Source organism: Malania oleifera, chromosome 9 (assembly GCF_029873635.1).
Source record: "Malania oleifera isolate guangnan ecotype guangnan chromosome 9, ASM2987363v1, whole genome shotgun sequence".
NCBI classification, from domain to species: Eukaryota; Viridiplantae; Streptophyta; class Magnoliopsida; order Santalales; family Ximeniaceae; genus Malania; species Malania oleifera.
This window is the reverse complement of record NC_080425.1, coordinates 20,704,340-20,776,428: the sequence shown is the minus strand read 5'-3', so window position 1 is coordinate 20,776,428 and position 72,089 is coordinate 20,704,340. Positions and strand designations below refer to the sequence as shown.

The 72,089-nt window shown below is 36.2% G+C and overlaps 4 protein-coding genes across 5 annotated transcripts in view; 1 reads left to right on the top strand and 3 right to left on the bottom strand.

Moving 5' to 3' along the window:
- LOC131164046 (serine/threonine-protein kinase PEPKR2-like) overlaps positions 1-1,505 on the bottom strand; it is a 12,024-nt gene extending 10,519 nt beyond the window's left edge. Inside the window, exons 1-3 of one of the 2 annotated variants that reach the window (XM_058120969.1) lie at positions 1,202-1,505; positions 990-1,069; positions 1-815 (exon numbers count right to left, since the gene is read on the bottom strand). The exon at positions 1-815 is cut by the window's left edge and continues 131 nt beyond it. In XM_058120969.1, coding sequence (XP_057976952.1) covers positions 1-611 — 611 coding nt within the window. In that variant the 5' untranslated portion in view covers positions 612-815; positions 990-1,069; positions 1,202-1,505. Of the gene's footprint in view, positions 816-989 lie in introns of both variants that reach the window. The other variant, XM_058120968.1, reaches the window with a different exon arrangement.
- A 31,222-nt stretch (positions 1,506-32,727) lies between these two features.
- On the bottom strand, positions 32,728-61,869 carry LOC131164773 (pentatricopeptide repeat-containing protein At5g09450, mitochondrial). Its single transcript, XM_058122212.1, has 3 exons — positions 61,712-61,869; positions 61,329-61,626; positions 32,728-34,336 (listed from the first exon to the last, which is right to left on the bottom strand). Exons 1-3 carry the CDS (start codon positions 61,744-61,746, stop codon positions 33,452-33,454), a joined length of 1,218 nt encoding a protein of 405 aa, XP_057978195.1. The 5' UTR covers positions 61,747-61,869; the 3' UTR covers positions 32,728-33,451.
- Positions 40,714-43,142, bottom strand: LOC131164772 (uncharacterized). Its single transcript, XM_058122211.1, has 4 exons — positions 42,529-43,142; positions 42,290-42,426; positions 42,096-42,171; positions 40,714-41,977 (listed from the first exon to the last, which is right to left on the bottom strand). The coding sequence occupies exons 1-4, from the start codon at positions 43,133-43,135 to the stop codon at positions 41,415-41,417; spliced, it is 1,383 nt and encodes a 460-aa protein (XP_057978194.1). The 5' UTR covers positions 43,136-43,142; the 3' UTR covers positions 40,714-41,414.
- On the top strand, positions 54,865-57,288 carry LOC131164771 (uncharacterized). Its single transcript, XM_058122210.1, has 4 exons — positions 54,865-55,478; positions 55,581-55,717; positions 55,836-55,911; positions 56,030-57,288. Exons 1-4 carry the CDS (start codon positions 54,872-54,874, stop codon positions 57,130-57,132), a joined length of 1,923 nt encoding a protein of 640 aa, XP_057978193.1. The 5' UTR covers positions 54,865-54,871; the 3' UTR covers positions 57,133-57,288.
- Positions 61,870-72,089: the final 10,220 nt, after the last annotated feature.

The window sequence follows — 72,089 nt, the reverse complement described above, 5'->3', positions numbered from 1 at the left end:
AGTTCCTTGAGTATATTAGCAGCCCGGTACTCTGAATATCTCCCTTCTTTAGCCATCTGGTCAAGCAACCGTCCCCCAGGGCAGAGCTCCATCACTAGATGGAATGATGCTGAGTTCTCATAAACTGCCTTCAGTGTCACAACACCTGGATGGCCAGAAAGGTGTTGCATTATCTCCACCTCCCGATGCACAATCTCCTCCCCTTTACGCAATGTCTTGCAGGCAAACTCTTCCCCAGTCACTTTACTTCGGCACAACACCACCGACCCAAATTTACCCTGTCCTATCATTGCCCCCAAATCATAATCTTGCTCAATCTTCTTCTTCCTACCCATTCGAGTGGCTGCATCAAGACACCCAATTTTCCTCTTCAGGCCTCTTCCTTGCGTATCTGAGCAGCCTACGCCACAAGGAGGAGCAGTGACAACTCCAATAACTACACTTCTACTAGAACCAACAATTTCTTTAACTACATCTTCCTTACACTTCTTTCTCTGCCTTGAGTACTCTTCAAACGACAAGTGTGACAAAAGGATTGTCAATGGAATTGCAGGCTTGCGACATGATGGTAAAATTTCCGGGCCCTTTCTCTTCTTCCCCAAAAACTCCATTAATTAAACATTTCAAAATACTGAAAATTTCTAAAATTTCCAAGAACCATAAGCGATCCAACTAAGCGTCGGATTCATCGAAAAAAAAATTATTAGAATTTCCCTGAAGTCGCTGGAACTAAATAGTAACCAATCGAAAAAATATCTTCAACGGAAACTACAGTGGGTACCACTCGACTGGAAGATCTGTCTTTCGATTGAATTCTGCAATTTCAACAATGGGTATCAATCAAAACGCAGTAAATCCCACTTGATAGTCAAAACCCCAATATTCGGCAAGAAATGAAATGAAAAAATAGAACGAGAAAGAAAAAAAAATAATAATAAAACCATAAAAAATAAAATAAAATATAGAAGAAACAAAAACAAATTTCGAACCGGTGAGCATCAGAAGCTTCTTGTTCCTCTTCTTACGACCCATCTCGACCAGTGATTCACCAGTTCTACGCATCAGTTTGCTGTGATTCATGAATAAAATCTGAGCGAATAACAACCCGCAATTGATGCGATCGTGCTAAGATAAATGAAAATCAGAACAAACGCATCAAGAGGGAGAAGTGATTGGAGGATGAGGATCGGCAAAGCAGTACCTTCATTGGAAATGGATGCGAGCAGGAGTGAAGGACTTGACTGAAGAGATGAGGAAAGTTATTTTGGGGAGCAAACACGTGAAAACTACAACCGTCACAGCGTTCCTCTCGCGCGTCTATATTAACTACAATGCGGCGTTTTGCAATTTACAGAGGTGTCCCTCGGCTTTGAAGTTTTTCCGCATCTTATGCCCTTTACTCTTCAAATTCACGTTCCATGCTTCATTCCTTTTTTTATATTTGGTCAAAGCCATGCTTCCCCACCAACCTCTCTCTGCTCTCTAGTTGTCTTGACAATGAGAAAATCACATGATGTTGTATTTGGAAAGATATAAATGGAACATAAATCTAGGAGGTTGATTTAGAATTGTATAATTCTGCAGTAATTATCACATTCATATATAAAGGCGCTTTCTTTATATTGATGAGACGTTACTTTACTCTTAATACGTGTAGGGCTCTCTTTTTCTCTCTCTCCTTGTATGTTTACTCCCATTTCCAAATGTACTTTCAAATTTTTCATTAACTTTTCTCACAAATTTTCGAAATCATAGATAATCTTTATACCCGAGTGTTGTGACAATCTTTTACTAATCTACACTTTCCATTAAAGTTTTTCCATGAATTTTAGTCGTTATTCCTAAATGTTGTGACACTCCTTTACTAATCTACATGTCATCTTATTTGGTGTGATTCCTTAGGGGCTGCTTGAAACCGGACGCACATATATACACTGAACATAATGTCTTGTCTATTGGCTGTTAGGTCAAGCAAATTTCCTATCATACCTCGGTAGTATTTCATATCTACCAGTTTTCCTTTTTCATCTTTATCAAGATTTATAGACATACTCATAGGAGTCCCTAAAGGTTTTCCACCTTCCATATCAAATTTCTTAATCTTGTTTTATGTATTTTGACTTATTTATGAAAGTTCCATTTTTGACTTGCTTAATTTGAAGTCCTAAGAAGTAAGTCAGCTCTCTCATCATACTCATTTCAAATTCATCTTGCATACACGTAGTAAAGTCTTTGCAAAGTTCTTCATTCGTAGCACCAAAAATGATATCATCCACATATATTTGAATAATTAGCATATCTTCATTTTTAAATTGAATAAACAGTGTGTTATCCACTTTTCCTCTAGAAAAGCCATTTTCCAATAAAAATCTCCTTAAACGTTTATGCCAAGCTCTAGGAGCTTGCTTTAGTCCATATAATTCTTTTGTTAATCTAAATACGTAATCCGATTAATGAACATCTTCAAATCCTAGAGGTTGTGCTACATAAAATTCTTCATTTATAAATCCATTTAAGCATGCACTCTTCACGTCCATTTGATAAAGTTTAACATTTTTGTGAGATGCAAAGGTTAATAGCAATCTTATGACTTCCATTCTAACTATGGGAGCAAAGGTCTCATCAAAGTCTATTCCTTCTTCTTGATTATATCCTTGAGCAACAAGTTTAGCCGAGTTACGCACTACAATTCCTTTTTCATTCTTTTTATTCTTGAATACTCATTTGGTTCCAATTACTCTATGATCAATGAGTCTAGGAACTAATTTCCAAACTTTATTTCTTTTAAACTGATTTAGTTCTTCTTGCATGGCTATTATCCAAGAGTCATCATTCAATGCTTCATCTATATTTTTGGGTTCTTCTTGAGATAGAAAAGCATAGTTATTACACAAAATTTTCAATGAGGATCTGGTAAATACTCCTTTTGAGGTTCACCAAAGATTTGGTCCTTTGGGTGATTTTTCACAAACTTCCATTCTTTAAGTAGTTATGTTTGGTTTAGAGGTCAATCATTTGAAGTTGAACTCGGTTCTTTCTTCTCATTATTTACTTCTTGTATTTTTAAGTCATCTAGACTTTCCTTAATTTCAGCTTCTTCAATCTCCGGTGGTTTCAAGAATGGATTCGCTTCATCTAAGGTTACATGTATTGATTCTATGATTGTGAGAATCCTTTTGTTGTAGACTCTAATAGCTTTACTATTCAATGCATATCCTAAGAATATTCCTTCGTCTGATTTTACATCAAATTTTCCTAAGTCCTCTTTAATATTTAATACAAAACACTTACATCCAAATACATGAAAGTAAGATATGTTAGGTCTTTTTCCTTTCCATAATTCATAGGGGGGTCTTCTTTAGGCTTGATCTAAGAGAAACTCTATTCATCACATAATAGATGGTATTTACCACTTCAGCCTAAAAATACTTAGGTAAATTATGTTCATTTAACATAATCCTAGTCATTTCTTGGAGCGATCTATTCTTCCTTTCAACAAATCCATTTTGTTGAGAAGTTCAAAAAGCCAAAAAATTGTGAGCTATTCCATATTCATTACAGAATTTTCCAACTTCTTTATTTTTGAATTATTTTTCTTGATCACTTCTTATGTTTAGAATTTCATATCCTTTTTCGTTTTGGAGCTTTTTGCACAAGTTTGTTAACATCTTGCAGGCTTCATCTTTGGAGGTTAAGAAAAGTACCCAGGTAAACCTGGAGTAGTCATCAACCATGACGAAAGCATATTACTTTCCTCTTATACTTTGTATTCTAGTAGAACCAAATAAATCTAGGTGGATAAGTTCCAAAGGCCTACTAGTGAAAATATGTTTCTTCTTTTTAAAACTTGTTTTAGTTTGCTTCCCAAGTTGGTAAGCATCACAAATTTTGTCTTTTACGAACTTTGTGTTAGGTAGGCCTTTGACTAAGTTCTTTTTAATTAATTTAGATAATAAATCCATACTAGTGTATCCTAGTCTTCTATGACACAGCTAGCTGGCTTCATTCATGGTTGTTAGGCATGTGACTTCTTGAGATATTAGATTTTCAAAATTTATGCAATACACATTGTCAACTCTATTAGCAATGGGCAAAATATCATGCGTAATTTTCCCAATTTTCAACTACACATTTGTCTTGTTTAAAGATTACATCAAATCCTTTATTACTTAATTGACTAATGCTAAGTAGATTATGTTTTACTAATAAGACATCATCAATAGTTAAGAAGCGTTCTTTACCTACTTTTCTGATACCAATAATTCTACTTTTAGCATTTTCTCCGAAGGTGACATATCCACCATCTTTTTGCATTAATGTGGTAAGTTTTGATTTTTTTCTGACCATGTGTCTTGAACATCCACTATTCAAGTACAATTTGTCTTTCGATGGAGTGGTCCTAAAACACACCTACAAGAAGGGTTCAAGGTGTTACTTTTGGTACCCAAGCCTTCTTAGGTCTTTTAGATTCAATTTTAGCTTCAGTTTTGACTCTCCATACTTTCTTGATTTTAATATTTTTTCTTTTAAATGGACAATCAAATTTTATGTGTCTCTTTTTCTTACACAAGAAGCAAGTAGTATATTCATATACATTTGTAGAAGATGTACTAGCAAAGTATTTTGATGCCTTTACAAAGCACCCCATGTAGAGATTCTTTTTCTTTTTGTTTTCGACTCCATTGAATCTAATTCCTTCTTTATCCAAGGACATTCTTTGTGATCCAATCAGTTTATCAAAGTTCTATTTTCCCTTAGTGAAATTGTATATGATTTTTTCTTTATCCTCAATTTGTATTTTGAGATCACATATTTCTGAGTCCTTTTCACTTTCACCATTTACTTGCAGCTTTCATCATTTCTTGAGATATCTTGTTTATTTTACTCATAAGACCATCAAGGTGTGAGTCCTTTTCTTTTTCAATTAATTTTGAAGTCTCTAGTTGATTCTTAAGCATTTCATTTTGTTCTTTCAAAGTTAAGTTTCTTTTAGTTACTTTTATGAACCTATTATGCAAAGCAAATAGTTCAGCTTGAATTTCTCTATATGAAAACAAGCTTTCACATGAATCACTACATGATTCATCTTTACATTCTTCAGATGAGTTAGTGTAGAATTTACCTCATCATCTCTTGCCATGAAGCAGAGGTTTGCCATATCTTGATCACTTGATTCATTTTCTGATTCACTAGAGCTTGAGTCATCCCATGTAGCTTTCATCACCTTATTTTTCTTCTTCTTGGCATCTTTCTTAAATTGTGGACAATCATGTTAATATGTCTAACTTTCTTGCAATTATAACATGTAGGGGGTTCATTCTTTGTTTCCTTTTTGCTTGTCTCCCCTTTATTAGATTTTGAACCTTTAAATTTTTGAGTGAACTTCTTATTCTTTTTGAAAAATTTCCAAGTCTTCTAGTAATGAAGGTTATATCATCATCGTCTAATTCGTAGTCTTCTTCTTCACTAAAACTTTTTTTTGCCTCCTTAAGGGCTATTGATTTCTTGTGTTTGTTATTTTTAGAATTTCTTTCATTTATCGTCATCTCATATGTGAGGAGTGATCCTATCAATTCATTAAGGGAGGTGTTTTTCAAGTTTCTTCCTTCCATAATTGCAGTGGCTTTAGGTTCCCAAATTAGTGGAAGTCCTCTATGGATTTAATCATCTCATATGTAAAGTAGTTTTTCCCTAAGGCATTGAGGGAGTTTATTATGCGGGTGAACCTAGTATACATACTAGTGATGGTTTTATCAAAGTTCATCCTAAATGTCTCATACTCGCTAGTGAGCATGTCAATTCTACTATCTCTTACATCAATCGTTCCTTCATAGGTTACTTCAAGTTTATCCCATATTTCTTTAGGTGATTTGCATCTCATAATCCTATTGAACTCATTCACATCTAAAGCACAATATAATGCATTCATAGCACTAGAATTTACTTGCAACATCTTTAGATCATTATCAGTCGTCTCTTTTTCTTCCTTCGGTATTTCTTTATTATCCACGGTTTTAGTGGGGATGAGGTCACCATGTGTGACTACTTTCTAAGTTTTCCAATCCATAGTTTGCAAGTATATTCTCATTCGTTGTTTCTAAAAAGTGTAGTTAACATTGAAGAAGATAGGTGGTCTAGAAAAGGATTATCCTTCAGCAAAGGGAGATACACCTAGGTGTGTCATAGGGATCTTTATATAGTTTCTAGTTTAAGATTTAATACAACCTAGGGCTCTGATATTAATTGAGAATTTAGGTATACTCCCAAGAGGGGGGTGAATTGGGGTTTAAAAATTTCTTTACTTGCTTTGTATTACAAGTTCTTTAGTTGAATTTTAACTTCAGCAAAATTTACTTTAAGTAATTAATCAACCTTCAACAATCACTTAAATAATGTAATATTGATTAATCAACCAAGTTTAGTCAACATTCAATCCAAATTCAATTCTTTGATGTTAAAATCCCAACTGATAAATTATGAGTATCAATTTATAATTGCTAGAAACAAATCTCAGAATTTTTTGAATTAAAACTCGGGTTTAATGAAATATTTAATTTTGTAAAACTCGCAACTTAAAATACCTTTTAGCTTTTGATATTCAAAACCAAAATTTTATTTGAATATATCAAATCAACCAACAACCAATATTATAGTATGCTAATTTCAAATATGGATTAAAATCAGAAGTCCATAAATTCCCAAAATTCAGTAAGATTTAAAGATCATACACGCATAATATATTCTTGCAAAAAATTAAAGAGAGTAGGGAGAAAGAGTTGAGAACCATATTTTTTACAAGGTTTGGCCAACAACCTACGTCCTTGCCCCAAGCAACCGCTGTGAGGATTTTCCTTTCCAACCTTTTTTAATAGGTAAAGTTACAATCTCTCTCCATCTCGGGTGGAGACCCCTCTCTAACAAGAATACCCTTTCTTGTTAGGCAACGATCCAATGCCCCTGAATCGCAAAAAATAATAACAAAGAAACAAACTTTGTGTCATACAAGAAAACTCTCTGTTAGAGCAAATTTGTACAATTTAAAGAACAATATAAAGATTGAAGCTCAAGTAAATATCACTGTGGTTCTATCTTAGATTGAAAATCTCAGTTTAAGATCAAAGAATCGTGAGCTTTTATCAGCAAGAACACAACATGTACTTCAACGAAAGTATTAGTAAGATAGCTTTAAAGAGTAGAAAGAATTTGCTTGAATGTTGATTATTGTTGTGATTAATTCTTGGGATTAACATGTATTTATAGATGTTAGCTTTGGTGTATTCCCAAGAGAGGGGGCGAATTGGAATTCAAAACATTTTCCTAGGTTTGACCTAAATAGTATCAGTACATTCACAACCTAGGGTCTGTCTATGCAGTTCCAAATGCGCATATAAATATAACGTGCGAATGTTAAAATCATGTGCAACATTCACCAACTATAACATACATGTACAAGAATGTAAATTGCAGAGAGATAAACAGTGCACACAAGATATGTTATCGGAGTTCGGCCAACTGTTCCTACATCCCCGCCTCTAACTCGCAAGCCTGAGGATTCCACTAATGGCTCATTTAAAGGGTGGAGCGACACCTAATACAACCAGGTCAATTCAAGGTGCTAAGCTCAACCAACACGCCTTAACAAGATGGCGCACCTTACTTTCCTAACCAGGTTTAAGCCAATCCGGGACTATTTAACAGGGCTAGTCTCCCTCTTCACGCCCGTGCCTAGAAATACAACAATATTTTTCTCAATCAAGTTGGTACAGTGATTGTGCTTTCATGTAAAGTAGATATGTACCCAAATATGCGTAGTATACTTAATCAATCACATACACATCAACAATGTAGGTAGATGTAAGCTCAGTGATGTGTACATACGCGCAAATAACACTCAACAAGATATAATCACAATAATGTTTAAGAATGTTCTAAACAAGCAATACTTTGGAATTTAAGCAAAGCACAAATCAATAGCACATCAGTATTCCAAAGATATCAATCAGATATTCAAACTAATTCAAGGAGATTTTCTTCAATGAAATAGGCACACTACTAGTTTGAAAATATTTTGCTTGTTTGAAAATATTTTTGCACAACCAAAAACAAAACTATTGGAAACTTGCAATAACAATGCAAATATCTCAAGCTCACTAGGTTATCCCAACACAAGATTTATAGTATGAAAATCTGTGGGATAAACCTAAGTTAAACTCCCCAAAAACATTATCTCAATCACACAAGCACACTGGGAGTATTAGCAATACTAGCAATCACAAGCACACTCACTAAGCTCTTACAATACCAAGATTTATCAAAAGGAATGAGTATTTGAGGGTATTAGAGCAAAGTGGGATTTTCAAAAAGAGAGGATTTTTGCTAATTGTTTTTGGCTAATCTCTCTTTAATCCTCACAAATGAAACCATATATATAGGCCAAGACCAAAATATAACTGTTTAGGACCTATAGGGTATTTTTAGAAAAGTTCAAAAATGCTTAGGGAGTATTAACCCAAATTAACTCAATTTACCACAATTAAATTATTTTTAACCCGCCGAGATTCGAGTGGCTAAACCTAGGTTCGGTCGCCCGAACAAACACAATTATAAAAATCATTTAAATCAATTTGACAGCCTGAGTCTCAGTTCGGTGGCCCGAACAAAAGTTAGAAACATTTCTTCGTAACTTAGGGTACCCGGTCATAGGTTCGGTAGCCCAAACTCATGTGTTTGGTCACCTGGGGTTTGATTTGAATGCGAAGGTTCAGTAGCCCGAGTTGGTGAAAAGTAACCTTCTAAGGGTTCGGGCGCCCGAGGGCAATATGGTCATTTTGGGTTCGGTCACCCGAAGCATGGTCAAACTGATGACTTTCCAGCAGTTCGGGCGCCCGAGGAGTTTTGAACTCCTGAGGTTCGATCGCCCGACCTCTTACATACTTACCCTATTTTTTCCAATTTTATTTCAATTCTTTCCCCTAATAATGTAAGTGATTATGGGGACTTTGTGCATAAAGTGTAGGAACCTAGGGTCTTTTCAAGTATGCCCAAAAACCTGGCGTCGGTCGACAAAAGGGTGCCCTAAAGTCATTCAGTCTCTATGGTCAATCTATGGCATTTCTAAGCTTACAAATCCTACATGTATGACATGCAGAGATTATGACAAACCGATATAAATTATTACAGACCCAAATAATATTATAAATTACAACAATAAGTCTTCAGGGTCTTTAGTCTTCAAGTCTTCTCATGTACCAGCATATGATTTGATAATATAAACCTGCACACAAACTTGATAGACATTAAATACCAGAGTATTTGTCATTATCAAAACAATGTATGACCTACCAAGTCAACAATCTCCCCCTTTTTAATGATGACAAATACTTTATGCAAAAGTGGGTACAGCCAAGAAAGACTCCCCCTAACTTTATACATAAAGATAATTTAAGCTCAAATTAAATGATTTATCAGTGGGTAATTAAATTTAGATTTTAGTAAAGTACCTAGTTTTTCCTTTTCTCCCCCTTTTGGCAATAGCAAAAAGGGCTATAAATATAAATCATATAAGCAAGGCATTTGAGTATGAATCATTTAAATAATCGATTAGATTGGGAAAATTTTTGAAGTTTCGGCAACATGCCGTTTGAAAATAGAGCATTTTTCCAAAAATACCTATATAGAAATGATCTGATTGAGTTTTAAATTTACAATATCTTCACAACAATCAACTCAAACAATTCAGTATTCTAAAAACATAAATATAACTATCAATCATGCAAGAGATATGATAGTCATGCATTTCAAATTCAGATTTAGCAATTAAGCGCACAAACTATATAATTGCTCATTAAAATATTCAAGCGACATGAAAAACATAGTTAAACCAAAAATATACACAAACCATTGCAAATGATATATATTATAAGACCCATGGAAGATTTGAGTTAAGGGGGACACGACATATGATACCAAAATAGTAGGTTTGAGCATAAGAATGATCTAACAAATTTGCATGCACTTTCATGTAAGATCCATGAACCAATTATCCAACATTCTTTGTAAATTTTTAAAAAAAAATCTTCATGACTTAAAATTTTAAAGCAAAGATAGCACAAGTCATGAAAGCATTTAAGCGCATAAGCAAGACATAAAATATATTCTATATAAGTTCAATTTTTGTTGTTATAAATAGATATATATATATATATAATAAATATATATCCCCCTTTGATATTTGCAAAAAGGTACTGGGGGTGCTTGCAGAAACAGAAACTTTAATTTAAAAACTCAAGCAAGCAAGCAACAAATTTTCTAGTTTGTCAATAAAGCACATACTAAAAATAACCAGAAAACCAAAACCATAATGATCTTAAAAGTTCAACAATCACATGCAAGATCATATGACAAATACAAACAGTTGTGGCAATATAAACATGCTTCGGATTATGATTTTCAATAAAATCTTTTCATTCAAGTACATGCCACAATGAATTCATTCAAGATCTAAGCTAAACATATGGGTAAGCAAAACAGGGTAGTAATTTAATTCTAGATGTTCCCCCTATCAATTTGAATATGTGCTTAGATTCTTTAACTACTTATACTAACCAAAGATTAATTTCATTATGCTTAGTAGTATAAGTCAGCAATCCAAATCTTTAAAATCAACTATATTGAGTATTTGTCAATTGCATGTTATCATTTGATTAGTATAGTTGTCCCTATAGACCATGGATGCATCATAAAAATGTATATTAAGGCATGCAATAGAGTTCATGGCCCACGAACATTTCATATCAAAACATAAGCCTTTAAGCACTGGATATAATGTTCAGGGATTTTTAGGCCAACAATGTTTACATCAAATTATATTACATTGTATTATATTATATTATATTACATTGTATTATATTATATTATATATATATATATATATATATATATTTGTATAAGATATCATCTTAATGTTCTTCCTCATTAGCCCTCTTTACAAGCTTATTGCAAGCATATTTGATGTGGATTTTAAGTGCATTAATTGAGTGTGTAGACTCAATTACAATCTGTTTTTCTTCTTTTATTATGTATTTTTTGTCGTAGTTCCTTTGCTGTACAAATTCTATATCTTACTATAAAGTGATCTCAATTTTGTTAATTTGTTCCATTCTCTACTTGCTATGCTTGTTTGCCTTATATTAATCAATTGATGTATTAGAAAAAAATTACCAAAGATGGTATGTACGTGTTTGATGAAATTTTCAATTATAAATGTCTCTTCCCATCTTACAATTTATGTGTTATGCATCATCTCATACACCTCGTACAATTTATGTGTTATGCATGTGTACATGTGTGTGTGTGTGCGCGCGCGCACGCGCACGCGCGCGTCTACATGCATTTTATGAGGGCATCCTTGAGCTTGAAACCTTTGTGTGTGTGTGTGCGCGCACGCACATGCGCATGCATGCTAACTACAAGCATTTTATGAGGGCATCCTTGAGCTTGAAACCTTTTTGTGTGTGTTTGTGTATGTGTGTACTAACTACAAGCATTTTATGAGGGCATCCTTGGCTTGAAACCATTTTTTGAATTTTAAGCCCTACAATTTTCAAATTTATGTTGGTGTTGTTTTCCTCTCTCTTTTTTTTTTTTTTTTTTGGTTGAAATCCTAATTCCCCTAGTACTTTCCCTCTTTCTAATTTCAAAAACAACATCATTTTGTATTTGGAAATACCTTTTTGATTGATTGGACATCCTATGATTGGGCTATATAGTGAGAGGTAGTCAATCTTCCATCTCATATCTCTTTACACTCCTAGCAAAATTTGAACACGAAATTTCCAAATTCTAATAGTTGGGTTCTCCTAACATGTTGTATTTGAAATATGAAATTTAAATTTAAGGCTTAAATTTAAAATTTTATAAATTTAGATAAAAAATAAAATTAGATTAAATTTGTTTAAATTTACACAATAACAATTTCAAGCCTTCATGTCTATATTTTCAAATATAGTCCTTAATCGAGTTGGTTAAATTGTAATAATCAAAGTTATAAATAATGACAAAATACCTTAGGATGACAATAAGATAGAGTAAAGCCTTGAGCTTAGGCTTTACTCAACCTAACCAACAAAATGCTAATCTATGGCAAGAAATAGTATGTCACCATGTCAGTGAGAATTACAATAAAGAAAAATGACAAAAAGAGGGCATTAGGGTGGCAATAACATTTTGGAAATCCTGTTAATATCCCTAATATTTTCAAATAGTGTTGTCATACAATTTTGGCTTGATCCCCAACATGTAAAATGTATATACTGAATCCACAATATTTTGAATAAGCATCATTCTAATTTTCAAAAAATAAAAATAAAAACATTTTCAAGCCTAACAACTAAAGAGACAAAGCTTTCAAGAAAGGGTGGGAAAGAAAAGGTAGAAGAAGATGTTGATTCACCAGCCATGAGCGAGAAAGCACAAACATAAATACCAACAAACAAATGAAAGGCAAGACAAGGTTATTGCATGGCAAAGAAAAATAAACCCCACCCCTCATGCTACACAAAATTTGACTTTTAGTGACACATTAAAATGTTACAATATATGTAACGACCCGCTTCATTTGCTATATGATTAATTACATTAGCCATCCTGATTTTACTAATTAGCCATATAATAAAATCAACCTGAACCCATGAGTAGCAAGGATACACTTGTCATACACAGAGGAAACCTGAGCAGTAGTAAAAATTAATTACATAACAATCTCCAAACCATAAAGTACATAATACCAAAGTTATCTACAAACCACCATAATACTATATATGTCCATCCTCTAAACATCAAAAGATACATCAAGGATCTTTCCACAAAAACCTACTGATCCTAACTCAAAAACTTACCCTCCTAGTGGGGTAGTACAATTGTCTCAACAGCGACCTCGGTCCACCGGTCTTTCTTGGTTCCCTAAAATAGTTTAACCTGGGGTGAGACACTTCTCAATAAAGGAAATAAACTAAATACAGTTGTGTGTCAATATGAATATTTAGTGTTATAACTAGTAACACGGTACCGTAGCTATACAGTACATGTCACACACCTGAAAACACTGGAAATAGCATAACTGAGTAAACATATAGTTTCATAATTCCACTAGATCATATTGTTCATAAATCATCTGATATAACTAGTAATTCTAAAATTTACCCAGGATGAATAGCTAGCTGATGTCATGTATTGCCCCTCATGATAGGTTATGCAGCTCGAAGGCGGGATCCAACAATGGCTGGCAAACCATTGCTTAGTCAAAAATGTCTGTAAATACGATGGGTCCGCCACACCCTGATCTGGATTGCCAGGTGGATGTCTACAACTCTACACGGAAAGCCACATCGTCTATCCATCTCTTACCCCCTCTACTAGTAGGGGCAGTTAGCACAAGTCTGAACTGAACTAAACTGTATAGCTACGATACCGTGCTCCTATAACTGATCTAAACTATCATCCTGGTTTTGATAACATATAATACATGATAATATACTGTTTAACGTAAATAGATTGATAGCATGTTCTAATTTCTGTAATAACGTAAATAAAAGCAGCTTTGTGCCAATTACATTCATAACCGTGGCCTTGCGCTAAAAACATTCATAATTACGGCCTTGCATTGAAAACATACATAATCCACGGCCTTGTGCTGGCTATCAATCACGGTCTTGAACCAAACATATCATACATATTAATCTGAATTAATATATTATTTATCATGTATTCTTGAAATCATAAGGTACTATATTACGTTGTTATTCCTAAAATAACTACAAATATGCTTTTTCTATAAACTTGACTTAACATAATACAATTTGAGTAAAATAATATTTATGTCACACAATGCTGATTAAAACCATAATTTCCATTCTAAAATCATGTTTCCTATATAACAGTAGTATTTTCCCAAATATGCATTTTTACCAACATACTCATATATATAAAATACAGGCTTCCTGAAAATTAATTTTCTAATAAGTAATAATGATTTTCATGGAAAATAACTGCTTTAGTTTATTCCCTTACCTACCAACTAAAAAACCCCTATAAAATTTAGTCTTACACCTGTAGGCTTCATCGTTCAACACCCTGAAAATAACATTTTCCAGAACAAAAGTTCAGTATATCTCTGTGTACTACATTTCTTATAACTATGGGAAAGCCGAATATTGAATAAAGAGTCTTACCTTGAATTTAGGATAAAATCCAAGACAACCCCACCAACAATCCACTCCAACAGACTTAAAGAGAACTTTCCCAAGGGTGTTGTGGTGGCCTCGGATCGTCGAACCGGCTAGAATTCGGCCCGAAAACTTAGAGAGAATGATGAAGGAACGAATAGGGGGGAGAGAGAGAGAGAGAGAGAGAGAGAGAGAGAGAGAGAGAGAGAGAGAGAGAGAGAGAGAGAGAGAGAGAGGGTTTGTACGTGAATTCTTGGCTAAAAAATCAGGTTTAGGCTATTTATACACTGGCTTTTGTCTACGAGACACTTCACTTCGTCGACGAGGTCAAGAAAGAAATTCATCAACGAATGCTTACTCCTCGTTGACAAAATTTAGAACAGAAATATAGCCTTTTGATATTTTCTCATCAATAAAACCCTAATATGTGCTCGTCGACGAACTCTCTGTGTTCATCGACAAGACCCCGTTTAAAATCCTTCCTTTCTCTCCTCCTCCTATTATTAAATTACAATAATTATTCGAGTCTTTACATTCTCCCCTCGTTATAAAAATTTCATCCTCGAAATTTTACTATCCATATGATTCATTATTCCTTAAAAGTAAATGGTGTACTTATTTTATTACTTATCCTCACTTATGGTAGAGGAATATCGTGGTTACATTTCAAGTCCTGGGAGATTACATGTATAAAATTTTCTCAAAACTAAAAGACTACTTACTAACTAAATTATTACATGTACCTACAAAAGAAACATTGCATATCTATTTACACTTTACATGATTATAACTGAACCTCTTGGAACAATTGCGGGTATTTCTGCCTTATATGTTCCTCGAGTTCCCAATAAGCTTCTTCTCTTGTGTGATTTCTCTATAGGATTTTCACTAAAGAATTCTTATTACACAATTCCTGCTCTTTCTTGTCCAGAATCTGTACTGGTACCTCCTCATAAATCAGTGAATCATTGAACTCTAATTCACCATAATTGATCACATGAGAAGGGTTTAGGACGTATTTCCTCAATATAGAAACGTGGAATACGTCATGTATCCTAGACAACATAGTTGGTAAAGCTAACCTGTGGGCAATCAACCCCACTTTCTCTAAAATCTCGAATGGGTCAATGAACCTAGGGCTAAATTTACCTTTCCTTCCAAATTTCATGACTCCTTATAACGGAGCTATTTTCAAAAACACGTGATTACTAATATCAAACTCCAATTTCCTGCGACGGTTATCAACATAACTCTTCTATCGACTCCGAGTTGCACTGATTCTATCCCTGATGAGTCGAACCTTATCATACGCTTGCTGCACTAATTCTGGTCCTATAACTCGCCGCTCACCCATCTTATCCCAATATAAAAGAGAACGAGATCTCCTACCGTAGAGTGCCTTAAACGAGCCATGTCAATGCTGGTCTGATAACTGTTATTATATGCAAACTCTGCCAACGGAATGAACTGAGTCCAACTACCCCTAAAGTCCAACACGCATGCTCGAAGCATATCTTCTAATATCTAGATCGTCCTCTCAGTCTACCCATCTGACTGAGGATGGAACACCGTGCTGAAAGATAACTGAGACTCTAGAGCCTTCTGCAAGCTCTTCCAAAAACATGACGTGAAACGCGGGACTCGGTCTGACACTATAGACACTGGAACTCCGTGAGAACAGACTATCTCCTGAATATAAATCTCTATCAGCCAGTTAAGGGAGTAGCTAATCTTGATAGGAAGGAAATGAGTGGTCTTAGTCAAACAATCTACTATCATCCAAATTTTCTTCTGGCCATGCAATGCTGACGGCTACCTTGAAACAAAATCCATGGATATATGATCCCATTTTCACTCTGGGATAAATAGTGGCTACAACTGACCTGCCAGCCTCTGGTGCTCAGCTTTTACCTGTTGACACATCAAACACTGTGCTACATACTTGGCAATCTTTTTCTTCGTACCACTCCACCAATACGATTCTCGCAAATCCCTATACATTTTCATACTGCCAGGATGAACTGTGTATAAAGATCTGTGAGTCTCTTCTAGGATGGTCTTTTTTATATTAGCATCAGCAGGAATACACAATCTGGAACGGAACCGCAAAGCTATGTCCTTTGTAATACAGAATTCCTCTCCTTGACCATTCTGTACTCTGACCATTAACTCTGCTAATTCTAGATCATCTTTCTGAGCAGCTTTAATCCTTTCTTGCAGAGTAGGCTGCACCACTAAACTAAAAATACTTACCTGAGGATCAATTTCGACCAACTCTATACCATGTCTTTCCAGATCCATCAAAATCGAACACTGAATTTCCATAGCTGCCAACGCTGGTCCCACAGACTTCCTGCTTAACGCATCAGTTACAACGTTTGCTTTCCCTAGGTGATAACTGATAGTACAATCAAAGTCTTTAATTAGCTCTACCACCTTCTCTGTATCATGTTCAATTCCTTTTGAGTGAAGAAGTACTTTAGACTCTTATGATCGGAGAAGATTTCACTTCGCTCGCCATACAGGTAATGCCTCCAAATCTTCAATGCATGTACTACTACAGCCAATTCAAGATCATGGGTAGGGTAGTTATTTTCATATTATTTCAACTGCCTGGAAGCATGCGCTACCATGTCATGATGCATCAATATACAGCCATGTCCATTCAAGGACGCATCACTGTAGATAACATAACCCTCACCTCCTAATGGGATGATTAGCACTGGTGTCGTGACAAGTCTCTGCTTCAATTCCTGAAAACTATACTCACAACTGTTGTCCCATTCAAATCTAGTGTTCTTTCTGGTCAGTCGCATCAGAAGTCCTGATAAAGCTGAGAATCCCTCAAAAAAATGAGGGTAATACCCAGCTAAGCCCAAGAAACTCCTGATCTCCTGGACGTTCCTCGGTCTAGACCAGTTCACTACCGCATCAATCTTACTAGGATTCACAGAAATTCCATTCCTTGAAATAACATGCCCCAAAAACACAACCTTCTTGAACCAGAATTCACATTTACTGAATTTGACGTATAACTTCTTTTCCTTGAGCGTCTGTAAAACCTTCCTCAAATGCGTCTCATGCTCCTCATAGCTCCTCCAATAGACCAGTACATCATCAATAAAAACAACTACAAACTGGTCTAAATATTGGTGGAAAATCCTATTCATCAAATCCATGAATATTGCATGTGCATTTGTCAGACCAAAAGGCATAACAAGAAATTCATAATGTCTATATCTAGTCCTGAAGATCGTCTTCAATACATCTTCTGCCCTTACCTTTACTTGATGATATCCTGACCTAAGATCAATTTTAGAATACATCTGTGTACCCTAGAGCTGGTCAAATAAATCATCTATATGGGGTAGAGGATACTTGTTCTTGATTATCACCTTATTAATTTCCCTATAATCTATACACATCATCATGGACCCATCTTTCTTCTTCACAAATAACACTGGAGCTCCCCATGGAGATACACTAGGTCGTATAAAGCCCTTATCAAGCAAATCTTGTAATTGATTCTTTAATTCCACCAACTTTGTTGGCTTTATTCGATAAGGTACTTTATAGATCGGCGTTGTAACTGGAATTAAATCAATAGGAAAATCTACCTCACAATCAGGTGGTAAGCCTGTTAGCTCATCTAGAAAAACATCTATAAACTCTTTTACTACTGGCGTACTAATAAGCTTCAATTCATTCTCTGACATTTCCTTCACAAAGGCCATGAACCCTAGCAACCACTCAAGAGCAGTTTCCTTGCCTAAATAGCTGAAACAAACTGAGGCAAGGATTGCACTCGCGACCCTATAGATTCGAATATGACATCAAACACATGCATGTCCAACACTATCAAATCAGCAGATAAAATTCTTCCCTAAATATCAACTGAACAGCTACGGAGTGCCCTACTACACCTCACTCCTGACCCGGTTGGTGTGGTTACTAGCAACTCAGTGTCTAATAACTGTGTTTCTGCCCTGCATAATTTAATACAGCTCATAGACACAAACGAGTGTGTGGCCCCTGAGTCAAATAATGCAATAACTTTAAATAAAAATATGCTAACCATACCTGTCACCACGTCACCAATTGTCTCAGCATCACCCGGCGTGTAACGCCCCGAACCCTTAAACCCGGGTCTAGTGCGTTATACCTAATAAAATCCTAATAATCCATAAATCAAAATATATGTAGAGGAAAACATAAACATAATCTCCATAAATATAATACGAGAGTCTACTATTTCCTATCTACAATCTATATTATCCATTCATCACCTACATTTCCATATATACACATATGTCTAAAACATTTCAATATTCACAATCATTCCTTTCCTAGCAGACTTAAAACATAAAAACATAACTTAAACTTTATGCAACCCAACAGTACTATAAAAAATATACCCTTTCTCTTTATAATCCTCAAAAATGCTATAAACCTTCGAGCTCTCTAAAACCAAACTCGAGGATGTCCTAAAAAAGAAATAGTCATATTCAAGTGAGACAAATCTCAGTAAGGGAAGAAACAATATATTAAAAATAGTGTGTGGCTAACATGAGATTTATAGATATCATTTTAATAACATTTGCAAAACTTTATCATAACACTGAAACCATTCTCTGAACCTAATCAATCACATACAAAGATTTAACCCACGAGATTACCCAAGGATAGCGGTGATTACCTACCCATACAAGTAGCACCCCTCTACTCTAATACTTAGGCAACCCTAGGGTCGCTGCTGAAGCATACCAAGGCACTCACCTTACTCAGTAAGTCCTCAAGTATTAAATTGATCTGGTTCTCATACAGTTCAAACAAAGGTTTACCATCGAAGGATCCCAAGAATAAGGAAATCTACCCGCCCATACAAATAGGTTCCCTCTTCCCTAATACGTTATGCAGCTATTGCCACATCTGAAGTTACTAGCGCACTCACCTTTCTCAGCAAGCCCTCAGGCGAAGAGTACGCCCCGCCTAATCATAACATGTTCTACATACATAGATACTTCTAATATCATAATACATTATTATTTCTATCATTATTCAATTATTCACATATGTTCATGTTCTTAGCTTAAACATTGCATTGTCTTTTACTTTAAGTGACTCTTTCCCATTTACATCGTTCACATTTCACATTTCATTCCATTGTTATTTCATTCCATTTTCATTTCATTCATTCATACTACAGCTTTATCTGTCATCAATTAGTCCACTTAGAAATGCGCTAGAATCTGCTAACACAATTCCTTTTAACTGTCATCAATTAGTCCACATAGAAATGCGCTAGAATCTGTTAACACAACTCTTTTCAATTGTCTTACATTTATATGGTTGCATTAACATACACAAGCAGCATGGTTTATATCATATTTCATTCTTATGCATTACTTACTTAGCCTACATCTCATACATTTAACATATATTTTCACAGAACTTACATTTACTCATGCCACACAATTTAGTAGTAAAATTCATATATATTTCTTGTAAAATAAGTCAACCCATATTTAGTATTAAATAATGAAAATATAATTTTCATTTCTTATATAATTTCCCAGAAAATACCTTTCACTTTCATCAATTCATTTTCACATATACATAGCTATATAAATGGTCATAGGCTCAAAAAACATGGTTTACATGGTTGGCATTTTAATAATCCACACCAAAACATAAACATGAATATAACATAATTTATTACCTTTAATGTCATAAAATCTGATTTAATATATAATTTCCCCTTACCTGACTTCTGAACTACATCGATATGATTCCCGAACCGATGCCCTTGGCGTTCACTTGGACCCTAAATCAAAAATCCTAGTTTAATTAAATAAACCCCAACAAACTCAAATCTTAAGAAAAATACTTATTTAATACTTCCTAGGTTTCAAATAACAATATTCATTCAGAAAATTTCTAAAATAACTCACTTACCCTGATTTTGGGATGTTTCCCAAACCTCTCAAACCAACGATCAACTCCTACAACCTTGTAAAGAACGATCCTACGAACTTCGTGGTTGTTCCGGATCGTCAAACTTGGTCAAATCCAACCCAAAATCGAAGAGAGAAGGGTGGAGATCTGTTTTTTGAGAGAGAGAGAGAGAGAGAGAGAGAGAGAGAGAGAGAGAGAGAGAGAGAGAGAGAGTGAAATCCTGAAATTTCTCGCTGAAAATGAAAGAAATCCTATTTATAGGTAAGGCTTCATCGACGAGACACGTGGTTTGGTCGACGAACTACTAAAGAGACTTCATCGATGAGAAGATACGATACATTCATCAACAAAATTTAGAGTTTCAAATTTACTCTCTCGGGATTCCTTTGTTGACAAGGAACGAAATTTGTCGACGATCTTTAGAAGGACACTCGTCGACAAAGATAGAACATTTGTTGACGAGGCCTACTATTCCTTCCTCCGAAATCTTTCCTTTTTTCCTTATTATCCTTTAATCCATTTCATTTATGATATTTCCTCATTATTTTATAGTTTTAATTTTCGGGTCATTACACGACATCAAAGTAAAAACTCTGACTAGAGCCATATTCCTCTGCTGGCCTTCACGTGACGTCTGATAACCTCCCCGAATAGGTCTAGGAGCGGGAGCAGCACCAATTTGAGCCTGACAACCTCTCATCACATGCCCTAGATCCCCACATCGATAACAAATACCTCGACCGGCACGACACTCACTCGGGTGTCTCTTCCCACAAGTCGGGCAAGCTGGAAGTAGATGCATACCTTGAAAACCACGATTCCCTGTCTCCTGCCTCCAGCCTCTGTAGTAGCCACCTCTCTTCCACGAACCACGACCAAACACCTACTAGGAACCAGAAGGTATAGATCTCTTCCTCTGTTTTTGTTCCTCAGCCTCCAATTGCTCTCTAACTTCTGTTATAGTTGCTCTGTCTACCAGCTCAGCAAAATCTTACAATTTCAGTATCGACACCTGCTTATATATTTCTCTCCTAAAATCTCTTTCAAACAGTCTTACTGTAACGACCCGGCCCTTCAAAAAGACCCAGGTGTCACTCGCTTATACCAAATACCTGTACCTATTCAAGATACGTAAACAACCTGCCCTAAATAGGACATACGGGTATAAATCATACATAATTTCGATGTAAATGTTGCGGAAAAATATAAACATCCATTGGGATTTCTATCAGTCTTATATCAGAGTTTACTAATACATCCACAATTACATAAAACTAGACATAGAATAAATCTTGTTATTACAACCCTCCAAAAAGGACTTTCTTCTATGTTTAATATAAGATTCAAATGCTTACGTAAGCTAACCAAAAATAATCTCCCCAGTCCCTTTAGCTACTAGGACCGATGTACTGATGGACTTGAAAACAAAGGTTGTATGATAGGGTAAGACACCTCTCAGTAAGGAAGAAAGAGTTACAACAGTGTGTGACTGCATATATGCACATTTTCATACGAACTCATACATTTGAAATATTTGTTTATAATACTGTATCATATAACATTTATCTACACATCAAGTATTTAAATTATGCATATGATCATTAGAACACCTCCAGTTTGGTATGACAATTTACTTGTTTACCCCGTGGCACAGGTTATGCACTGATTGCCTCTGACAGTGTCCTATTCGTGCAGACAAATCTGAACATCTTTTATGATCCGACCGCCCCCTAGTTTATTTTTACTAGCAGCTTACTAACTCCTCGCAGGTCGACCATCTAATATACCCATACTAATTTTAAACATGTATGGTTGCACTGCCAGCATCAGTACCTAACCCTAGGAGTTTATTTCAACCCCCAAACTGGAGTATCTTTCAACCCCTTTTTCTAAAGTTTCTTTCAACTTCTTTTGGTCACAAGTTGTGGTTCCAGTATTATATATACAATTTATAGCAAAATAGTAACTTGTGCAATTTCAGTATTTTTCACAAATTCGGATAATTACATTGGGTTCAAACCGGCACATTTCCACTCAGTTTACCCCTTTTTGTTTACTAATTCAGCTCGGTGTATCACCGGCCTCCGTTCTTCACATTCTCAGTATAACAAATTGGAACTTCGTTCCCATATCGATATCAATAGTATAGAAAATTCATACATTTCCATTTCAATATAAATCACACAAGTTTAATCTCATAACCCACTAAATGATAGAAATCCAATAAACATCATTTAAATGAATAAGTAAAGGATTCGAGCATCTCCTACTATAGTATAAATACAAATAAATGATTTTTGTAAAATTTGGAGATCATACACCAAAATCCTCGTTTTTACCAAAAATCGTAAAATTGTAAACCGGCATTTCTACTTGGTAGAATTTAGCAAATAAATAGTTAAATCATGCATAATAACATAAACTAGCTTTTTAGCTGTTTAGTTTTTCCAAAAATGTTGTTGTAATAAAATTTCCCTTACCTTACACTCGAAACGAAATTTCGTACGAACACGGTCCAAATCAACAACCCGGGACCCTCAAATTGGATATTTATAGGGTCTTTGACCAAGTCCAATTCGTCAACGAGGCTCATCGATGAATCCACCACACGGCTTATCGACGAGGCCATCCCTTCATCGCCGAGGTCAAGTCCGAATATTTTTACTGATCCGCTCGGTATTTGCTCGTCAACGAGGCTCTGAATTTCGTCGACGAGGGTCTGAAGGACTTCGTCGACGAATGTGACCCTTCGTCAACGAATCCAGCTTATACAAGTTTGGGTCTCTACAATCTCCCCTCCTTATAAGAATTTTGTCCTTGAAATTTACCAACAATTGTTAATACAATCTTTTCTTACAGTCCCGCTTTACAAAAGAGTCAATCATCACCTACAAAGTGACATTGGTCCAAATTCATTACATATCCTCACCTATGACGGAGGAATACCGAGGTTACACAAAAGATATTTTGGAATCTTACATACATAAACAAAACTCTCCCAAAAATCATATCATTCAATCTATACCACTTACACTACTATATACCTACGTACTATCAAGTAACTGCGGGTACTTCTGGCGCATTTCAGATTCTAGTTCCCATGAAGCTTCTTCTATTGTATGGTTATGCTATAATACCTTTACGAGTAGTATTTCCTTAGTCCATAACTGCTGTACTTTCCGATCCAATATCTGCACTGGTACTTCCTCATACGATAAGGCATCGCTGATCTCTATTGGTTCATAACTCAGTACATGTGATGGATCTGGTACGTACTTCCTCAGTACAGACACGTGAAATACATCATTTACTCCAGATAACGCTGGAGGTAAAGTCACTCGATAAGCAACCGAACCTATCCTTTCAAGGATTTCAAAAGGCCTGACATATCGAGGACTTAGCTTCCCCTTCTTCCTGAATCTCATCACCCTTTTCATCGGAGCGATTCTCAAGAATACCATATCTCCTACCCCAAATTCCAACTCTCGTCGACGAGTATCAGCATAACTCTTTTGTCAACTTTGAGCTGCTTTAATTCTTTCCCTGATCAATTTGACCTTTGCAGAGGTCTGCTGAACCATTTCTGGACCCAGTATCTACCGCTCACCTACCTAATCCCAATACAACGGAGATCAACACCGACAACCATACAAAGCCTCATAAGGTGCCATCTTTATGCTTGCTTGATAACTATTGTTATATGCAAATTCAACAAGAGGTAGATATCGTATCCAACTATCACCAAAATCTAGTATACAAGTCCGCAACATATCTTCTAACGTCTGAATAGTCCTCTCCGACTGTCCATCCATCTGCGAGTGAAAAGATGTACTGAACATCAATCGTGATCCCAAGGCATCCTGTAAACTCTTCCAAAAGCGAGAGGTAAAACGCGGATCCCGATCTGAAACAATAGATATAGGGACACCATGGAGTTGTACCACCTCCTGCACATAAAGTTATGCTAGCCTATTCAGAGAGTAGCTGACTCTGATTGGAATGAAATGTGCAGTCTTTGTCAACCGATCTACTATAACCCATATGGAATTCTGCACATGCACTACTGTAGGTAAACCCGTCACAAAATCCATCGAGACTTGTTCCCACTTCCACTCAGGGACGTCAAGTGGCTGAAGTGGTCCTTCCGGCCTCTGATGTTCCGCTTTAATCTGCTGACATGTCAAGCACTGCTCTACAAATTGGGTGATCTCTCTTTTCATGTTGGTCCACCAGAAAGATTCCCTCAAATCCCGGTACATTTTCATACTACCACGATGTACAGTATAAAGTGAACGATGTGCCTCCTCTAGAATGACTCGTTTTATTACAGCACCATTCAGTACACAAACCCTGCCACAAAATCTCAATATCCCATCGCCAGAGATACTGAAATCCGGCTTTACCCCTTTTGAACTCCTTCCATAATCTCAACCAACTCAGGATCCTCCTTCTATGCCATAGGGATCCTCTCCTATAAAGTCGGTTGTACCACCAAGCTAGCAAGGATAACCTGATGGTTTCCTTCTACCACCTCCAAACTTAACCTCTCAAGGTCCATACAGATTGGATGTTGAACCGCCACAGCTGAGACTGACGCATCAACAGACTTCCGACTCAGAGCATCAACTACTACATTAGCCTTTCCTGGGTGATAGCTAATAGTACAGTCGTAGTCTTTAATCAATTCAAGCCACCTGCATTGTCTCATGTTAAGCTCCTTTTGAGTGAAAAAGTATTTAAGACTTTTATGGTCGATAAAAATCTCACACCTTTCACCGTACAAGTAGTGCCTCCAAATTTTCAATGCAAACACTACCACTGCTAGCTTCAAATCATGCGTCGGGTAGTTCTTATCGTATTCTTTGAGTTGACGTGAAGCGTAAGCAACTACCTTACCCTGCTGCATTAAAACACAGCCAAGACCCTTTTTCGAAGCATCACTATATATAACAAAACCACCATCACTAGATGGAAGAGTCAGAACTAGAGCAGTGACCAGTCGCCGTTTCAGCTCCTGGAAACTCAGCACGCACTCATCCGTCCAATCATACCTCACGTTCTTTCGCGTGAGTTTCATTGAAGGACCTGCTAAACTGGAGAACCCTTCAACAAATCGTCGGTAATAACCTACAAAACCTAGAAAACTTCTGATCTTCTGAACATTCTTTGGTCTCGCCCAGTCCACTACTGCTTCAATCTTACTTGGGTTCACGGATATACCTTCTTTAGACACCACGTGCCCTAGAAATGTAATCTGTTCAAGCTAGAACTCGCACTTCTTCAGTTTAGCATACCACCTCTCATCTCTAAGCATTTACAATACTAGCCTCAAATGAAACACTAAACTCTGGGATTTCTATTAGTCTTATACCAAAGTTTACTAATACATCCACAATTATATAAAACCATACATAGAATAAATCTTGTTATTACAACCCTCCAAAAAGGACTTTCATCTAGGTTTAATACAAGATTCAAATGCTTACGTAAGCTAACCAAAAATATAACTTCCCAGTCCCTTTAGCTACTAGGACCGATGTACTGATGGTCCTGAAAACAAAAGTTGTATAATAGGGTGAGACACCTCTCAGTAAGGAAGAAAGAGTTACAACAGTGTGTGACTGCATATATACACATTTTCATACGAACTCATACATTTGAAACATTTGTTTATAATACTGTATCATATAACATTTATCTACACATCAAGTATTTAAATTATGCATATGATTATTAGAACACCTCCAGTTTGGTATGACAATTTACCTGTTTACCCCGTGGCACAGGTTATGCACTGATTGCCTCTGATAGTGTCCTATTCGTGCAGACAAATCTGAACATCTTTTATGATCCGACCGCCCCCTAGTTTATTTTTACTAGCAACATACTAACTCCTCACAGGTCGACCATCTAATATACCCATACTGATTTTAAACATGTATGGTTGCACTGCCAGCATCGGTACCTAGCTCTAGGAGTTTATTTCAACTCCCAAACTGGAGTATCTTTCAACCCCTTTTTCTGAAGTTTCTTTCAACTTCTTTTGGTCACAAGTTGTGGTTCCAGTATCATATATACAATTTATAGCAAAACAATAACCTGTGCAATTCCACTATTTTTCACAAATTTAGATAATCACATTGGGTTCAAACCGGCGCCTTTCCACTCAGTTTACTCCTTTTTGTTTACTAATTTAGCTCGGTGTATCACTGGCCTCCGTTTTTCACATTATCAATATAACAAATTGGAACTTCATTTCCATATCTATATCAATAGTATAGAAAATTCATACATTTCCTTTTTAACATAAATCACACAAGGTTAACCCCAAAACCCGCTAAATGATAGAAATCTAATAAACATCATTTAAATTAATAAGTAAAGGATTTGAGCATCTCCTACTATAATATAAATACAAATAAATGATTTTTGTAAAATTTGGAGATCATATGTCGAAATTCTTATTTTTACCAATAATTGTAAAATTGTAAAACCAACATTTCTACTCGGTAGAATTTAGCAAATAAGCAATTAAATCATACCTAATAACATAAACTAGCTTTTTAGCGGTTTGGTTTTTCCAAAAATGATGTTGTAATCAAATTCTCCTTACCTTACTCTCGAAACAAAACTTTCTACGAATACGGTCCAAACCGACAACCCAGGACCCTCAAAACCTAAACACCACAGAATATAATCTTACTATATTTTCTACTACTATCCAAATATCCCATCAAAACTAAGATTAGATCCTTACCTCGATTTTTAAGAAAAATTTGAAAATCTTCAAAACGACAATCCAATCAGCTAAAATTGTAGAGTTTTCTCTTCTGATCCACGCAATACCCTCCATTTTTGGAAACGGACGACGAACGGCGAAGAATCTTAGAGAGAGAGAGAGATTCGCAGGTTAGAGAGAGAGAGATTCGCAGGTTAGAGAGAGAGAGAGAGAGAGAGAGAGAGAGAGAGAGAGAGCTTTTAAGAGAACCTTAGCTCTTAAGCAACTCAAATTGGATATTTATAGGGCCTTTGACCAAGTCCAATTCGTCAACGAGGCGGCGTCTTCGTCAACGAATCCACCACACGGCTCGTCGACGAGGCCATCCCTTCGTTGCCGAGGTCAAGTCCGGATATTTTTATTGACCCGCTCGGTACTTGCTCGTCGATGAGGCTCTGAATTTGGTCGACAAGGCTCTGAAGGACTTCATCGACGAACGTGACCCTTCGTCAACGAATCCAGCTTATACAAGTTTGGGTCTCTACACTTACCTTCTTCGTCTCATTTGAAATAATGTACGGGGTGAAGCGAGATAGTTCAATGAACCTCACCGCGTACTGCTCCACTGTCTGTTATCCCTACTTCAAATTTAGGAACGCCTCTATCTTAGCTTCCCTGGACGAGGCTGGAAAATACCTATCAAAGAATATCTCCTTAAATCGCTCCCATGACATCTCTATAGGCACTGTCCTCTATTGCTCCAGGAATTTCACTATCATCCACAATCTTTCGGCCTCTCCAGTCAGTTTATACGTAGCAAACAGTACCCTCTGCTCCTCAGTACACTGCAGCACCGCAAACACTTTTTCAATCTCCTACACCCAGTTTTCAGTGATAACAGGATTAGTTCCTTCTGAGAAAGCTGGAGGATTTATCTTAATGAACTTCTCAATCGAGCAGTCGTGGCCTACAAACGAACGACCCAACTCTCTGGAGTTCTTGGCAATTTCAGTCATGACTTGTCGTGCCACGCTGCGCAGTACTGCATTTGAATCACCACCCGTATCGCCTAAGGACCCAACACCCTTATTACCACTAACACATGCGCTACTACCTCCAGGGTCCATCCTGAAAAGACAATAAAGTTGACTTAGGACCCCTATCATCGTAACATATCATCTAATTGGTATATTATATCTTTAACTAATTCATCCCCCCTGATCTTAATTCAAGGCTTAATCCTGCAACCTAGATACCCAACCCGACAATAGTTTACCATGATTTTCCTAAAATCATCACCCTAAGAAAGTCACAAAAATCATCACTGAAGTCCTGCATCCAAACTACAAAACCAAACCTCAAATTCCCTTATCCTATACTCTGGTATTATTACTATTGCATTCTAAAGTCTACAAAACCCAACATCCTAGGATCTAATACAAAACTGTAATGACCTGCTTCATTTGTTATATGGTTAATTACATTAACCATCCTAATTTCACTAATCATCCATATAACAAAATCGACCTGAACCCGTGGGTAATGGAGTTACACCTGTCATACACAGCGGAAACCAAAGCAGCAGTAAAAATGAATTACATAACAATCTCCAAACCATAAAGTACATAATACTAGAGTTATCTACAAACCACCATAATATTGTATATGTCCATCCTCTAAACATCAAAAGATACATCAAGGATCTTTTAACAAAAACCAACTGATCCTAGCTCAAAAACTTACCCGCCTAGTGGGGTAGTACAATTGTCTCAATGGCGACCTCGGTCCGTCGGTCTTTCTGGGTTCCCTGAAATAGTTTAAGCTAGGGTGAGACACTTCTCAATAAGGGAAATAAACTAAATACAGTTTTATGGCAACATGAATATTTAGTGCTATAATAGATATACAGTACATGTCATATACTTGAAAACACTGTAAATAGTATCACTGAGTAAACATATAGTTTCATAATTCTACTAGATCATAATGTTCATAAATCATCTGATATAACTAGTAATTCTGAAATTTACCCAGGATGAATAGCTAGTCGATGTCATGTATTACCTCCCATGACAGGTTGTGCAGCCCGAAGGCGAGACCCGATAATGGCTGGCCGACCACTGCCAAGTCAAAAATGTCTGTAAGTACAATGGCCCGCCACATCCTGGTCCGGACTGTCAGATGGACGTATACAACTCTACACTGAAAGCCACATCGTCTATCCATCTCCCACCCCCTCTACTAGTAGGGGCAGTTAGCACAAGTCTGAACTAAACTAAACTAAACTAAACTGTATAGCTACGGTACTGTGCTCCTATAACTAATCTAAACTATCATCCGGGTTCTGATAACATATAATACATGATAATATATTGTTTAACGTAAATAGATTGATAGCATGTTCTGATTTCTATAATAACGTAAATAAATGCGGCCTTATGCTAATTACATTCATAACTGCGACCTTGCGCCGACTATCAATCACAGTCTTACACCAAATATATCATACATATTAATCTGAATTAATATATTGTTTATTATGTATTCTTGAAATCATAAGGTACTGTATTACACTGCTATTCCTGAAATAACTACAGGTATGCTTTTTCTGTAAACTTGACTTAACGTAATACAATTTGAGTAAAATAATATTTATGCCACACAATGCTGATTAAAACCATAATTTCCATTCTAAAATCATATTTCCTGTATAATAGCAGTATTTTCCCAAATATGCATTTTTACCAACATACTCATATATATACATATATATATATATATATAATACAAGTTTCCTAAAAATTAATTTTCTAATAAGTAATATCGATTTTCATGGAAAATAACTGCTTTAATTTATTCTCTTACCTGACAACTGAAAGACCCTATAAAATTTAGTCTTACACCTATAGGCTTCTCCATTCAACACCCTGAAAACAACATTTTCCAGAACAAAAGTTCAGTATATCTCTGTGTACTACATTTCTTATAACTATGGGAAAGCCAAATATTGAATAAAGAGTCTTACCTTAAATTTGGAATAAAATTCAAGGCAGCCCCACCAACAATCCACTCTAACAAACTTAAAGAGAACTTTCCTATGAGTGTCATGATGGCCTCGGATCATCGAATTGGCAAGAATTCGGCTCGAAAACTTAGAGAGAAGGAGGAAGGAACGAACAGGAGAGAGAGAGAGAGAGAGAGAGAGAGAGAGAGAGAGAGAGAGAAGGGTTTGTGCGTGAATTCTTGGCTGAAAAATCAGGTTTAGGCTATTTATACACTAGCCTTCGTCAACGAGACACGTCACTTCGTCGATGAGGTCAAGAAGGAAATTCATCGACGAATGCTCACTCCTCGTCGACGAAATTTAGAACTAAAATATAGCCTTTCAGTATTTTCTTGTCGACGAGACCCTGTTTAAAATCCTTCTTTTCTCTCCTCCTCCTCCTATTATTAAGTTACAATAATTATTTGGGTCTCTACAGTACCCATCTTCAACAATGTCCATGACATCCTAAGCACCTAGAAGGGCTCTCATTTGAATAAACCAATTGTCATAATTCTCCCGTGTCAACTTTGGAATGATCGCTTGGGTAGTACTGTTCGCCATTAGATTTAATATATATAAATAGACTGATAGAGATTGATTTTGGAAAATCTGATGCACCAATGTGTTCAGAAGGGTAAAAAACCTTAGGAACTGGTTTTACGTTACAACAAACTAATTTAAAAATCCCTGAATCGACTAAAAAACAATTCTTGACCAGTTTGACTTAGGTTGATTTTTCTTAACGAAGATAAACGGCGTCAGTTCTTACCATTAGTCCACATGGCGGCTTCTGGGCGTGCCGTGTGTCGATGATTGGATGCTGGTCCATCAGCTAGGTCGAGTCGTGCTCGCGGGTTCAGATCCGGGTTGTTGGTTGCTGGGTCAGGTTGTGGATCGGGTGTCTAGGTCAGATCATGTCAATCAGGCGAAGAAGACGTGTGCGGGCGCGTGAGGGGGGTGGCGTCGGCAGTCAGTATCTTCGTCAACGCATGCGAAGGACGTTGTTTCGTCTTTCGGCGCATGTGAGTGCATGTGGAGGCTCCCGAACTCCGTTTGAAGCCCGGTTTTCACCACTGAAATCGTCTCGACGTGAATTTCACAATAGTATGCTCAATTTTGGATTTAGAGTAACTTCAAATCTAGGAAAAAAATCGAATTTCCCCTCTGTTCGCCTCTGTTTGGCAAATTCCGGCAAACCTGAAACTCTGATACCACTGTTGGGTGGAGGGGACTCACTCAATCACTAGTTGTGATCGAAATTCAATGAGGATTACAAACAATTTGCACAATAAACACTCAATTGATTTCAATCAGAAAAAAATTAGAGAGGAATTCAAAATACACAAACACTTCTTCTCACTAGTTATTTACCCTCTCTACACCACATATCTATTAACACCACATGCATTACACACACGAACACACACACACACATCTATTTATAGTAAAGGATAAATGGTAGATAAGATTAAATTCAAACAAGTAGGCTGGTTGGTGAAGATAGGTTACCTACTCTCCATTGCAATTCAACAACAGTGGGCTGAGGTTGGTGGAGCTACCGCCGTCAAATTTTGCTGTCACCGTCAAGTTTAGTTTTAATCTTCAACAGAAATAACAAATTTGTTTCTTTTTTTCTTTTTTCTTTTTTGTCTTCAAGAGCAAAGTAAAATCAATGCATAAAATGATAAATGGTCACATAGTACAGTAAAAAGTAAATGTTGTGTACAAGTTATTTTTTTTATTTTTTATTTTTTGGAAGTATCAGTAGGACCACCCTTCCACGTTAAAACAAACCAATTCCGGTTGCTTCAAACTAAGTTTCCCCTCACGATGATCCATTACAAAAGCATATTCATTACTATAGAAACGCAGGTATAACGATCTTAATGCAAACAACAACCAATATCCTAAATTTTCGACAAACTACGAAAGAGACCTCTAAAATTATAATTTTATTTGCAAAAATAATACTCTTTCACTTCATTCATTTTTTCATGCAAATCATTTTAATGCAAAAACTAAAACCATATGCTTAGAGTGACTATGAATTTGGATAAGATATAAAATAATATTGTATTAAAATTTGTCCAAATTCACTCAAATTTAAATCCAAGATTTGAAATCTATGCTCTCAAATGCAGCGAAAGGGTTTAATCTTAGTCAAAAAACTACTGGGTATTTTTGTTCAATTTTACTAAACAAGATTTCAACATCATTTTTTTACTCTCACAAGAATCAAAGCGGTCATTCCCCTACTCAATAGTTGTCACCCTTCTCGGGTTTTTCACATACGACTGCCATGACTAATGGCACGTAGCCTTTAACACAAATTTAATTATGCATTATATTATCTAAGTTTCACTTCATCAAATCTTCCAAAAAAGGGGGGAAGGCGGGGGGGAATCAGATTACAATTAACAACATTAAACAAATATTGAACTCACTGCTGATGACCAAATGCATTTCTCATTGGACAAATCCAAAATCTGCTCAATCAGACCAAAATTTCCAAATAAACAAAATCATATATAACTGATAGAAGTAATATAAGAATAAAAAATCAACAACAAAAAAACAAAACAAAACAAACAAAACAAAACAAAATAAAACAATGAGATAACCAAAACGTTAAACATGGGTGAGTCATATATATAGGGAAAACCAAAAAAAGGCAAAACAAGTTCCTCAAGTAAATTGCATGTGTTATCAGCATTGCATACAAATCTTTAAGACAGATTTGACAAGCCATTACCGTTACAACATAATGAACCATTCACAGCCAAAACTTGCAACTGTGGACTAGATATGCATAGAAAATGGAATGAGATAACAAAAATTGAGCATATTCAGATTCATACACCTCAAAAATATATGAAATGTAAGATGACGTGCAAACAACAGCAACACCAGTAGCGGTTTTTTTCAACCTATTTTTGTTTTTCCCCTCTCACCAAATTTCATGCCCCATCCCTTCTCCACCATGCATTCAGCACTGAAGATTTCAGTTTGTGCGTCAAAACCCCACCTATGGTCTATTCCAAACAGTGACACTTCATTTCTGGTGCTTGAAACGAAAAAATAAATAACTGAACCATCACACTTTCAAACTTTAGTCCATGCGATACAGCCCAGCCACTTTTGGGTGTTCCATACCAAAATAAAGATTTGGACAAACCAGATCTCCCCAAAGACGGAAATCGATACAATTCAACTCTTGTAATAGCAGTTACATCAGCATAGAGCAAACTAACACAGAAGCCAAGAGAGAAACATAATTTAAATTTATTGACTCATGAGTTCCACATTCCAGGGACTTGGAAACAAAAACCAAACAGCTGCAATTCAGAAAAATACAGCTTCTTGAATACTACAGTATGGTAGTAGAGTTTGCCGCAGGTATTGCAGGTGCAGTTATTTTTCCCTCCCAATTGTCCATTCATTATAAATTTGCTCTCAAACTTGTTGCTTCCTTATCATATGACACTCCAATTCACTATCATTTCAATTTATCTATGGATTGCAATTTTTCTCAATCAGAAGCAAACGAAAGGCTTCAGCATTTTCAGTTAAACCAATTTCTGAAAATGACTTCATAATACTTCTACAGATGGAGGTATTGAAATCAACAGTAGTGGAGAGCTTCCACTGGTCAATGACTTCCTCCACCTCTTTCATATGCCCAAGCATCAGGTACGAGGAAATAATAGAGGCATAGTTTCTACCTGTCATTTTCTGTTTAGTCATTTTCATGGATGCCCATATTTGATTGATTTTATCTTTGTTTCCCAGACCCGCAAAAAGAAGAATGAGGAAATCATAAGTTATCCATTCTCGCTGTGTAATACCCTTCTCAGAATCAACTATGGAGTTCGGTCCTGAATTGACAAGCTGACTAGCTGTAACATATATATTGGCAAGGTTTATGTATCTTACCCAACCTTCATTGGAGCTAGAGTCACAACTCATTTCATCAAGAATCCTTCTAACCCCTTCAATGTTTAGAGTTGCAGCACATGAACTTATCCACAGGTTATAAGTGAAGAGATCTGGAGCAATCTTCTGGCGTTTTAGTTCTTCAACAACTGAAGAAACCTTCTCCACCTGTCCAACTGACATGTACAAAGTCATCATCTCATTGTATGTAAGGGCACTAAACAGCAGGTTTGACTCCTTTATTCTTTCATAAAGTTCCTCAGCCTTCTCCGTCAATTTTGCCCCAGCAAATGAGTGAAGGAGAGCAGTGTAGGTTTCACAAGTTTTTGCAGTGAGAGGTAACCCCTCAAAGTAGCGTTCGGCAGCATTAATTCCAAAAACTTTACTCATCAGCTCAATACGGTCTGCAAAGTCAGAGTCTGATAACTCAAACTCTTCATGGGTAACCATCCACTCAGATATCTGCAAACTTGTATCAGCCCGACAATAGTCTATTAGCAATTATTTAGAGAACTATAAACAAATAGTCAACATTAAAAGAAAAATTAGAGTTGAATGACCGTTAAGTTGCAAATAAAATAAAAGAGAATTTGTATCCTACAACAACCACTCAACTCCAACAAATTATAAGATTCAAGTGTTTGCTTTTTCCTCAGCTTTCCCAACTGTCAGCCAAAGCATAATAGTACATTCCAAATAGCACATAAGAAATCATAAAACAGATTGTATGATGCAGGGTCAAACCTTTTAGGAAAATATTCCATGCACAGAAACCAATTACTAGATTACCACAAAAATCCTACATTCTTGCATAAATTTCAGATCAAGGGAGAGAATATAAATGGAAACAAGTTCTCTTAGAAGCAGGATGCTTCTGCTAATCATGTTTGCATGACACGTTTGATATTAACAAGGCCAAACAATTGACCGTCTAGCCTTTGGAAGTTGCCAAGTGAGCTGATTTATCCACATCCTGAGAGAAAATCTAGAAAAAAAATTAATCAAGGCTGGATGTCTTTTCTTGCGCCACGACGATTACATTTTTTCCCAAATCCTAGTCCATGGAGTAGATGGATTGACACTCTCTGGACACTCAGACATCTGTCCATGGAGTAGACACTCAGACACTCTTTCTATAACACTGATTGAAGACTTCTTTGATTCTTCTTCAACCTGTCCCGAACACTCTTTATAGAAAAAGAAGAAATTTTATTGAAAGAAGACTCTATAGAGGAGGAAAAGGATTCCCCCACAACAAAACCAGAACGGAAAGAAAATATGAAACAAAAATAACTTCTAGACATAATATTGACATATTATAACAAGAGTTTTTCTTTTCCTCATGGAAAACTAAAAAGGGCAGTCTGGTGCACAAAGCTTCTACGTAAGCAGGGTCCAGGGAAAGGGGCAGACCACAATAGGTCTACAGTATGCAGCCTTACCCTGTGTTTTTGCAAGAGGCTGTTTTCACTCTTGAACCCTTGACCTCCAAGTCACATGGTGACAACTCTACTGTTGTGCCACTCCTTATGGAAAGTACAGCACTAAACACTTTAAAACTATAATAAATTTGACTATGTTTATAAAATAAAAAATAATATATTGGAATTTTTTATGAGATGAAAAAAGAACCATATAACTTCCTATTAGATTGTTAAGAATGACAATGCTATCTGAATGTTAAAACCTAATTCTTTCAATCAAAAAATTATAAATGTAATTTTGAGGCTTGAGCCACATGTAAAATGATATATTGAAAATTTATATGAGACAAAAGAACCATACAACTTCCTAATGGGTTATTTGGCCATATATTGTTCTATGAATGTTAATATTCATAAGTCATATGTTAAAAATTGGTGTCATATATGGTATAGTCATGTTGTCAGCACCATGTTGCATCCTAATCTTTTCAGACTTCCCAAGTTGCCAAGTCCAAGCCATGCTGCATCCCATGTGTGTGGAAAAGGAGAGAGGTCTAGGGGTTTGTGGGCAGAATGTTAAAAACCAAATTATTCATAAGCCATATGTAAAAAATATGGTGTCATATATGGTATAGTCATATACAGCACATTACATATGCATTCGTCAGCAACATGTCGCATCCTAATCTTTTCAGACTTCCCAAGTTGCCATGTCCGAGCCATGCTGCATCCCATGTTTGTGGAAAAGGAGAGAGATCTAGGGGTTTTCAGGGAATCTAGGACAGTGAGAAATCAAGGTATAATAGCGCTAGGCTTGAGAATGGGACCACACTTTTAATCTCCCTCCTCATAACAAATTTCTTCACTATCCTGTGGAGGTTGGCTTTAAGTCAAACCACATAAATCTGTGTGAGGCAATTGTTGTTTGCTTAGATTATTTTGGCCATTTGAGTCTCATATCTACATGGCTGTCTTCAAAACACAACTTTTTATTAGCAACCAAAAGGAGCCATGACAGAGATTTCACATCAACGACAGCAGTTGCAGTCAGTCATAAGCTACATATATAATTTTCCAATAAATTTGAATTAAAATGACACTAAAACTCAGGATAGAGCCATGATACTTCCCTTTTCTTTTTTCTTTCAGTGCGGTATTGGTTGTCTCTTCTGTGATGGATATTGGTCATTTTGAAGGAAGCTCACCAATGGAAAACAGTGCAGATTGGAAGTAAATCCTTGTTTGGGGGAGAGAGTTGTGTTTTTTAGCAGAACCCTTGTGCAAACTGGTGGATAAGTTCACTGGCAGCCACTCAGTGGTTCTCTGAATGTTTTTCTGTAACTTTCACTTGATTAAGTACAATTGTCGTAGATTTAATCATTGGGTGGTGCACCAATCATCAAAAAATGTAAGTTCTTGGAACAAGGATGGAGGTTTAAGGTGAAAGGGTATTCCATTTTTGTTCCTAGGGAAGGGTTCTTGTCGAAGCTTTACAGTCAATTGTGGATTGTGACAAACAGAAGGTGCCGCCCAAAAGGTGACAGTTAGACATGTTAAATGAGTGGGTATGGGTCAAGATGGGTAGGGTCATTTATGACCCATACCCATTTAGACATGGGTCAAACCATTTACCCATTTAATTTTAAAACATGTGAAACCAATTGATGAATACCGGGTGAAACTTATAACTATCTTCAAATATTATCATTGTCATATCTTCCCACCATCTTTGAAAGTTATTGATTTATTAGTCAATTGAAAAATTTGTGCGTAATTATGTAAATTATGTACATACATGCATGCATATTAATTTGTTAGCATAACCAACTCGAATCAATTGAGTACACTCATAATTGTGTAATTACGTACATATTTGAACTAAGGTATCAATAATTACAAACTTATGTATAGATTTACGAATTATAGTATTAATTACGTAATAAATTATATAGCTTAATTTCAAGTGGTAGTTGGAAAAAATACTATAATTACGTATCTATATAATTATGGACATATCTTATCCAACCAGTCACATAATTATGTACATGCATAATAATTGGTTTGTATAACCAAACCCAATCAACAAGGTGTCCATAATTGCATAATTACGTACATATATAGTTAAAACAAGGTGTCCATTAGTACAAAATTATGTATAAGATTTCCAAATTATAATATTGATTTCGTAATTAATTATATGGTTTAATTTCAAAAGGTAGTTGCAGTCAATACTATAATTATGTTTGTATCTATAAATTATATCTTAATCAAATAATTATGCAATTATTTTCATGCATGCATGCATGCATATTAATTGGTTTGCTTACGAATTCAATCAATTGTGTACACTTATAATTGCATAATTATGTGCACTCATAAGCAAAAAAAACTAATTATGTACATATAATTTCATAATTACTTGTATATTTGAACCAAACTATCAATATATTACAAAATTATGTACATAGATATCTGAATTATAGAATTCATTATGCAATTATGAATTTTAATTTCAAATGATATGTGTAACTAATACTCTAATTACATATTTATATAATTACGGACATATCTAAACTGAACCAATTACGTAATTATGTACATGCATGCATATTAATAGAACCATTACTAATAATATGTTGCAAATTATGAGACCTTTGAAGGCCTTATCTCCAGATGTTAGCGTGCTTTGTTACTTGAATTCTGAGTTGGCATCTCATTCGTTTTTACATTGTGATTTTGGTTGGAGCAACTAGAATAAATTATTTGGTACATTGGGAGAAGCTTGGGTTTGTCCAGCATCGGTGGAAAGAATGTTGGCTATTTCTTTTGAGGGTTTTGAAAGAAGGAAGGATAAGGCTGCTCTTTGGAAATGTGGGAATATTTTCAGTGCTGTGGGGTTTATGGTTGGAGTGCAATGCACGGATTTTTCAGGGAAAAAACTAAATAGGCAGTTGGTTTGGAAAAGATTCATTACTTGGCCACTTTATGATGCATTGGTTTTGGATGTTTTAATGAAGCAAGCTTTTCATATATTCAGCAAGATTGGAGGAATTTTTTGCTTTGATACTTCAATGTCTTTTTTGTGCTTTTAGTTTCTTTTCTCTGGATTTTTCCAGAATTTCAATAGGAGATGTCTCATTCTCTTCTCCGTAAATTCTTCTTTTTCTAATGAAATCTCTTCTTTTGCTATCAAAAAAAAAAAAAATGGTGATGCAAATGGTTTTTGTGGTCAAGGGCCTTGATTGAAGTCCCGTGGGAAAGGAAATTGCTAGTTGGTCAAAGTGACCTTTTGAAGCGGAGGAAGTCAGGAGGGTTGTGCTTGATATGAATGGGGTAAAGCACATAGTAATGATCTTTTTCAGGATAGTTGGGAGTATGGTCTTAAATTTCCACAAAATTGTCAAAATTCCCGGTTTCTGTCACCTTCGAAATCAAAATGGCAGTCTATTTCCGTTTGGCATAATTTCTGTCGAAATTTCAACGAATCATCCAAAATTTATCGAAATCTCGGAATTTTAGCTAAACTTGTCGAAATTTGAACTATGCAATGAAATTTCCCCAAAATGGAAATGAGAGATTTAGGAGTGAATTGAAATTTCTCTTTTAATTTATTTTATTTATTTTTATCGAAACAAAATATTATTACAAGTGCTTTTGAAATTTATGGAAAAGTAAACTTACAAGTTACAACATTTTATTTAACCATTCATGTCTAAATTATCATTATTTGTATAATAAATAATATTTAAATGACTTATGAATTTCATTTGTATTAACTGATTCACTGAATATGTTTAATGGACACTATCTTACATATATGTTTGATGCACATATTATATGACAACTTCTCCACCTCATACACACCATAGATGTATTTACTTGTAATATATTAGTCCTAAAACTAACATTGTTATGTCTATTAATCATTTCTAAAACTTTATAAAAGAATTTCATGTTTTACAACTAATTTCCATTATTTTTTTCAAATCAAAATCGAAATTGACATCGAAATTTCCATACTTTTGGAGCTTCAAATTTTGAGTCGAAATCGAAATTTAAGACCTTGGTTGGGAGGTGTTGCAAGATGATATCACGAGGTTTTTTGGGAGTTTTGTCATAACGAGGTGGTAGGAAAAATAGTGTGAACTCAACCTTTATCAACTTTATTCCTAAAAAGGAGAGGTCGAGGAGGGTGAAGGACTCCAAGCCAATTAGTTCCAGTTGCATATGAGTACAGGAACAGGGTACACTACTTAAAATGTACGCCGTTTTTGGGGAGGTAGGCTTTGTAGCTACGCCATTTTGGGTAATGGTATGCTTGAAACACTCATTTGGATCATTTGGTTGATTGGCTATATTGGACCACAGCAAGTTTTGAATCATTTACTTAGGATGGAACATAGAATATAGGAAAAAAGAATCCCTATTACTTTTAATTAAATTCTCTAAACTATAAATAAACAACAATTAGCTAGTAAATTAATTGATTTCTTTTAATGTAAACTAATATGGTTTTTTTTTTTTTTTCTAATGACCTAGAAACCACCCAGGGCAGGACCTTTGTGACCCATCCTCTTTAGGAATATTAGGGATATGCCCCAGCCGCTGTCTGAGGCATATCAGGTAAAGAAAGCACCCCATTGCGGAATTGAACACAGGCATTTTCCTGCCTGCAGTCCACCATTGTCCACAGAGCTTACGACCTAGCTGGCAACTAATGTGTTAACTTTACAATAATATTATACTACTAAGTGAAAAAAGTTGTTGGAACTCTTTAGATAAACAAATCAATATAAAAAGTTAAAATTTGCAATTACAATTTGCAATTATGGTTTGGGCATTTAAAATGCAGGCCTAGTAGAACACGTGTGAGGAGAAGTGAGTTAGTAATGGTTTCTAGCCTGAAAAGGGGTAGCGGTAGGTCTAAAATTACTTGGAATAAGGTAGGGAGTAAGGATCTAATAGCCCTTAATCTAATAGAGGAAAATGCTCTAGATCGAGTCAATTGGCCGAAAAGGATTCATGTAGCCGACCCCACCTAGTAGGACTTAAGGCTTGCTGCTGCCATGGTTCGAAATCGCGGTCGCGGGTAACGTCGCGAAACGGTCGCGGGTGTCGCGGGTCGCGGGAGACGCGGGTGTTACGTAACGGGAAGCGGGCGTAACGGTCGTGAATTTTTTTCACACATGCACAACCATGCCAAATTTAAAAAATAAGCATGAAATCCATTAATACATGATTTTTAATGAATTTTGCAGGCTTTCATTCACTCTACAAATGCTTTTTAATAGGCATTATGATTTTTATATTAATTTTAGTGCGCTGTTTAAAAAAAAAATCATATTTTTTTATAGTTTACATTAGTTTAATGAGTAAAAAGATGTAGAAATGTAAGAATCAATTAATTAAAGTCATAAAGTTACTAAAAATGAATCAATACTCAATAGACTTAATACTCAATATACACATTACAGTGATTACATATACATGAATTTAAAAAGTGATTAATATCAAATATCAATAAATAGTTGAAAATACATGAATACAATATTACAAATTTATAACATAACTCATGTCACCACCAAAAAGAATGACGTGGAGGGTCTTCATAATTTGCATCTGTATCTTGAGATTGGGATGGGAAATTATCTCCCCATCCTTGTGGAAATACATAGTTAAATGAACCCAAGTTTGCGTCATTTTGTTGTTGCTCTTGAAAATGTACTGGTGATGAAAATTCTCCTGAATAATGTCTATAAGTTGGGGCAGGGGCTGGCTCTGGGTAGTGTGTAGAAGAAGACTCACTAGATCCTGAGATTCCTGATCCACTGGGATAAAAATGTGAGTCACGAGATGCATAATGTGGATATGCTGGATGAGATCCATATGATTGTGATGATGAACCATCTAAACCAAAGTCGCCAAAACTACGAACCACACCATATGAATCTTCAGTAGAATCGCTAGGGTCACCACGAGCACTCCTTCTCCTGGGTTGTGAAGATTGGTTCCCTGGAGGAATACCCAAGTCATAATTTTCAGGTATGTCATGTAGTCCATAAGGATCAGAAGGATATATATCCCTTCCAAATGATGTCCCTGTATCATATCCATAATTATATTCTACACCGCCGCCTCCACCACCACCACTGCCACCCCCCCCCAACCCCAGCTCCAGCACCACTATTACCATCATCATCACTTGGTGGGCTCAAACCAAGATTGTCATCACTTTGTGTGCGTTCAGGACTTGAACTTGAATCATCATGCGCGTTTATTGGTGGTTGATCACCTCCTTCTGTAGTACCACCAACCTCTTCATTTAACCAATTTGAATTGTCCTGACCGTCGAGTAGTGGTGTCTCTCTCTCCTCTAACCATTGACTTAAAGGATCATCTTCTTCGAAAATGTAATCCAAATTGATAGGATTGAAACCCTCTTCAATTTCTCGTTGGCTTCTTCTCATTGTACGTCTTAACTTTAACCTCATGTTGTAATGTACGAAAACAAGTTTTTGTAGTCTCATGTACTTTAATCTATTTCTTGTTTTCGTATGGATGAGGCTAAAGGTGCTCCAATTACGCTCACAGTTCGAAGCTGATGTGGTCTGGCTAAGAACTCTAATTGCTATTCTTTGGAGCTCAGGAGCACACAAGCCATAATGAATCCACCATTCAGCTGCATGAATAATTAAAAAGAGTTTTATGTTAGTATAGCGTATTTCAAAAGTCAAATTTGAACACAAAGAGAGAAAATAGAGTAATTCTCTATTATTTAGCTATATAGCCATATTTACCAGGATTTGTTTGTTTTACTGCCCTTTGAGCCAACGGGGTTCCAAAAGTCTCTTGCCTATCTCGATATAGCAACAACTAAAAAAGGATGATTGTGAAATATAATTAATTAATTAGATATATTAATAATTATTCTTAAAAGTATTATTAAATACTAGAACAATTCATTATTCAATTTAATGGAACCAATACTTACTTGATTAATAGCCCGAATTTGAGTATCTATATCGGGTACCAACTTGGTTATCACTTTTTTAACTCCATCCATGACTTCTCTAGCAACTTCAGGAGAGGGTGGGGCACCATAAAGAAATTGTGGGTTCAAAAAATACCCTACAATTAAATTTAGAAACATATTAATCAATAGTTTTCTAATGCAACCATGCATAATTTAAAAGTTAAAATAATAAGAAATTGTATTTGATTTACACTTACCAGCAGCGTGCAAATCTTGGTGCAACTGAAAACTCCACCGGTTGTCAATAATTTTCCAATAGTCTTTGTAAAACCGGCAATCTTTTTGAATGGCCAACTTCGCCCTATCAATTGCCTCGTATATGAAGCCCATGGTTGGTTTTTCATCACCATCAACCAATTTAAGAACTTTCACCAAGGGTTCTTGCACTTTAATTATATCAGAGGCCTTTTGCCAAAACTCTTTGCCTAAGATAATTTTCTTCGAATCATATGCTGGGCCTGATTTTGCCATTCCAAACCTTGAGTTTTTCCAAGCATCAGATGTAAACATTTCCCTTAGTGCTTGTTTATGCCTGACAATAGTCTCCAAAGCAATGAAATTTGTGGCAAATCGAGTGATGGCAGGGCGAAGTAACTCTCTATTATTTGTGAATTTCTTCATGAAATTCACTGTCCATGTGTGGTTGTAAATAAATGAGGTTATTGTTCTTGCATCTTCTAAGACCTTCTTCACGTTACTTTTCTTACCAATATCTTCAAGAATAAGGTCTATGCAATGAGCTGCACATGCTGTCCAATAGAGATTGGGCCTCTTCTGCATTAATAATTTTCCTCCTGCCTTCATTGCAGCTTCATTATCAGTCACTACTTGGACAACATTCTCCCCTCCAATTTCTTCAACCACCTCATCCATTAATCTGAAATGAAATTATAAATTCAATAATTACTACTATTTAATTAAAAACATGCAAGTCCATAATACTATTTGCATATACAATTAAAATTAGAAAATTACCTGAAATAATATTCAGCTGTTCTGCTTGGCACATCAGAGGCATCAACTGATTTATGAAACACGGTGCCTCTATCGCAATAAACTAAAAAGTTTATAATGTGTTTTCTAGTTGGTCCTGACCAACCATCACACATAAGTGTTACACCTCTTTCCTTCCAAATTCCAGCAAAAGAAGTTATATAATTTTTCATTTCTTGATACTCTTGCTCCAAATAAATTTCAGATATCTCATAGGGTGATGGACCCTTCACCCCCTTTCCAACCTCTGCAGCAATATCAAGCATAGGCTGCATAAATGGAGAGTCAGCTACATTCGCTGGAATCCGATTATAAATTAGGAATTTTCCAACCGCTTTTCCTAATTTACTTCTTAAACCTTTCAGTAACTTTGTGTTGAGTTTTGGTTGTTTCGCACTCTTGCTTCTTTCTAAAATAGGATCCATTGCCTTTAGTCTAGCTTCAGGGGCATCAGGATTGATCCATTGTCGTCCACTACCTCCAGCTTCTCGATCACTATAAGATCGAGCTCCTGCTCTATTGAAACCACTGGTAGCACCACTGCCAGAGCCACCTCCCTCTTCATAAATATTACCCCTTCCAGTTGTTCTTGCTCGAAATCTTTGTCTCTCTTCCCATTGTTGTTGTGATCGCATGCTTTCTTGTCGAGCGAATCTCATACTTTCTTCTTCCAAGTCTTCTTCATCGCTGAAATTCTCAAAATCTCCTCTAATTTGGGCTTCTGCTTCTTCTTGCCTTTTTTGTTTATCTCTTTTCTTCTCAGCATACTGTTGTAGATGTTTCATCATTTGTTCTCTTACTTGTGTGGTCACATTTGAGCATCCAGCTACTTGACCCTTTTTATGTGCCAAGTGTTGTTTCAAGCGTGTAATGACCCCTTTGATTATCTTCCCACATAACTTACACATAATAACATGTCTATTACCGTCTACCGCAGTACCAAAATGCCATCCAATATCTTCACTAGGTAAGTTTTCATTTCCTCTATCACGTGACATATTGATAGACTTAATTTGATGATCTCTACACAAAATATAAAGAAAATACAAAGTTACAACCTTCCTACAATGACAGGAATAATATAATTAGTAATTTAGTAAATATTAAATAATAAGTACTAAATAGTCCTAATTTTAAATACTTATTACGTAAAAATAAGTATAATATTTGATTAAAAATAATAAGTAATGTTTATTATTTTTATATATAAATAAACAAAATTATAAAATATTAGATATTTTATTACAAAAAAAATATATTCCTTTATCTTTAAAAAGATATTTTCATTATTTTTTATAGCTTGATTTTATTTTCATTTATAACTATAAGAAATTAACAGGTGAAAAAGATTTTTGCTCTACTTTCATATACATCATAGCATCACAAATAGAGATCCATACATTACAAATTGACTATTTAATTTTTTAAACATTTTCTCAGTATATGGATTAAAATATTAGATATTTTATTACAAAAAAATATATTCCTTTATCTTTAAAAAGGTATTTTCATTATTTTTTTAACTTGATTTTATTTTTATTTATAACTATAAGAAATTAACATTGTAATTTTAAAGGTGGAAAAAACTTGCTCTACTTTTATATACATCACAGCATCACTAATAGAGATCCATACAGTATAAATTTTCTATTTAATTTTTTAAGCATTTTCTCAATTTATGGATTAAAATAAAATTTTTCTACAAATTCCAGTAGTAAACTAGTAATTAGCAAAAATCTGAATTATTAATATATTAACTATTAGGTTAAAATGTTTTTTATTAAGTTATCAATTTTTACTTTATTTGATAACTGAAAAACAAAAAATAGATCATGTAACGATTTATTTTACCTAATTTTAAATTTAACGTCAAAATGATATTTTAAAACTTAAAAAATATTTATAAATAGGAAATATGTGATAAAACTAAATTTTCCTAATTACCTTTCAAAAATATAAGACAATTAAAATATTTATAAATTAAGAAAATTTTATTTTACATAATTATTACTATTTTTTGATTTTTTACTCTATTAAATTACTCTTTTTTTAATTCAATTTAACAAACATAATTTACAACAAATTATAATTAAAAAAAAAACATAATAAAAAGTTTAAGATGTGGGAGATTTCTGATCTTTGAAAAGAAAAAAAAAACAAGAGCTGCATCTATAGGCAAGGCATAAGACTAGAAAAGAGTATTTTTTGTACTAATGTTGTATCTTGGAAGTCTGTAACCATAATACTATTAGTCTATTTCTAATGGTGTCAGCTTTCAAAAAATGTTAATGCGATACCATATAAATGAAATTGATATTGTATATGAATATAATAATTTACAACAAAAAAAATGCTGTTAGGGGAAATAATTATGCAAAATGTTGTTTTACTCACAAATATAAAATTGCATAGAAATAGAACATGAGAAATTGTCCACTCCATATTTTTGGAATGCCATGTCATAGTCATTTATTTTAAAATAATATATATTTTATATGCAATGAAACCAAAAGGAAAGAAAGAATACGTAAAGAATGAATAAAAGTATGTTAATCAAAACAGAATATGACATGCTTGCATATAAAATGAATCTGAAATTTTAAAGCTTTTTACTCTATTAAATTACTCTTTTTTTTTTTTAATTTAATTTAACAAACATTACTTACAATAAATTATAATTAAAAAAAAAACATAATAAAATATTTAAAATGTGGTTGTGGGTGTTGAGTGTTATTGAAATAAAGCTTATCTCATACGCGAGATGAGCAGAGGGTAGAGAGTCTGAGACTCTGAGTGAGACCGAGAGAGGGGAGGCGACTCGGAGGATGGAGGAGCCTCGAAGCCTCGAAGCTTCGTGTGACGACTGGCGGAGGGCTGGCTGGTGGCTGCGAGTGCGACTACGCCGACGACTGGTAGAGGGCTGGCTGGTGGCGGCGAGTGCGACGACTGGCAGTGGCGGATGAAGCTGCCTTCGTTCGGCCACTCTCAAGCTTCGAAGAACTTTGTTAGGTTCAGGATTCAGGAAACGAAGGCTGCGAAGATGAGTAACTCAGGCTTCAAAGGAGTGAAGGCGTGAAGCCATCTTATAGCTTCAGCGGCTCGGCCAACAAAACTGCAAGTAAGTATTTTTGTTTTTGAATGTTAGATTTAGGTAGATTGAATGGTAGATGGGTGCTTGGGACTCGGGAAAGGGGGAAAGGAACGCTGCGCAGCAGAAAGCAGATTCTGCAAGTTGTCGGTATGTAACGGTCCGTAACGGACTGTTACGGAGTGTAACGTAGGGGTAACGGCTGTTACGGACCGTTACGGAGCCGTAACGGCCGTTACGGCTGTGAATTTTTTCCAAACCGCATTATCGGCCCGGATCGGTTTCGGAGTCCTTGATTTACGTTACGTATCGGCCGTTACGTTACGTAACGGCCGTTATTTAAAACCATGGCTGCTGCTGTTGTTGTTGTTGTGTATTGGCATTCCTTCTTTCTGCTCAAAAAAATAGGAGAAGGAAGTAAAATTCATGATGCTCAAACAGTCACTCTCTTAAATTTTTAAAGTAATTAATGGAATCCCTTTTTTCACACCAAAAAAAAAAAAAAAAAGGCGTGAAGTGTAAACTTCTCAACACTCAAACAACTCACCATATGTCTATTTGAATCAGTCCACCGTTGCACAACAAGAAACCTCGCAGAATCTCACTCAATAGCAAGAAACCCTCACAAGAAGCCCTCATCTCTCACCATTGCAGTCTTCAAAGCCCACTTCTCTCACCATCACATGCTTCACAGCCTTCTTCTCCCACAATTTGGGTTGTGATTTCATAGGATCTTGATACAGAAACCAATCGATCTGAAATTCCATATACATTCAAAGTGGTAATAGATCCAGATCACCATTTCCAGGGGCAGTGATCCAGGGGGATACAGTGATGATGGCTGTCTGCTTTTATTAAAGACATACAAATGTTAGATGCAGTTACGGTGGCAAATGAGGTGGCTAAGGATGTGAGGAGGAGGGTAATAAGGGTGTAGTTTTTAAACTAGCTTTTGAGAAGGCCTATGACCTGGTGAATTGGAGTTTTCTAGATAATGTGACGCATAAGAAGGGCTTTGGGACAGTGCAGTGGAATTGGATGAGAGGAAGCCTTAGCTCCACTAATATGTCGGTGACTGTTAATGGTCAGCCCGGGGAATGCTTTAGAATTTCTCGGGGGTTAAGGCAAGGGAGTCCGTTGTTTCCTTTTTTGTTTACTTTGGTAGTTGATGGTTTGAGTAGGTTAATTTCACATGCCTAGAATCTTGGGGATATAAGGGGTATTTTGATTAGGTGAGAGGAGGACCAGGAGGTGGAGATGTCCCATCTTCAATTTACGGACGATATTATTTTTTTTAGAAAATAGTGTTGGGAAATTCTACAAGGCCCTTATTTTGTTAAGGATTTTTTAGAAGATTTCAGGATTAAAAATAAGTTAGTCCAAAAGCGTGGTGGCGGGCATTAATTTTTAATGTTGGCAAATTAGAGGGTTTAGGTCTCTTGTTTGTTGTGGCTCCTTGTCTTGGCCTTATCATATCTTGGTCTTCCCTCAGGGTAATCCTTTAATTGCTGCTTTATGGGACCTATACTTTGAGAGAGTGGGAAGGAGATCAGAAAGTTGGAAGAGGGTTTATTTATCGTTGGGGCAAAGGATAACTATTATTAGTCATTCCCTTGCTAAGATTCCCATTTATTTTTTTCCCTTTCTAGAATCCCTCAAGTGTGGCAGGGAATTTGGAGAGAATTATGAGATATTGCCTTAGGTCCAGTTCAGGAGAGAATAAGAGGATCACCTTGTTAGCTAGGATGTGGTTAGAAGACCAAAATCTAAGAAGGGATTTGACCTTGGTAACGCAGTATCTAGAAACGTCTCTAAATTGTAAAATGCTTATGAAGTTTCCCTCTAGAAGAAAATTCCTTACTGCACCCAGGAACTTGAAAGTACAGATTTCATCAGAAACTAAAGGAAGTAGCAATGTTTCCCATGCGAGTCCCTAAAAGTTGTTTCCTAGGTCGCTTGTCTATTCTTACTTCTTACTCGTTTTGAAGTGGGCAATGGTAATAGAATCCAGTGTTAGGAGAATATTTGGGTGGGAGAGGTTTTGTAGGAAATGTTAGTGCCTCACCTTTTTAGACTGTCTACTGTTCATAGTGCACCAATTTCATCTACATTCTTTTCAAAGAAGCCCTCTCTTTCATGGATTTCCATTTTTCAGAAGCCTTAATGAATGAGAGGTTGATGGGCTTTCATCAGGTGTGCCGAATTCTTCTGTTCCTAATATGAGGGGAGATGCCCCGGTTTGGATAGGGGATCCTTAAGGGTCTTTCTTTGTTCATCCTCTAAAACTTCTTTTTATAAAAAAACAAATCTACTAATGAGAAGAAATAATTACAATGGAAGGTGGATAAGAAATCCTCCTAAAAATAATGAGCAAAAAAAAAAGAAACTAAAAAAGAATTACATCAAAGCTGCCATCTGATCCCTTTGGATTTCAGACAACGAGAGACCCCAAAAAACCCCAAAAGAATGTGCCCAAAAAGAAGCTAGAAAAGTAACTTTCTCCCAAAGCAATCTTGGAGAAGTTTTCTCATCTTTGAATTTTCTAGCATTCCTTTCGAGAAAAAGCAACCAAAGATATGTAAAAACTGCAGAGTCCCAAAAGATCCTTCCTCTTTCCTTCTTCTGAAACCCCAATACTTCACCATCAAAAAATCATATGAATATTTTCTGGAGCTACCAATCCTCACAAGAATACAAAAACAAGTTTGTTCCACACATACCTCCTAACTTACAATGAATGATGATATGGCTGGTAATCTCATTTGACTCGTAGCACAGCATGCAGATATCTAGGCTAAGGGCTTTGCAAGACCTCCTTATCTATATAATTCATATTGAGGAAAATTAGAGTCCAAATGAAAGCCCAGATTTTAATTAAATAGAACCTTAGCTTTCCAAATAGCTTTGTTTAAAAGGATAGAGCTAGGATTTCTAGATTTTGTAAGATTAGCAAAGAAAGACTTCAACAACAAAGATCCTGAAGTGTCCCCAATCCAAAGCCTTGCATCTGCCTGCGAAGTTGGCAAGAAAGAATCCAGTACTCCCAGTAAGCAAGTTAATTAATCAACCTCTCTTTCATTGAAACTCCTAAAAAATAGATATCCCAAGAAAAAGAGCCCTCACAGAGAAATAAAAATCTGAAACTGGTGCATTGTGAAACGAAAGAAATTCTAAACAAGTGCAACACCAACAGCTCCAATCCCCATTTCCCACTTTGAAACAGGTGAAAGGAAAGAAAAGGCAAGCAACCTAGGGAATAAACCTCCAAGGACTCACATGAGTGTAATTGCCCCTCCCTCTAAAATCCCACCCATTCCTGTGTATTCTGTATTTACTCTTTATTACCTGATGCCATAAGTAATCAGATTCTAAAGGAAACCTCCACAACCATTTCCCAGTTAAGGATGTGTTCTTAGAAACCACATTCCAACCCCAAAGCCCCCACCGAGGCCTCTTAACAACTTCCCAACTAACTAAATGGTCCCTCTCATTCTCCCCAAGTCCCCAACACCTAACCACAAGAAATCTCTCATAAACTTCCCCAACTTCCCAGCCACCATAGAGAGAATTTCAAAAAGGGATTAAAATAAAAAGGAATATTAACAAGGGAAGCACTAATAAGAGCGATTCTACCCCCTAGCAAGAGATAGACTTCCACGCCTCTAGCATTTTCCCCACTCTCTTGATCACTAGATCCTCAAAAAAAAGACATCCGATAAATGATTACTCCCCACAGGAAGAAAGGACTCACAAACTGCTAAAGATCTAAAAATCTCTAGCTCTCTACTAAACAAATTGATACCCACTATCCCAATCTTGGACTAATTAATCTTCAACCCCAAAATTTTTCTCATAAATTCTAAGAAAAGTTAGAACCTTGCAAAGCTCCACAAAAATTATTCTCAAGGAAAAAGACTGTGTCATCTGCAAACAAAAGATGAGACACCTCTACCTCCTCCCCTTGTATCAAAAGGCTGTTAATAACCCCAAGATCCTGAGCTCGAGAAATCATCCTACTCAAAACATCCACTACCAGGGTCACCAAAAAAGGGATAGGTAATCCCCTTGCTTTGACCCCCATGAAAGACTTAACCAATCCCAGGGCTGCCCATTAACAATCACAAACAAATTAGTAGAACTAAAGCACCCTCATAAAGATTCTTGAATCCATTTTCTCCAGCACTTTCTCCAAAAAAAACCCAACTAACTTGCACCACAGATTCCCAAACTAATCTTCAACCCCAAATTTTTCTCATAAATTCTAAGCAAAATTAGAACCTTGCAAAATTCCGCAACATTATTCTCAATGAAAACAATCATGTCATCCGCAAGCTAAAGATGCAACACTTCCACTTCCTCCCCTTATATCAAAAGGCCGTTAATAACCCCTACATCCTAAGCTCGAGAAGGCATCCTACTTAGAACTCCACTACCAAGGTAAACAAAAAAGGGGATTTCAGATCCCCTTGCTTTAAACCCTGCAAAACACTTAAGCAATCCCTAGGCTGCCTATTAAACAATCACAAACAAATAAGTAGAACTAAGGCAGAGGCACCCTCATATCCACTTGCACCAAAGATACCCAAATCCCTTTTCTACAACACTTTTTTTGAGAAACCCCAATCAACCATATCATAGGCTTTTTCAAAATCCAATTTAAAGACCATGCCCTTCTTACTTCTCCTCCTCACATCCTCAACCACCTTATTGGCTACCAAAGCTGCATTTAAGATCTATCTGTCTTCAACGAAAGCAGATAGGACCAAAGACACCATATCCCCCAACACCATTCTAACCCTTCTTGAGAGAACCTCAAATGGCACCTTACAAACCATGGTTTTAAATAACGGCCGTTACGTAACGTAACGGCCGATACGTAACGTAAATCAAGGACTCCGAAACCGATCCGGGCCGATAATGCGGTTCGGAAAAAATTCACAGCCGTAACGGCCGTTACGGCTCCGTAACGGTCCGTAACAGCCGTTACCCCTACGTTACACTCCGTAACAGTCCGTTACGGACCGTTACATACCGACAACTTGCAGAATCTGCTTTCTGCTGCGCAGCGTTCCTTTCCCCCTTTCCCGAGTCCCAAGCACCCATCTACCATTCAATCTACCTAAATCTAACATTCAAAAACAAAAATACTTACTTGCAGTTTTGTTGGCCGAGCCGCTGAAGCTATAAGATGGCTTCACGCCTTCACTCCTTTGAAGCCTGAGTTACTCATCTTCGCAGCCTTCGTTTCCTGAATCCTGAACCTAACAAAGTTCTTCGAAGCTTGAGAGTGGCCGAACGAAGGCAGCTTCATCCGCCACTGCCAGTCGTCGCACTCGCCGCCACCAGCCAGCCCTCTACCAGTCGTCGGCGTCGTCGCACTCGCAGCCACCAGCCAGCCCTCCGCCAGTCGTCGCACGAAGCTTCGAGGCTTCGAGGCTCCTCCATCCTCCGAGTCGCCTCCCCTCTCTCGGTCTCACTCAGAGTCTCAGACTCTCTACCCTCTGCTCATCTCGCGTATGAGATAAGCTTTATTTCAATAACACTCAACACCCACAACCACATTTTAAATATTTTATTATGTTTTTTTTTTAATTATAATTTATTGTAAGTAATGTTTGTTAAATTAAATTAAAAAAAAAAAGAGTAATTTAATAGAGTAAAAAGCTTTAAAATTTCAGATTCATTTAATATGCAAGCATGTCATATTCTGTTTTGATTAACATACTTTTATTCATTCTTTACGTATTCTTTCTTTCCTTTTGGTTTCATTGCATATAAAATATATATTATTTTAAAATAAATGACTATGACATGGCATTCCAAAAATATGGAGTGGACAATTTCTCATGTTCTATTTCTATGCAATTTTATATTTGTGAGTAAAACAACATTTTGCATAATTATTTCCCCTAACAGCATTTTTTTTGTTGTAAATTATTATATTCATATACAATATCAATTTCATTTATATGGTATCGCATTAACATTTTTTGAAAGCTGACACCATTAGAAATAGACTAATAGTATTATGGTTACAGACTTCCAAGATACAACATTAGTACAAAAAATACTCTTTTCTAGTCTTATGCCTTGCCTATAGATGCAGCTCTTGTTTTTTTTTTCTTTTCAAAGATCAGAAATCTCCCACATCTTAAACTTTTTATTATGTTTTTTTTTTAATTATAATTTGTTGTAAATTATGTTTGTTAAATTGAATTAAAAAAAGAGTAATTTAATAGAGTAAAAAATCAAAAAATAGTAATAATTATGTAAAATAAAATTTTCTTAATTTATAAATATTTTAATTGTCTTATATTTTTTGAAAGGTAATTAGGAAAATTTAGTTTTATCACATATTTCCTATTTATAAATATTTTTTAAGTTTTAAAATATCATTTTGACGTTAAATTTAAAATTAGGTAAAATAAATCGTTACATGATCTATTTTTTGTTTTTCAGTTATCAAATAAAGTAAAAATTGATAACTTAATAAAAAACATTTTAACCTAATAGTTAATATATTAATAATTCAGATTTTTGCTAATTACTAGTTTACTACTGGAATTTGTAGAAAAATTTTATTTTAATCCATAAATTGAGAAAATGCTTAAAAAATTAAATAGAAAATTTATACTGTATGGATCTCTATTAGTGATGCTGTGATGTATATAAAAGTAGAGCAAGTTTTTTCCACCTTTAAAATTACAATGTTAATTTCTTATAGTTATAAATAAAAATAAAATCAAGTTAAAAAAATAATGAAAATACCTTTTTAAAGATAAAGGAATATATTTTTTTGTAATAAAATATCTAATATTTTAATCCATATACTGAGAAAATGTTTAAAAAATTAAATAGTCAATTTGTAATGTATGGATCTCTATTTGTGATGCTATGATGTATATGAAAGTAGAGCAAAAATCTTTTTCACCTGTTAATTTCTTATAGTTATAAATGAAAATAAAATCAAGCTATAAAAAATAATGAAAATATCTTTTTAAAGATAAAGGAATATATTTTTTTTGTAATAAAATATCTAATATTTTATAATTTTGTTTATTTATATATAAAAATAATAAACATTACTTATTATTTTTAATCAAATATTATACTTATTTTTACGTAATAAGTATTTAAAATTAGGACTATTTAGTACTTATTATTTAATATTTACTAAATTACTAATTATATTATTCCTGTCATTGTAGGAAGGTTGTAACTTTGTATTTTCTTTATATTTTGTGTAGAGATCATCAAATTAAGTCTATCAATATGTCACGTGATAGAGGAAATGAAAACTTACCTAGTGAAGATATTGGATGGCATTTTGGTACTGCGGTAGACGGTAATAGACATGTTATTATGTGTAAGTTATGTGGGAAGATAATCAAAGGGGTCATTACACGCTTGAAACAACACTTGGCACATAAAAAGGGTCAAGTAGCTGGATGCTCAAATGTGACCACACAAGTAAGAGAACAAATGATGAAACATCTACAACAGTATGCTGAGAAGAAAAGAGATAAACAAAAAAGGCAAGAAGAAGCAGAAGCCCAAATTAGAGGAGATTTTGAGAATTTCAGCGATGAAGAAGACTTGGAAGAAGAAAGTATGAGATTCGCTCGACAAGAAAGCATGCGATCACAACAACAATGGGAAGAGAGACAAAGATTTCGAGCAAGAACAACTGGAAGGGGTAATATTTATGAAGAGGGAGGTGGCTCTGGCAGTGGTGCTACCAGTGGTTTCAATAGAGCAGGAGCTCGATCTTATAGTGGTCGAGAAGCTGGAGGTAGTGGACGACAATGGATCAATCCTGATGCCCCTGAAGCTAGACTAAAGGCAATGGATCCTATTTTAGAAAGAAGCAAGAGTGCGAAACAACCAAAACTCAACACAAAGTTACTGAAAGGTTTAAGAAGTAAATTAGGAAAAGCGGTTGGAAAATTCCTAATTTATAATCGGATTCCAGCGAATGTAGCTGACTCTCCATTTATGCAGCCTATGCTTGATATTGCTGCAGAGGTTGGAAAGGGAGTGAAGGGTCCATCACCCTATGAGATATCTGAAATTTATTTGGAGCAAGAGTATCAAGAAATGAAAAATTATATAACTTCTTTTGCTGGAATTTGGAAGGAAAGAGGTGTAACACTTATGTGTGATGGTTGGTCAGGACCAACTAGAAAACACATTATAAACTTTTTAGTTTATTGCGATAGAGGCACCGTGTTTCATAAATCAGTTGATGCCTCTGATGTGCCAAGCAGAACAGCTGAATATTATTTCAGGTAATTTTCTAATTTTAATTGTATATGCAAATAGTATTATGGACTTGCATGTTTTTAATTAAATAGTAGTAATTATTGAATTTATAATTTCATTTCAGATTAATGGATGAGGTGGTTGAAGAAATTGGAGGGGAGAATGTTGTCCAAGTAGTGACTGATAATGAAGCTGCAATGAAGGCAGGAGGAAAATTATTAATGCAGAAGAGGCCCAATCTCTATTGGACAGCATGTGCAGCTCATTGCATAGACCTTATTCTTGAAGATATTGGTAAGAAAAGTAACGTGAAGAAGGTCTTAGAAGATGCAAGAACAATAACCTCATTTATTTACAACCACACATGGACAGTGAATTTCATGAAGAAATTCACAAATAATAGAGAGTTACTTCGCCCTGCCATCACTCGATTTGCCACAAATTTCATTGCTTTGGAGACTATTGTCAGGCATAAACAAGCACTAAGGGAAATGTTTACATCTGATGCTTGGAAAAACTCAAGGTTTGGAATGGCAAAATCAGGCCCAGCATATGATTCGAAGAAAATTATCTTAGGCAAAGAGTTTTGGCAAAAGGCCTCTGATATAATTAAAGTGCAAGAACCCTTGGTGAAAGTTCTTAAATTGGTTGATGGTGATGAAAAACCAACCATGGGCTTCATATACGAGGCAATTGATAGGGCGAAGTTGGCCATTCAAAAAGATTGCCGGTTTTACAAAGACTATTGGAAAATTATTGACAACCGGTGGAGTTTTCAGTTGCACCAAGATTTGCACGCTGCTGGTAAGTGTAAATCAAATACAATTTCTTATTATTTTAACTTTTAAATTATGCATGGTTGCATTAGAAAACTATTGATTAATATGTTTCTAAATTTAATTGTAGGGTATTTTTTGAACCCACAATTTCTTTATGGTGCCCCACCCTCTCCTGAAGTTGCTAGAGAAGTCATGGATGGAGTTAAAAAAGTGATAACCAAGTTGGTACCCGATATAGATACTCAAATTCGGGCTATTAATCAAGTAAGTATTGGTTCCATTAAATTGAATAATGAATTGTTCTAGTATTTAATAATACTTTTAAGAATAATTATTAATATATCTAATTAATTAATTATATTTCACAATCATCCTTTTTTAGTTGTTGCTATATCGAGATAGGCAAGAGACTTTTGGAACCCCGTTGGCTCAAAGGGCAGTAAAACAAACAAATCCTGGTAAATATGGCTATATAGCTAAATAATAGAGAATTACTCTATTTTCTCTCTTTGTGTTCAAATTTGACTTTTGAAATACGCTATACTAACATAAAACTCTTTTTAATTATTCATGCAGCTGAATGGTGGATTCATTATGGCTTGTGTGCTCCTGAGCTCCAAAGAATAGCAATTAGAGTTCTTAGCCAGACCACATCAGCTTCGAACTGTGAGCGTAATTGGAGCACCTTTAGCCTCATCCATACGAAAACAAGAAATAGATTAAAGTACATGAGACTACAAAAACTTGTTTTCGTACATTACAACATGAGGTTAAAGTTAAGACGTACAATGAGAAGAAGCCAACGAGAAATTGAAGAGGGTTTCAATCCTATCAATTTGGATTACATTTTCGAAGAAGATGATCCTTTAAGTCAATGGTTAGAGGAGAGAGAGACACCACTACTCGACGGTCAGGACAATTCAAATTGGTTAAATGAAGAGGTTGGTGGTACTACAGAAGGAGGTGATCAACCACCAATAAACGCGCATGATGATTCAAGTTCAAGTCCTGAACGCACACAAAGTGATGACAATCTTGGTTTGAGCCCACCAAGTGATGATGATGGTAATAGTGGTGCTGGAGCTGGGGTTGGGGGGGGTGGCAGTGGTGGTGGTGGAGGCGGCGGTGTAGAATATAATTATGGATATGATACAGGGACATCATTTGGAAGGGATATATATCCTTCTGATCCTTATGGACTACATGACATACCTGAAAATTATGACTTGGGTATTCCTCCAGGGAACCAATCTTCACAACCCAGGAGAAGGAGTGCTCGTGGTGACCCTAGCGATTCTACTGAAGATTCATATGGTGTGGTTCGTAGTTTTGGCGACTTTGGTTTAGATGGTTCATCATCACAATCATATGGATCTCATCCAGCATATCCACATTATGCATCTCGTGACTCACATTTTTATCCCAGTGGATCAGGAATCTCAGGATCTAGTGAGTCTTCTTCTACACACTACCCAGAGCCAGCCCCTGCCCCAACTTATAGACATTATTCAGGAGAATTTTCATCACCAGTACATTTTCAAGAGCAACAACAAAATGACGCAAACTTGGGTTCATTTAACTATGTATTTCCACAAGGATGGGGAGATAATTTCCCATCCCAATCTCAAGATACAGATGCAAATTATGAAGACCCTCCACGTCATTCTTTTTGGTGGTGACATGAGTTATGTTATAAATTTGTAATATTGTATTCATGTATTTTCAACTATTTATTGATATTTGATATTAATCACTTTTTAAATTCATGTATATGTAATCACTGTAATGTGTATATTGAGTATTAAGTCTATTGAGTATTGATTCATTTTTAGTAACTTTATGACTTTAATTAATTGATTCTTACATTTCTACATCTTTTTACTCATTAAACTAATGTAAACTATAAAAAAATATGATTTTTTTTTTAAACAGCGCACTAAAATTAATATAAAAATCATAATGCCTATTAAAAAGCATTTGTAGAGTGAATGAAAGCCTGCAAAATTCATTAAAAATCATGTATTAATGGATTTCATGCTTATTTTTTAAATTTGGCATGGTTGTGCATGTGTGAAAAAAATTCACGACCGTTACGCCCGCTTCCCGTTACGTAACACCCGCGTCTCCCGCGACCCGCGACACCAGCGACCGTTTCGCGACGTTACCCGCGACCGCGATTTCGAACCATGTTACAAACACTGGTAACCAAACCAATAGGCCTAAAATCCTTCACCCTCCAGACCTATCCATTTTTAGTATGAGAGCAATAAAAATAGAGTTAATGCACTTGCACACCATCCACTCCTTTGAATTTCCTTTAAAAAAAAATTCATAACATACTCTTTCAACACTTCCCAATGATCCCAAAAGAAAGCCATTGTGAAATCATCTTTTGCTTTATCTCTATCCATATCAAATGCCACCCTTCTAACTTCCTCCAACTCAAACAGCCTTTCCAACCACTTAGCTATCTCTTCCCCAATTAGTCTCCTATCTTGCCCCACCACCATTAACCTATTCCTCCACTCAATACAACCCTTCATAAAAATTAGTGATCTCAACCCCAATTTGCTTATGCTCTTTCAGCACCCTCCTGAATCTACCTCCAACTCCTTAATGAGACTTTTCCTCCTCCTCCCGTCAGCCACCTATGAAAAATCTTAGAATTAAAATCCCCCTCTCTAACCCAACTAACCCTCAATTTTTTATGCCAACTCCTCTCTTCCCTCATCAAAAGCACCTCCAAATTGTTGTTAAAGGGAAGCCTTTTAATTTTGCCTTCCTCCTCTAATATTATTTTCTTCTCCTTAATATCCCCAAAAATTTCTTCATACCAAATATTAAGCTTATTTTTAACAAATTTCAATTTCCTAATCAGCTTAAAACCCTCCTATCCCTAAACAAAGCACTCTTTCCACCAAACACCAATGGTATCACAAAAGGAAGGATGTGAAGCCACATATTCTCGAATATGAAAGAGATCAGACTAATGGTGTCTGAAAAATCATGTCCTATACTTGTTGGGTAGATAACAAAGTCAAAGAAGTTGATTGGCTCGAGTGGGTAACTTAGCTTGTTTCTTAAACAATGTCAAGCTTTTTATTGTTTGTTCCTAGTGCTTGGAGATTCTTCTCCTCAAGTTTCAAGTCCTCCTCTTCCATATTATCGGTAATCTTCATGATTGTGTGCCACTTTTTTGCAAGCTCCTCTTCAATGGAAGCAGCCCCAATAGTCATGGCTAGCATGATAGACTAAGAAGATTTGTCAAACTTAAGTATTTTTAAGACAAGAATCCTTAGGGGGCTCCCAAGTAAAGCACCAAAATTGGAATTGGAATGTGTTCGAAAATAGGAGTTAAGGACATAGCATCCTCAAATCCTCAAATAAAACATCAGTTTGTGCTTTTGTCGCAAATGTTTTTAGCAAGGCAAGTTTGAACATCAATTGACTAATTTTGGGAGGTAGTTACCTTAGCTTTGCTACAACTCATTGGACCCATCAAACCATTACTGCTAGAAGAGTAATTCTTGGTAGCAAGTTAACCTCGTTTTGTACTGTTGATTTTATTGGAAAAATTTTTCCTAAAGTTGATCATAGAGAAAGGGATAAGGGGTAGAGAAATATTACTAAGAAATGCAGTCATTGCAATGCAATTTTAGTATAATTAATTTAAAAATGAGAGTGTAATTCTCTCTATATTCTTTATATCGAAAGAAAATGTTCTCTCATTTCATTTCAAAAAAAAAAAAACACACAATCCAACAAGTTTCAAAGCTTACTCATGAACCACATAATTTTGATTTTGATCTAATCGAACCAAGGGCACCAATGTTTGGTGTTGATCAAGTAATCACACTGGATCCATTGATGAAAATGACACAAATTTGTATACTTGTTATCTTCTTGCAATGAGAGGTTTTTTATAGGAGTTGGTATAGGAACAATCCTATTGAGCTTTGATGTAGTTTAGGTCTCCTTCCTCAAGCAATCACGTTTGATCCACTAAAAGAAGATGACACAATTTATATGTGTGTTATCTTCTAGTTATGAAAGAACATTTCAAGGATTTAATGTAGGAACCATCCAACAAACCGTTCAGCAGCATTTAGGTCTCCTTCTTCCAATGCATCAAAACCAAGAGGGATGCTAGAGTGAACGACCCACTCTCTTTAGGATTGTGAGTTTGTGACATGGGTCAAATCAATGCCCTTAATTTCTTTAGTAGGTCTTTGATTTGGGGTCCAATTTTCCATAACTTGGGGTTAGTGATTTTTTACTTCAGTCAAGAATTAAGCTTTAAATAGGCCCAACACCATTCTTAATTAAGTTTGATAGACTTAACCTTACCGTAACGGGACTAACGAAGTTTTATGTCATTTGGATTTACCATTTTCAGATTATTTACATAAATGGGCTTAAATCCAAGTGACTATTGTCAATTGTGACTTTTACCAACTTGAACTTGACTTTTTTGACTTCTAGAGTACCATCATGACAAAAATTTGTTATGCCTACAATTATATTTGGATTTTCCATGGTATTTTATGGCTTTTTTATGCTGCAATGAAAATATAAGTGTATAAATTTAGAGGCATTCGAGCTATCTTATTGAAATAACAGAAAAATATCCATGTCAAACCAAATACAAAAAAATTTATATCCCTAAGCTACCTAAATGTGAACCAATCACAAATATTCCCACAAGGGAGTAATTTTATTCCATGATATGACATTACAAAGTAAATGATCCTAAGAACATCTGGGATCTCTTGGTGATTACAGTTATCCCAAAAAACTTCACCATTAATAGATAGTAGCAATGAACTTACCCATCTATCTGCACGGCCATCGCATTAGGAGTCTACAACTTGGTGAATTTCTAGACAACAACAATAGCAACTAAGCCTTAAGTCTCATTAGATCAGGTCAGCTACACTGTAGATGTCTCCTTTTTTGCCAATGTGCACGATCTTGGGCAATATCCTCTAACAAAGGGGGATTTTAAATCCTTATGCATTGTCTCATTCCAAGTCATTCAGTTTATCCCTCCCCCTCACTAACAATAAGAAGGAATTCAACAAAAGGTCTCATAATGGCACAGGCTTGGCAATTGTTCAGCTTGTCTGATCAGAATTTTCAAAATAATCAAGATTTTTATATTTTGTTTTCATAAGCCAATAAATTAGATCATTGTTCAATCTCCACTTTCCCACAATTGTATTGCATTTGAGTTAAATCATAAGTTAGTTCCAGTGTTAACAAGTGAAATTAATTTTTTAATCCATATATTTTAATTGGGTCCAGTTAAAGTCTTATTAAAGTCATGTAATTAAAGTTGTCACTTCATGATTGGAACTTCTTCTTCTTTGTTCCTCTTTTTAAAAAACTAGGCTCATAACAACTAATAGTAATGCAGCAAAGCATAATACCAAGTAAACATTTTGTGTGCACCTGGCATAATTTGGATGACAAATGTAACTATGTGAAATTAGTGAGAACAGGTCCTTAATTGTGCTACTTAATAGAGATTTAAATGGATTTTACTTAATGGAATATGGACTAACTAGGGATTTCACTCCATTGAAATCAAAATACATTTGATATTTGGTTATTCCACAAGCCAAATTTTCTTCAGTGTCAAACTCCATACTTGGTCAAATGAAGTAAATCAAAAGAGGAACCGAATTGTTTTCCGGAATATATCCATTGAACTCATGAATTCGCATAATGCATGCATATTTTATGTTTAATTGCTAAGAAGATAAAGAGGAAAGAAAATTAAGAAATCCCAAGCATAAACCATTTCAAGCTCAGATTTATCTCTCAGCATCCAAACAGAGGTAAGAAAATGCTTCAGAAGAGGAAAAATACAAACCTCAAGAGCATGTTTGTGGCGCTGGGATTTCCTGAGCTCTTTGGAGATGTGGCGAAGCTCGGAGAGCGTGATACGATTGCCCTCATGGACCCATCTCTGAAGAACGTTGGTGGCACTTCGTTTGGGTAGTCTGAGCCTGAAAATCCTGCTCTTCAGATCATCGTTTTCACCACCATCACTCCATGTAGAGTTCGTAGACTCCTCCAAATGTTCGGTTCTCGGCGCGCCCGAAGACAGCAATCTGCACAAGATTCCACCACTTCGACATCGAGGGTTGATGCTTCTGCTGCTACATTTTCTAGAGTAGAGAGAGGGAGAAGCGAGTGAGAGAGGACAAGAGGGTAGGAATTGTAGAAGTAGCAGATGAAGGTTGAAGTGGATACCGAGTTAGACCGAAGAAGAGAGCGCGGGACGCCATTCAATCGGGGGGATTTGATTTGCCGTTACGAAAATAGAATCTGTGGTTCCTCCCGGAGGCTGCTGTTGGGACGCTTGAAAACCTGTATGCCTAATGCCACGTTTTTATGAGCATGCGTGGAATGGAATGGAATGGACATACAAATATTTTAAGTAATAAATTTGACAATTCTATTCCCTTATTATGTATAAATAGGTAATTTAATTTTGAACAAGATTTTAAAATTTATTGAACTGCCTCTATTATTTATTCTTTTCATGCCCGATAATGAGCAAAAATAGATGGTCTTAATAACATCTCATTAGTATCAAGGTCTAGTGGAATGATTTAGATTTCTTTTTCTTTCTTTTTTTTTCTTTTGATTCATTCAATGTCGAACAAGCTGGTCACGAGCTAAGCTTGTACAGAGCATTATGCTTGTCTGTGACCGCTTATTTCTTATGCTTGGAATGGGTTCTCATCATGTAAATACTAGTGTATGGTTATTTTCTACTAGTGGTGTCTTTGTATGCCAAATAAGGCAGTATGACTCCTCGATCACTTTGATATTTCCTAATGTTAGAGTGGGAATGGCCTAAAAAGCTCTTTAGGGGAGGCTGAGCATTCATCAGTCATTGTAAAACTCACTAGCTATTGTCAACATGTTTAGCCTACTTGCCTCCCCCACTAAACACACGATGTCAACGAAGGTGTTGTCAATGAATTTCGTAGATTCAATATTTACTGCTTGCTTGCCACTGCTTTCATGAATGCTTACTGTTTCTGCTACCATTTGATTGAATGTTAATGAAAGTATTTCGTGGATGAATGTTAGTAAATGATAGGTTGGCTAGTTAAACAAGAGTGCTTTAGCTAGCACGGCACAGTCCTTTCACAATGGTGTGAAAATAGTCGAACCATGACACTTGGTATCAGAGCCAAGGTTGAGTTGCTACGTGAATTTGATTGCCTTCATTGTGGGATTTGGAAAGCTTTGATTAGTGACCATGGCACCAAACAATGCTACGAGGATTAGCGTGCTGGAAGCACAGGTTGAGGCAACAACCAATATTGTGGCCGTGGAGGTGGCCTAGATAAGAGAACTTGTTGATGAAGTGATGGGATCACAAAAGCATCAAGCAAGTTTGATAGGCGAGGACTTTCGCCATACAGTTGAAACTTTGCAGTCGCGGATGGCTGATCTGGATGCAAAGGTGAATCTGATGGTTCTTGCTATAGGGAACTCCAACACTCTAGGAGTTAACAAGACCAAGGTACCAAAACCCAGGACGTATGGGGGTGCTCGAGATGCCAAGGAGTTATGGAACTTCTTATTTGATGTGGAGCAGTATTTTCACGCTATGAGGATGACCTCAGAACAAGCAAAGGTGAATACTGCGGCCATGTATTTGGTTGGTGATGCCAAACTGTGGTGGTGTACCAAGTACCAAAAAATTGAAAATGGAAGCTATGTAATCGATAGTTGGGCAGACTTGAAGAGAGAGCTCAAGGCCCAATTCTTTCCTGAGAATGTTGAACATAATGTAAGGAGAAAGCTAAGAGATCTCAAGTATACAGGGGTCAATCAGGGAATATGTGAAACAATTTTCTACTTTGATGTTGGATATTTAGGATTTGTTGGAGAAGGACAAGTTGTTCTATTTTCTAGAGGGGATGAAACCATGGGCAAGAACTGAACTTCATAGGCAAAGGATTCAAGACTTGTCAATTGTACAAGCTGCTGCAGAACGCTTGACTGACTGCGTGGTGATGATACCGCTTCGTCCAAATGGTTTGGCAGAGAGGGAAACAGTGGAAAGTCTTTCAAGAAAGGCAAACCCAAGAGTGGGGTAGTTAACTCTAAATCATTAACCTCAAAGGAAGCTTCGTCGTCTCAAGGGTTCAACACATCCAATGGAAAGGGGAAGAGTAAAATTTCGTGTTACTTGCGTGGTGGATCTCACAGAGTGAATGAGTGTCAACATAAGGGATTACCAATGCCTTACAAGCTTCCACTTAGCGAAAAGTGGTGGAAAGCAAGGAGGAAGAGGATGATGCCCCGAGGGTAGGTTTAGTGTGGTTGGTGAGCGCATTGGAAAAGCAGGCAAAAGCACCGAAAGTTACACGAGTTGTGGACTTAAGGATCGATGGGAAGAGTACCCGCGCTATGGTAGATACAGGGGCTAATCATAATTTTGTTTCATAGTTGGAAGCATGGAGACTCAACTTATCCTTAGAGAAGGATACAGGGCGCATGAAAGTAATTCATTCTGTAGCCCGGCCTACTCTAGGAGTAGCCAAGCAAGTGACTGTGAAGCTTCGGCAGTAGGAAGGTCATGCGAATTTCACAGCGATGCCATTAGATGACTTTCTAGGCATTATAGAAATGGATTTCCTTAGGGGGATGAAGGCAATGTTGATGCCTTTGGTTGGTTCCCTATGTCTGATGGGAAATCACTCGTGCATGGTGCAAGTCATTGCAATGAAAGGAGATGACAAGAAGTCCCTTTTAGCCATACAACTCAATGAGGGATTGGGTCAAGGTGAGCAGACATGTCAAGCCATGGTGGTGGTAGACAAAGAAGTAGGCCAAGAGCTGGAGCCTATGACCATCCAAGTAGTGTTGGATGAGTACAAGGACGTGTTGCCAGATAAGCTACCTCACAATTTGCCTTCACGACGGACTGTGGAGCATAAGATCGAGTTGTTATCAGGAGTGAAACCATCTGCTAAAGGGCCATGTCAGATGGCGCCTCCAGAGATAGTAGAGTTAGGAAAACAGCTTAATGAATTGGAAGCGGGATGTGTCGTCCTTCCAAAGCACTGTTAGGAGCATCGATGTTGTTTCAAAGGAAACATGAAAAACATCTACGGAAGGTGTTCGACAAGTTGAAGGGAAACAATCTGGATTTGAAAAAAGAGAAATGCTCTTTCACTCTGTGGGGCAACAAATTCCTTGGTTATATGATTGAATAAGGTTGTATCCGAAGGGGTATGGAAAAGTTAAGGATGATTCAAGAACGAAAGATCCCCACGACAATGAAGGAGTTGCGTTCCTTTCTTGGCCTTACTAGATATTGTCAGAAGTACGTTGAGGGGTATTCGCGGAGAATGACTCCAATGACAGAACTACTAGGGAGGTATTATTGGCTGCACACACGGGATGATGTGGTTGATTATACCAGAACTTGTCTCACTTGCCAACAAGACAAGGGGGAGAGGAAGAAGTATAGTACTTTCATGGTTGCACCAAAGTACTGTTTGGCAAAGGAGATGACACAATTGTTTCTTGTGATTGTTGTGAAACATTGGGGTGTTCCCCAAGTTATTATTTGTGACCAAGACTTAATGTTCACTGACAACTTCTTGAAAGAATTTTTCAGGATATTCAGGTCACATCTTGACATCTCTTCGAGTTATCTCCGACAGACAGATGGACAGATGAAGAGATTCAGAGAACTACTGGAAGAGTACTTGTGCCATTTTGTCAACGACAACCATTAGAATGGCGTACAACTACTTGATGTGGCTCCATTTTGTGGTAATGCCCAAAGGAGCTCAATAACCAACAAGAGCCCTTTTGAACTTGTTCCAGGCTAGTAGCCGTTGTAACCTCACATAGTGAGTTAGCCGTACAGACGAAAGAGTCCCAGGGCATACATCTTCACCAAAGAATGGAGACAGAATGCAAAGTTTGCCTGAGCCTATTTGGAGAAAGCTTCTAAGCATATAAAGAAGTGGGCAGGTCAAAAGAGAAGACCGCAGTTTCATGTCAACTGCCTCAAGTTGTTCAATGTCGACACCAATGACCTAAGCAGAGGTCAGTCAAACAGAGTAGAGTTGAAGACTGTGCCACCTAACAGAAGTGAAGTTGAAGAGATCCATGTAGACAGAAAGTTCATATCCTCGAGGAAGAAGTGGCAGAAGTTCCTACTGAAGTGGAAATGCTTTGATGACAAAGAAATCAGCTGGATTTCTGCAGAAGATATTCAACCGTTCTTGGACAAACTTGAAGTGTACCTACCACCAAAGTTTATAAGGACGTCGACCGCATAAGTGGGGGAGAATGTCACGAGCTAAGCTTATTCAAGGCATTATGCTTGCCTGTGATCGCTTATCTCGTGTGCTTGGGATGTGTTCCCATAATGTAAATACTAGTGTAGGGTTATTTTCTACTAGTAGTGTTTTTGTATGTTAGATAAGACAGTATGACTCTTTGGTCACTTTGATGTTTCCTAGTGCTAGAGTGGGAATGGCCTAGAAAGCTCTTTAGGGGAGGGTGAGTGTTCATCAGACTCACTAACTATTGTCAACGTGTTTAGCCTACTTGCCTCCCTTGCTAAACACATAATGTCAATGAAGGTGTTGTCAATGAATTTCGTAGATTCAATGTTTACTGTTTGCTTGTCATTACTTTCATGAATGCTTACTATTTCTGCTGCCATTTGATTAAATGCTAATGAAAGTGTTTCGTGGATGAATGTTGGTAAACAATAAGCTGGCTAGTTAAACAAGAGTGCTTTAGCTAATACCGCACAACCCTTTCACAACGGTGTGAAAATAGTCGAACCATGACACTTTAGCTATACAATGGGAGATAGCCCATCTCCCATCCCTCTCCTCCCCCTCTCAATGTTTGAATATAAAAATCACCTATATATAAAAGTTTCATACTTTAAGTTTTATAATGTCCCCTTAGAGATAGTTTTAATAGATTTTTGTGGAGTACTAAATAAGTTTTCTAGAATTCCTAAAAATGTATTCTTCATGCCGCTCATTATTTTACATGCATTTGTGCACTTAATTTTCCTCCTATTAACTTAACATTTAGCTTTAGCTTGAAAATAGTAATTGAATAACTTGATTGTCTCAACCTATAACTGGAGGATTGATTAGTTGTACCTTAGTTGGGAGTATCACACAATACAAGACTGTTTAAATAAAAGTCTTATAGGAGTTTAAGTGAATTATTTTGGTTTTTTTATATACGGGTAGGAGGGAAGGTGCATTGATGCTAGTAAGAGGGTAGTGCAATGTTAAATGTATATATTGTATTCAATATCTAATGCACAATTATAAACAATATTCATGTCACATTCAAGTAAACTCAATTTAATTACACTTGTGCTAAACAAAATCAAAATGTAATTGAGCATATCCTAAAAGTGTTGTCTAAATCTCTAACTTTTATTAGGAAAATTTTCGAATTTCAATTTTTGAAATGTCATATAAGTATTTAAGATGAAACATCATGTTTCCTCTTATTTTCGTTACAAAGTTCAAGAAAATGTAAAAAGAAATAAAAGAAACTATCCTACAAACAATTGAGACTCAATTCTTCTTGATATGGTTATCATATTTTTCCAGTTACAAAATTAGAATCAACATATTTTAGAAATGAAGAAACGAAAAATAACATATATAATTTGTAAGCTAATGAATTTTTTATTTTTTTATTTTTACAATAAATATCATTGAAATCAACCCGTTGTTGTACAATTAAAGAGTAAATGAATAAATTCAATGTAATAGATAATAAAACTTTTAAAAGGGGGACATATTCAAATAATTATTGCATACACAAGTCAAGGATACTTTAGTTGAGATTATTGGAATGTTCAAAAAGAATTCCTAATGATATCATTCTAGGAGGGCACCTTAGCCCCCAACCAAATGGCACCTGAAGTCACTCACATGTGCTCCATCTTTGCATGGCTTGTCATTTGATATGACTAACATCCAAATAATTGAAGTGACCCATCCTTTTTCCCATTTAACAATCTTTGTTTTTTGTCAGAGTGTTCAACTCTCATCATCCTATTCATGCCTTATGCAGCTATCATTTTTTTTTTTCACTAGGCTCACATATTTAGAAATTTAATTCCTAAAATTAATACTCTTACTATATATTAGGTCTATAAGATGGAATGAGATAAGAATGGAATGAAATGAAATTTTGATACAGAAAATGAACAAAATAAGGGATAAATTGGATTATATTAGTCGGTCCATTCCATTCTTGTGTACTAAATATGCAATTATTGGTTATAGCTAAGCTAGGCATTGCACAAATTTTAGCTTCTTTGTAATCCAATTAAATAAGGGATTATTTTTTGGGTCCAAATTAGCTTATGTCATATGAGTGTTTGTGGGTGTGTACTGGAATAATGCAAAATTCGTAAGAGTTAGTTACTAATTAAATATGGGGTAGTATCCTTTTTACCCTTGTAAGCTTGTGCATGCAAATCTTATTTCGGATTTTGTAACAAATTTGAGCTTGTATCTGTGTTTATGGTCTATAATAATAGGGATTTACGACAGATGATGGAATGAAATAGTAAAGAAATGAAAGGAATGATAGAATTGTGGAATGATTGTGTTGAATTTATAAGGAAAGATTAAAAACTATAGGAATTGAGAAAGAAAATAATCACAGGGTAAAGGAACCAAGCTCTTTCGAGGGAGCATCCTCCAGACCCAGATTTAGCTTAGCCAATTTTGAATGTCCAGCGAGTTGGTTTAATTTCCTTGATAAAGGAAACTAACTTTCTCTCTCCTCTAACTGCTACAAACAGAAAGATTCGATCTATGTAACTACTAAATGGAATATGGAATATGCATGGGCTAAATTAGGCCAAGGATTCCAGGTCTGCTTAAAGCATGACCGGTCCAACTGGTCTTTAATAGCGGCCTGAAACAAAAACAAAACTAACAAGTCTACTTGTGACATTACCCTCCCCTTCAAAACACCTTGCCCACAAGGTGAGGGTATTCTGCTGCGATATGATGATAGGGTACCCATGTAGCGTCTTCTTCTGCTTGTCCGACCCATTATATGAGCACGTTTGTCATGGCCACATGCTCTTGCTTCCTCAACCTTCAATTTAGAACTTTGGCTGGTTCAGGTTTTAGTTGGCCCTGCAAATCCATTGGTGGTAAATGCTTGAGTGGCTGCACTGAAACTCCTATGTGTGGTTTCAGTTAAGACACATGAAAAACTGGGTGAAGCAGAGACCCAATCGGAAGTTCCAATTTGTAAGCGACAGCCCTGATGCATTGAATGACTTTAAATAGCCCATAGCAACGTGGGGATAGTTTCAAGTTCCGCCTCATCTGCACAGATAGCTGTCGATACGGTTGGAGCCTCAAGTAGACCATGTCTCCCATCAAAAATTCTCATTCTTTCCTCTTTAAATTAGCATATCGTTTTCATTCTATTTTGTGCTTCCTGCATGTGCTGCTTGAGAGAGTGGAGGAGCTTCTCACGGTTCAGCAGTGCTTCGTCTACTGCAGCTACTTAAGAGAGGCCAGCCGAGTACGGCACAATTTTTGGAGGAGGACTACCATAAAAAGCTTCAAAGGGAGTAATCTTAACTGATGTGTGGAATGATGTATTGTAAAAATATTCTGCATACTGTAAGCCACTTCACCCACTACTTCGGTTTGTCACACACATAGCACATTAGAAAATTTTCTAGGCACTTGTTAACAACCTCTGTCTGCCCATTAGTATGTGGGTGATATGATGTACTTAACTTTAGTTCAATGCCCTGGAACTTGAACAATTCCTACCAAAACCTTCTAGTAAATGTAGGGTCCCTATCCAACACAATGGAGAGGGGCATTCCATGCAATTTGAACATGTGTTGAATGAATACCTCAGCAACCTTCACAGTTGTATAAGGGTGTGCTAAGGGCAAAACGTGAGCATATTTGGACAATATGTCCACCACTACAGAAATTACCTCATACCTGTAAGAATTAGGAAGACCTTCCACAATTTCCATTGAAATATCTGTCCAAACCCTAGAGGGAATGGGCAAGGGCTGCAACAAGCTCGAAGGTAATGTATGCTCAATTTTAGTTTGCTGACAAACTTGACATTCTCTAATATACTTCCTTAGATCAGACTTCATACTTGGCCAGTAGAAATTAGCACAAGCCTTCTGCACTGACTTGTCATACCCAGCATGACCAAATTGTGGTTCATCATGTACCCACTGTAGAACTTGCAATTTTAGGGTAGGGTTTGAGTTGATGTATAATCTGTCTTTATAGTATAATATGCCATCTCTAAAGTTGTATTTGGTAGCATTTGCATCTAGTTGTCGTAATTTTTGGAGTATCTCTTGGATGAAAGAGTCATGTGCATAAGAGTCCTTTAAATCCACAAGCCACCCCACTACTAGATATGATAGAACCATTAGGCTTCAACCAGATCTGAATCCCTTCTACTTAGTGCATCTGCCAACTTATTTTCCTGCTCTTTCTTATATTGAACAATAAAGTAACACCCCAAGAGCTTGGTGACCCATATTTTTGTTCTAGGATGTATTTTAGGCTCTGCTGGTCAGTTTTGACTATAAACAGCTTTCCAAGTAAATAGGGTCTCCATTTGCGAATTGCCAATACTAGAGCCAGCAGCTCTTTTTCATAAGGTCTGACTGTAGAAAGCAATTGGCCTTTTTTCTTGCATTAGCACCGCTCCAATTCCCACCCCCGATGCATCACATTCAATCTCAAACCTCTTGTTAAAATCTGGTAGTACCAGCATGGGGGGTGTCACGCCCCGAACCCGCGGATGGGTCCCAGGTGTGATTTTAGTAACCTAACATGTCTCATTATCATTTAAAACATACATGATACTATACTGAATGAGGATCCGACCCCGTGGGGTACACGTAAATCCTATACATAATTACATACATGTCCATACACATCAAATAGGTAGTCGAAATGTTCTTTCTATACATACATCATATCATACCAGAGTCTATACATAACTAGAATATACATTCCCAAGGTATCTACAAAACCCAACAATGCCAACCCAGTTACAACACCCGTACTTACACAACTACTTTACGTAGCTAACCGACACCCACGCTTCCGGACGCTAGGATACTAGTTTCAGCTACCTAAAGGACCTAAAAAACATTTGTATATTTGGGGTGAGACACCTCTCAGTAAGGAAAAAAACAAGTTATATCAATGTGTAGCATACAAGTTTTATTTTGACATAAAACATAACATGATATAGTTCCAGTACATACGATACCAAATATATGGTCAGTGTCATCACACTTAAGCACACAATACCCTACAATAATCGAAGCCTCACAGCGATATCGTTGTCAGTACAGTATCCACTCACACACATCGGTGACCAGCCAGAACAAACAAGCGATATTTCACACCCTCGGATATAGAACCGGACACTCTTGCCCACGGTAATTAGTGGAGACATGGCAGTAGCGTACGGTAATTAGCTGCCCCTAGCTGCTTTACAAAACCTAGAACAATTTTGGAACTCATGTTCCTATACTCATCAGCGTACGATAATTAGCCGCCCCAAGCTATTTTACAAAATCTGGAACATTTTACATACAACTGTTCATTCCACACTTATTTGAGCATACATAAATCATATCGTTTTCAATTCGAGAAATATAGTTTAATACAAATACAGATATGGTCATCTTAATATTATAGTTTTATACAACATACGATTTTCCAATAGAAATAGAGATGATACCCGAAATCCCCAATTTTCCCAAAAACTGTAACCTGAAAATTCTGCATTTTCACCCGATAGATTTTCTAAATAAGTAGCCAAAACATACATATAATCGTAAACTACAAGTGTACGATCCCAATTTCAAAAATAACTGATATAAATAGAATCCTCTTACCTTAACTCGAAAACCACAAACCCGAACTCTACGGCTCCAAAACTATGAATCGAGTTCCCAAAATCTAAACATCCAAGAACTATACTTCACTATAATTCTTACTACTACATATATATATATATATATATCGAAACGAAACCGAAATCAGACCCTTACCTCGATTTTGGGTCAAAACCCAAAAATCCTCGAAACGAATTTCTGATATGTTATAATTGTAGAGATTCTCCTCCTAATCCACATGGTAACGTCAGATCGTTGATTTCAGCAACTGATGGCCTGAAATCCTAGAGAGAGAGGGAGGGAGGATTCAAGTTCTAGAGAGAGAGAGAGACAGAGAGAGAGGTTTTTGGTTTCTTAACCATTAAGCAAGTGAAAAAGTTCGTCGATGCCAAGGTGGCCTCGTCGACGAGCCTGAGATTTTAGGATTTCCCAAAATCTCTCAGCATCTCCTCGTCAATGAGCTACTGAATCTCGTCACCAAGCTAAACAAGAAGTTTCATCGATGAGCAAATAAGCCTTGTCGACGAGCCCTATAGATTTTTGCCTTTTAAACTTTCCTTCTCTTTTCCCCATTTATTTAATACACTTATCTCGGGTTGGGTTCTTACAACCTCCCCTCCATACAAAAATTTCATCCTCGAAATTTGTAATCTCTCATTTACCAACTCATCT

Coding starts and splice junctions, on each gene's coding strand:
- LOC131164772 (XM_058122211.1), bottom strand. CDS start 43,135: ATGAAGGCAGGAGGAAAATTATTAATGCAGAAGAGGCCCAATCTCTAT. Junction 42,172..42,289: donor AAATTCGGGCTATTAATCAA/GTAAGTATTGGT, acceptor ATCCTTTTTTAG/TTGTTGCTATATCGAGATAG. Junction 41,978..42,095: donor AGTAAAACAAACAAATCCTG/GTAAATATGGCT, acceptor TTATTCATGCAG/CTGAATGGTGGATTCATTAT.
- LOC131164771 (XM_058122210.1), top strand. CDS start 54,872: ATGAAGGCAGGAGGAAAATTATTAATGCAGAAGAGGCCCAATCTCTAT. Junction 55,718..55,835: donor AAATTCGGGCTATTAATCAA/GTAAGTATTGGT, acceptor ATCCTTTTTTAG/TTGTTGCTATATCGAGATAG. Junction 55,912..56,029: donor AGTAAAACAAACAAATCCTG/GTAAATATGGCT, acceptor TTATTCATGCAG/CTGAATGGTGGATTCATTAT.
- LOC131164773 (XM_058122212.1), bottom strand. CDS start 61,746: ATGGCGTCCCGCGCTCTCTTCTTCGGTCTAACTCG. Junction 61,627..61,711: donor CTCTTCTTCGGTCTAACTCG/GTATCCACTTCA, acceptor TCTCTACTCTAG/AAAATGTAGCAGCAGAAGCA. Junction 34,337..61,328: donor GCCACAAACATGCTCTTGAG/GTTTGTATTTTT, acceptor ACAAGTTTGCAG/ATATCTGAGTGGATGGTTAC.